Here is a 72,089-nt window from a genome sequence, read left to right as displayed (position 1 = left end):
GATTCTTACTCCTGCAGGATATTGGAAAAGGCTCATAAAAACGTTTAATATATGAAGTGACATGAAAATTACCTTTTGGACCACTAACGATATATATAAGAACAAAGAGTTCTCACACTCGAATATCATATATATAGATATATATTATATTGTCTTGTGGCTGCAAGGAACATTACCTTGGGAACAATATAATATTATTTTTGTCCACAGGTGAAAACCAAAAGAGGATTTTTAATATTATTATTGATTAAGTTGCACTATATGCTGAATGTGCCTACTGATGACTCAAACGTTTTAAACCTTTAGTACCATTATACCTGCCCTAACAATCAAAAAAGCTACTACAATAGTCCTTCATCCTATGCCCTTTAAACGCCCTCCACACATAGAGATTGCATATTAATTCTAACTATTTCACCAACACTTAAGACTTGTGAGAAAAATCAATATGAATGCTTAATGGTCTATAATTTTGTGTATGTTGTTTGGTGTGTGTGGGTTAGGATAGAGATGAGAGAGAGAGAGAGAGAGAGAGAGAGAGAGAGAGAGAGAGAGAGAAGACCTCAGTGTAAGTTTAAGATGTTGAACTATATATGTGAGGGTGGTGAAGACCCAGCGAGGACACGTACTTGGGCCTTTTTCCTTTCTTTCTTTTATTTTTATTTTTTTTATTGACATGCTCCACTTCTATATATTTATGATGGAATATCTTAATTTTTTTCGAGAGGACTAGTGTGGTCCTCCCATTACTATTTTACATATATATATATATATATATATATATATATATATATATGATGGAGTTGATAGATAATACAATTTGAAACGAAGAATGAAACAATTTGCACCACACTATTAATTTGTACTCTTTTTCATTGTCAAATGCTCTCTCAAGGCTTTAATAGGTTACTAAAAAGTTAACCTATGGCAAATTATTTTATATGAGCATTTTTCAAATTTGTACGCCACCAAAACAAAATCTTTTCTTTTTCTTTTTGAACTTTTATATACAAATATTGAAAAACTTGAAAATAAAATGATATTTTGCAATCATTTGAATAATTAAAAATGAAAAATATTTTCCACAATTGAACAGACAGTTAATTCTAACCATTAAAATTCTAACAATAAATTGGTATAATTATTCACCTAAGCTGTCACGCCATGAACTCGGAAATCGGACCCGGGGGTGAGAATATAATAGGTCCTGTCCCTGTATCTGATAAAAACATTTAAAGATACAGTACAAAGGATGAGGGTCCGACCCTGTGGGGTTCCTAGGCACCCTAAACACATCCAAACACAATCATATACGCAGCGGAAAAATGTCATTCCATATATACATATGCAGTACCATACCAGAGTCTATACAAGAGCAAAAATAGGCATTAACAAAACGTACAAACGGGTACCCAAATACATCTCAAAATGGCAACCCACCAAAATACAGTCCTAGCACTTACCCAAGCGCTAACCGCAGTATACTGGCCACTATGCTCCCTACACCAGGACGATAGTTCCGGTTACTCGAAGGACCTGTAAAAATGTTCGTACAGCAAGGGTGAGAAACCTCTCAATAAGGAAGAACACATGTTATATCGGTGTGTGGCATTTGAGTGTTATCATGATACAACATACACGCAGTTAAATGCAATCCAGTACTCGTTACATAGTGCATAGACGCACACATATACATAACTAACCTACCATTATCAACACTCGTCGGTGTCGTCAACACCATTCGCCCCAAGCCGGCCTCTGCGACATACATGGTTTGGCCCAGTAGCCAACTAACGAACCCGGCGCCACCGGACACATGGCTAGTCCCCCGACTCCCACGCAATCATAACCAGCGCTAACTGTGGATCCACAACTCCTCTGCCTATCTGGGCCGGACATAGGGCTCAACGCCCTCGGGATATAGATGGACACTCTTGCCTACGTTGTAGGCTAAACACACACCCTCGTATATATATAGAGCCCTGACACTCTTCAAGTACCTGAACATATTCGGAACAGTTCCTACTAGCATTTCAACACATCACACACACATGTAATGGCTCATTAACCAAACAAACCACACCCATTTGGGTATATAAATCATGGTTTCCTAAAAAATAACGTTTAAAACACATTCGGCACGACCATCCTAATTACATAGTAATAAATCACATATACGTTCGTTTCACAAACTAGGGGATGCATCCCTTCGCCCCCCCCCTTTTTTTCCAAAACTGTAATTACTGACATCCATATTTTTTTCACCGGTAGATTTCCCCAAATAGTAGCCAAAACCACACGCAAAAGACGTAAACCACAGTTCCACCGAGTCCGATTTCAAAAATAACCAATATAAACATAGTAGCCCTTACCTTTTCCCTGAATAGCAAATCCAGAACTCCAAGGTTCCTAAACAGCGAACCGAGTTCCAAAACCTACAAATCACAGTACAGAATATACTCACAACACAGTTTCCTAAAAAACTACTGGATCAGAGTTGAAAACCGAACCTTACCTCAATTTTGCGCCGAAACCCGAAAATCTCTTAAACGAGATTCTGATATGTAGAAATTGTAGAGAATCCTTCCACGATCCTGGTGGTAACTTCAGATTTTCGATTCCAGCAACGATCGGCGAAGAAATTTAGAGAGAGAGAGAGAGAGAGAGAGAGAGAGAGAGAGAGAGAGAGAGAGTAGGGAGAGTTCTAGAGAGAGAGAGATATGATTGAAGTTTCTTAATGAAGAAGAAATGAAATTTCTTATTTATAGCCCTTTGACCCGGTCCAACTCGTCGACAAAATGGTTCCTTCGTCGACAAATCTTCCACTGACTTCGTCGACGAATCGGTGACCTCATTGACGAATTTGGGATCTCTAGTTTTTCCGAGACTCCTCGGCTTCTCCTCATTGACGAGCCCCTGAATTTCATAGATGAGAAGAACAAAGGCTTCGTCGATGAAATCTGGCTTCGTCGACGATATATGCCAAATTCCTAATTTGCCCCTATCTTATTTATTTAAACCACTTGTCATGGTTCGGGTTCTTACAATCTCCCCTCCTTACAAAAATTTCGTCCTCGAAATTTGCCATCTCTCATTCACAGACTCATACTTACAGTCGAACACATACATACCAATCTAGAGAAAAATTGGTGACCACTACAGCGTGGCCCCATCATACACATACACATACATACCCTCACTTATGGCGGAGGAATATCGTGGTTACATATACAAATGTCTCAGGAGTTCACAATACACACACTCCCGACGACTAACCACCTATCCCAACCCATAGTAGGATCATTTATAAGTGCTCAAAACAACTATGGATACTTTCGGCGTATTTTTGTTTCCAGTTCCCAAGAAGCTTCCTCATCCTCGTGGTTCCGCCACAATACCTTCACTAACGGTATCTCTTTGGTACGAAACTTCTGAACTTTACGGTCTAGAACCTGAGCAAGTATCTCCTTATACGCTAAAGTATCCCAAATTTCCAACTCATCATACCTGATAACATGTGAAGGATCCAACACGTACCTCCTTAACATGGATACGTGAAACACATCATGGACTTTCGAAAGTGCTGGAGGTAATAAAATCCTGTAGGCTATCGGACCCACTTGCTCAAATACCTCGAAGGGTCCGTTATACCTCGGGCTCAGCTTGCCCTTCCTGCCGAATCTCATCACCCCTTTCATCGAAGCAATACGCATAAATACCTTACCTTCCACTTCGAACTCTAAATCACGGTGGCAAACATCTACATAACTCTTCTGTCAACTCTGAGCTGATCTAATGCTCTCCCAGATCAAACCCACCTTCTCAGACGCCTGCTGCACAAGTTCAAGTCCTAACACCTGACGTTCACCAACCTCATCCCAACACAAAGGAGATCGACACCTTTGACCATACAAAGCCTAGTATGGTGCCATCCCGATACTAGACTAGAAGCTGTTGTTATAAGCGAACTCTACAAGTAGCATAAATTGTATCCAACTACCACTGAAGTCTAACACACAAGCTCATAACATATTTTCCAAAATCTGTATCGTCCTCTCCGATTATCCATCAATCTGGGAATGGAACGCTATACTGAAGGTAAGCTTCGTCCCCAGTGCCTCCTGTAAACTCGTCTAGAATCAAGAAGTAAACCTCGGATCTCGATCTAATACAATGGACACCGGCACCCCGTGCATTCTCACAATCTCATGCACATATAACTCCGCCAGCCTACTTAAAGGATAGCTAACTTTCATTTGTATGAAATGAGCAGATTTCGTCAATCTATCCACGATTACCCAAATAGCATTCTTCCCGTGAAGTGCTGGTGGCAAACCAGTCACAAAATCCATGGAAATATGCTCCCATTTCTACATTGGAATAGGTAAAGGCTGCAACGGCCCTGCCGGCCTCTGATGTTCAGCTTTCACCTGCTGACACATCAGACACTGCTCCACAAACTGAGTAATCTGCCTCTTCATACCAGACCACCAGAAGGTCTCGCGCAAGTCCCGATACATCTTTGTACTACCAGGATGTACTGTATACAAGGAACGATGTGCCTCCTCTAAAATTGCCCTTCTGATCTCATCATCATTCGGAACACACAACATGGTCCCAAACCTTAACATACCTCCCTTAGAGATGTTAAACTCTGTAGCTAGTCCCTGCTGTACCTTTTCCATAACCTCTGCGAACTCTGCATCACTAGCCTACACGGCTTTTATACGCTCAAATAGGGTCGGTTAGACCACCAAACCAGCAAGATAAGCCTGATGATCACCAACCACCAACTCTATACCTGAGCTCTCCAAATCCCGTCTGATGTGACACTAATTTACAATCCAGATACAGCCGTAGGTCCTGACTTTCGACTTAACGCATCAGCTACCACATTAGCGTTCCCCAGGTGATAACTGATTGTGCAATCGTAGTCTTTAATCAACTCTAGTCATCGCCTTTGCCTCATATTCAACTCCTTCTGTGTGAAGAAATACCTGAGGCTCTTATGGTCAGTGAAGATCTCACACTGCACCCCATACAGATAGCGTCGCTGGATCTTTAGTGCATATACCACAACAGTCAATTCCAAATCATGCGTAGGATAATTCTTCTCGTACTCTTTCAGTTGCCGAGAAGTATACGCCACTACCTTACCTTGCTGCATAAGCACACATCCCAAGCCTTTCAGAGACGCATCATTATAAATCACAAACCCACCATCCCCCGAAGGAATGGTCCACACTGGAGCGATAACCATCCGGTGCTTTAACTCCTGAAAGCACTGCTTGCAATCACTGGTCCACTCAAACTGGACTCCCTTTCTGGTCAATCGTGTCAGAGGCCCAAAAAGTTTAAAGAAACCCTTTACGAACAACCGATAGTAAGCCGCCAGTATTAGAAAACTCTGAACTTCCTGCACATTCTTCGGCCTTACCCAGTCGACCACAGCTTCAATCTTGCTTGGATCGACTGATATACCATCCCTAGGAACCATATGGCCTAAGAACGCAATCTGACTTAACCAGAACTCACACTTCTTCAACTTAGCATATAGCTTCTTCTCTTGCAGAATTTGTAACACTAACCTCAAATGTTCCACGTGCTCTTCTGTACTCCTCGAGTATACCAGAATGTCATCAATGAATACCACCATGAATCGATCTAGGTGCTCATGGAAAACCCTGTTCATCAGATCCATGAACACCGTCGGAGCATTCGTCAACTCAAATGGCATGACTAAGAACTCATAGTGGCCATATCTAGTTCGGAAAGCAGTCTTCGCTATGTCCTCCGCTCTAACCCTCACCTGATGATATCCTGACCGCAAGTCAATCTTCGAAAAGACTCGTATCCCTTGCAACTGGTCAAAAAGATCATCTATATGAGGTAAACGATAGCGATTTTTCACAGTCACCTTATTAATTTCACGGTAATTAATGCACATCCGCATTGACCCGTCCTTCTTCTTCACAAACAACACTGGAGCTCCCCAGGGCGAAACACTAGGTCGAATGAATTCGTTGTTCAGTAATTCCTACAACTGCTCCTTCAACTCCCGAAATTCTGCTGGAGCCATCCGGTACGGAGCTTTAGAGATCAGTGCTTTGCCAGGCAGCAACTCTATTGCAAACTCCACCTCACAATCCGAAGGTAAACCAGGTAAATCATCTAGAAACACATCCGAGAACTCGCTGACTACCCGAATGTCCTCGAGTCTCAACTCATCCTACGGCGGTTCCTTCGTACAAGCTAGGTACCCTTGATATCCGTCCAAGAGTAGCCTCTTCGCCTGTAGTGCCAACAAACTTTGTGGCGTTGGACGCACACACGATCCCACGAATTTGTACCCCTGCTCCCCAAAAGGTCTGAAAACTACCACCTTCCTACGACAGTCGATCACAGCATAACTGGAGAACAACCAATCCATCCCCAGAATGACTTCGAACCCCGACATGTTATATACAACAAGATTTACCGGTAGCAGCTTTCCCTGATTTTCCACTGGGCAGCCTACCAACATCTTCCTACAGAAAAAAACACTTCCAGATGGCGTAGTAACAGATAACACCTCATTCATGTCTCGGGTCTCAACCCCACACCATCCCACAAAATTCACAGACACAAAAGAGTGGGTTGCACCCGAATCAAATAAAACAGAAGCCTTATTCGAAAGCAATAATAAGGTACCTGTCACCATGCTCCCTGCATGCTCAGCGTCCGTTGGAGTAAGAGAGTATACTCTAGCCGGAGCTATATTCATCTGAGAGGTTCCCCAAGGTATCTGGTTGCTCCCTTGGTTCCCACTGAATGCAGGCACATCTCGCTTTGGTGCACAAAAATCACGAGACATGTGGCCTGGCTGGCCACAGTTGTAGCAGTTACCCCCCAAATGACTGGCACTCACCCTCGTGCCACCTGTGGCATCTGGTACAACGACCACTAGTCTAGCTCATCTGAGAATCCTGGCGCTCGGTATTCTGACGATAACCCGAGCCCTTGTTCCTCTTTTTCCATGATCCCTGACGAGATCCTGTCTGAGAACCAGAAGGTAATGTCCTCTTCCTCGATTCTTGATCCACCTCGTCCTCTCGAATACCGATCTTAATCACCGTGGCTTTATCCACCAACACCGAGAACTCATGGATCTAAAGCATACCCACCAGTCTATGGATATCCTTCCTTAAACCCTTCTCGAACCTCTAAGTCTTCTCACACACGCTCGAGATCAAACATGGTGCAAAGCGGGACAACTCTATGTACCGAGCCGCATACCCCTGCACCGTCATACTCCCCTGAGTCAAAGCAAAAAATTCATCTGCCTTCGCATCACGTACAAAAGCCAAGAAGTATCTGTCGAAGAACACCTCCTTGAAACGGCTCCATAACATCTCCTCAGGACCGACTCTCTGCTTCTTTAGCAGACTCACCGCAGTCCACCATCGACCCGCCTCCCCAGACAGTTGGAAGGTGGCATAAAGGACTCGCTGCCTATCCGTGCAGTGTAGGACCTCCAAGATCCTCTCAGTCTTCTCCACCCAATCCTCTGCTATCATCGGGTTAGGTCCTCCAGAGAACGTCGGAGGATGCATGTGTGTGAACCTCTCAATGGTACACCATGCAGCAACATGAGAGTGCTCACGTCTCCTCACACTTTGCCCAATCTCTCGTAACACCTGCCTCGTCAAACCTCGAGGCACAGAAGGGGACTCATCACTCCTAGTCTCCTCGGAGCCACTTCCCAGGTCACTATCCTTGGGCTCCATTCTGTAACACAATAGGAATCTATTAGTATCCCTACAACATATACAGTTAACATAATAATCTACACTAATCGTGTTAACTACTCTCTGCCAGGTCTAGGTCTGTCCTATCACACTGACACGAAAGTCATCAATGATCTGTCTTGCTTTTACTGGAATCATCATCCCAGGAAAAAACATGAAATACCATCGACAAATCCCGGTCTAGCAACCGAACAACCCTCAACCAACTCTACCCTTATCCAACATCCTATACTCTGGTATGTACTCACAACTAAGCCTAACCAAGTCTACAAGACCTAACAACCTGGTTAGCTCTGATACTAAGTTGTCACGCCCCAAACCCGAAAATGGGACCCGGGAGTGAGAATATAATCTGACCTGTCCCTGTATTCGATAAAAACATCGGAAGATACAGTACAAAGGATGAGGGTCCGACCCCGTGGGGTTCCCAGGCACCCTAAACACATCCAAATACAATCATATAAGCAGCGGAAAAAGGTCATTCTATATATACATATGCAGTATCATACCAGAGTCTATACAAGAGCAAAAACAGACTCTAAAAAAATGTACAAATGGGTGCCCAAATACATCTCAAAATGGCAACCCACCAAAATACAGTCCTAACATTTACCCAAGCGCTAACCGCAGCACACCGGCCACTATACTCCCTACACCAGGATGCTAGTTCTGGTTACTCAAAGGACCTGTAAAAATGTATGTACAACAGGGGTGAGACACCTCTTAGTACGGAAGAACACAGGTTATATCGATGTGTGGCATTTGAGTGTTATCATGATACAACATACATGCAGTTAAATGCACTCTAGTACTCGTTACATAGTGCATACACGCACACATACACATACACATGATCAACAATCTCGGTGTCGTCACACCCATCGGCCCGAAGCTGGCCCATGACATACGGGGTTGGCCCGTAGCCAACCCGCGAACACGGCGCCCCCGACACATGGCTAGTCCCCGACTTCCACAGCATCGTACCGGCGCTAACTGGTGGATCCACACCCTTCGGCCTGATCTGCCGGAATAGGCTCACGCCCTCGGATATAGAGCCGGACACTCTTACCTACGTGGCAAGCAGTAAACACACACCCTCGGATATAGAGCCGGACACTCTCAGTACCTGGAACAATTTCGGAACCGCGTTCCTACTAGTATTTCAACACATCACACACACATGCATGCTCATATAACCAAACAAACCACACCCATTTGGTAATCTAAATCATAGTTTTCCAAACAAATACATTTTAAACAAGTCAAGGCATGGCCATCCCAATTACACAGTATAAATCAACATATACGTTCGGTTTTCAACATAACCAGGGACGCAGCCCGTCGCCCCCTTTTTCCCAAAACTGTAATTATGAAAAACTCATAGTTTTCCCCGTTAGATTCCCTAAATGAGTAGCCAAAACACACACAGGACCGTGAACCACAGTTCCACCGAGTCCGATTTCAAAAATAACCAATATAAACATAGTTCCCCTTACTTTTTCCCGAAATAGAAAATCCCGAACTCCTAGGTCCCTAAACAGCGAATCAAGTTCCAAAACCTACATATCACAATACAAAGTATACTCACAACACATTTTCCTACAAAACTACCGGATGAGAGTTGAAAACTGAGCCTTACCTCAATTTTACGCCGAAACCCGAAAATTTCCGAAACAAGATTCTGATCCATAGAAATTGTAGAGAATCCTTCTACGATCCTCGTGGTAACTTCATATTTCCAATTCCAGCAATGATTGGCGAAGAAATCTTGAGAGAGAGAGAGAGAGTAGGGAGAGTTCTAGAGAGAGAGAGATAGGATTGAAGTTTCTTAATGAAGAAGAAATGAAATTTCTTATTTATAACCCTTTGACTCAGCCCAACTCGTCGACGAAATGGTGCCTTCATCGATGAATCTTCCACTGACTTCATCGACGAATCGGTGGCCTCGTCGACGAATCTGGGATCTCCGGTTTTTACGAGACTCCTCAGTTTCTCCTCGTTGACGATCCCCTGAATTTCGTCGACGAGAAGAACAAAGGCTTCGTCGAAATATGCCAAATTCCTAATTTGCCCCTCTCTTATTTATTTAAACCACTTATCACGGTTCGGGTTCTTACATAAGCATTGACAATGCTCTCTCATTTTTCTATCATCTAAAATATCTCACAAATTAAGTCTATCAAATTAAGTCTATTTTACCTAAATAGTCTATGCATTTCTATTTCCATTATTTGTTCCATTCTCCGTTCCGTTTTCCTTCTTTGCCCTTATAGTATTGATGATTGGTCATGGAAATTTTTGGGATTAAATTCATCAATATAGTATTAAAAACATATTTATGTATATACTAAATGATCGTGTGAGGATTATTATGATTATCAAGAAATAAAAAAAAATCAATCCTAATGTGTTTTTGGTAACAATATGTAGGTCATGTTAGAATCGAATCAAGTAATCTCAAATTCACAAGTTGATGTTGATAAGCTTGTTTTACAATTTGAGTATGCTTATCACACCTACTTGGTACTAATACAATATATTTTCATAACATATGCATTACAAAGGTGTATTTTATTTTAGATACTTTCATAGGTGACTCACTCGAAAAATGAGCAACTCGAAAGCTATCCCAAGTATAGGAGTTCTATCGTGTAATATTAAGCCCAAGGGCTAGATCGTCTCCTCAAGGAATGCGTTTTAATCTCTAAGTTTACGTTCTCCCAATCGAAAATAAAAATGCACTGAACTTGGTTCAGATTTGGGGTTTTTCAGAATTTTGGAGAGTTAAACAAAAACTTAAATTAAAGTCCTAAAACTAGCATGCTTCAATTTAAAGAGTACGTAGGGATGGAAACTCTAATCTACCTAAGGGAACATCGAAACACGCGCTCATTAAAAATGGTAACATTGATCATGGAATTAAAGCACATAATGGAAACTCAATTAGACACAAAAGCACATACTAAAATCGAACCTTTAACAAAACTACGAAAATTAAATCAAGCATCATGTTGTAAACGCAAACACAAACTCAACGAGAATTCAAAACACACAAACAATATGGAGCGCGATAAAAATATAAACTTAAATAAATGGACCCTAACTAAACCGAAACTCAACAAAAAGAGTAAACTTTCTTGAAAAAAAAAACAACTAATTAAATTCTTTAAAAAAAAGAAAAAAAAACACTTTTATTTATTTATTTATTTATTTATTTCATAACGAACCCAACCTTAATCCGATTAAACAAATAACTTAAACAACGAAAACTAAATACTAAAGCAAAACACACTAACATCATATTAATATTCAGTCAAATACTAATTAAAGAACAAAAGATAGAGAAGCAAAACTAATAACTTAAAAATTAAAATAACAATCAACTACATAAAAAATTAAGAGAGAGAGAACAGAGAGTGGCTCGTTGTTTTTGAAAAGCCTGGGAAGATGATGGCCTCTGCTGCTGTGTGTAGCTTAGGAGGCAGGTTTGAAGCTATGGAGACTGAAGCAAGATGCAGGAAACAAGGCTGGTGCTTGGCAAGCTGCTGTTGGTGAAGCTGCTGTGAACAGGAACTGTTGTACGGTGGAGCTCGGCTGTGCTCTGTGGTTGTAGCTGGCCGGGGGTGAAGTTGCTGATGGTTCTGCAAGGTGGCGCCGCTGCTGCTTGCTGGTATTCTGGCCGAGGCTGCTGTGGCACTGCCGTGTGGAGTTGCTGGCTGTGCAGAGGGCTAAGGAGAAGGCTTGCTGTGGTGGGTGTGTCACGGGTTGCAGCAAAGGGGCTGTTGGTGTGCCACGAAGCTGGGGCAGCAGGTAAGGAACAGGGAGAGGGAGAGACTGCAAGAGATTAAGGAAAACAGGGGAAGAAGGGAAGGGAAACAGAGAAGCTAGGATGAGAACCAGAGGGAGAGGAAGAGCAGGGGAAGAGAGGAGAGTTTGAGGGAGAGAAAGTAAAGGGAAGAGAAGAGAGCAAGATGAAAAAAAACAAAGCCAACTAAAGAAGAAGAAGAAGAAGAAGAAGAAGAAGAGGAAGAGGGGAGGAGAGGAGAACCCCCACGGGGCTGCCTGCGCAAGGAGAGGAAGAGAAGGAGATTTAAAGGACGCATTGGGTGCCCTAGACCCGGATAGCACTAACCCGACCCGTTTGGAAAGGGTTAACTTGGCAACTTGATTTTTTCATTTTTTTCATTCTCTGTTCATCGCAAATCTGACCCTTCTGGAGCCCGTGTCTCAAAAAACTCAAAACACAAAAGTTGTAGATGATCCTTCCTCTTTCTCCAAAAATTTGAATCGTCTTAATCAGAGCTCAGACAGAAAAGTTATGCATGAAATACGAACAGGTGTCGGTTTTGGTTCCCGGGAATTTTCCTGCGACAAAAAATTACCAAAACTTCATAAATAGTGCAATAAAGTTCAAGAATGATGATTTTGGCACTTTATTAAAATATTGGATAATTTTAGACATTTAATTAAAAATATAAACCATAAAACCCGGGTTAAACGTCCAATTACTCAGTTTTGACGTGTAATAAATAGGGCAAGTATTGTTTTGATAAGTACTATTGACAAGGCAATATGATACTTCTCAATACTTAATTTTTAAAGTATTCTTAGCCATTGGATTGTGAATTAAGCATTGAAAATCTAGAAAGACTTGAGTATGTCCTATCTGTCTTATAGGGTTACTTGTTAGAGAGTACGGTAAGCACAATCCCATTAAGGATATATAAATTTAGTTACATTGCCTGCCAATTAGATATTCTCTTTAATAGTTATATGAGCAATCATTAAACTTTAGTATTCATTTTTTGTTTTTGGGTATTTAAGCTACTCACACATTTCGATTATATGATCAATGTGTTATTTGAGATTGCCTTTCCAATGAAATTGTAGTATTTTGCTTCAAGGTGATGGAATAATGCTATTTTATTGTGTTTAGTTCTATTGTAGTATTTTCTTTATATTTATATTTCTTGTGCAATTTTACTAGTTTTTAGTATTTTGGCATTTCACTTTGGTGCGATATTCCCTTTTTCAATTTAGTAAAAATGAAAGCTATTCTCCATTCTAATTATTTTAAATCGAAAGTCCTTAACGAGTTTACACCACTTTGAAAAAAAATGTCATTTTAAGTCATCCATTGCGTTAGATAAAATTGATCATCCTTACATATATTATTAAAAAACAAATGCGTACATGCAATGCATAGATAAGTCTTATATTCCTTAAAACCAAAGCCTGAAATCGTAGCCCCTTGCATGTTTTTTTTTTTTTTTTCAACTTCATATAGTCATTGAAGCTTAGACCCGTCCAAGAACAGTTACTATACATTCATTCCTAATCGTACATGTGAGACAAATCAATTGTTATATTTCAATTGATTATTAGTCATACTATGTTGACTAATAATCACTTGAACATGTTAATTATTTGTTTCACTTACGATTAGTAATGTTTGTATTTCAACCATTCTTGGATTGTCCAATGTGGACAGTTCAGGAAGTTGTATTTACATTGTTGTCATCGTTCACGCTTTGTCAATTGTCATTATATATTTTGAGCACGTCTCTACTTGTGTTCTCTGGGTGCATAGTGGGGTGTCGTAAGACAATTTGTTAGTGATGGAAAACTAACAAAATTTTCACTTCATTCATCTCGTGTACTTGGAGAGCTATGGGGAGATGCTGCCAAAATTTATAACGACTACGACGAAGGAATTTGAGCGATTGATCGCAATGTAAATGCAACATTCCTGAATGGGATAGGATTCGTACCCTTTAGAATATGATGGTTGATTATAGGATTCACGATGCATGTATGATAAACATTATGAGAATATAATGAACACCATTTACTTGAACATATTATAGGGGAATTAATGAACATGGATAAGAGTTGGATGAACGCTCGAGGTAGATTTTTTCCAAAATACATGAAAGTGGCACATGATTTCATAGAGTTCGCGCGTCCTCGTGCAGACAAAGCCAGTAGAATAAGGTGTCCTTGCAAGAAATGACAAAACATAACATTCAAGCACATTGATTTAGTCCATTCACATTTGTTAGACTTTGGAATGGAGAAAAGGTACACAAGATAGGTGTTCCATGGTGAACATTATGCAGTTTAGAGCAATAATGATGACGATGAAGATGAGGGGGCAAAATATAGTAGGTGGTGATACACGTTCGGAAGGGTTAATCGAAATGTTAGGTGACTTGCAAAGGGGGATTGAAGTGGACACGGGTGATGTCAGTGTGTTGCATACTAATGATGAAACTACTTCAGCGAGTACCATACCTTGCGATCCTAGTACGTTGAATCGACTCGATAAACCATTTGCTAATCTCATGAGGGATGCACGGGTGCCCCTATATCCAAACTGTAAAAAGTTCTCAAAATTAGAATTTCTGACAAAGTTGCTTCGTGCAAGGACAATGCATGGGTTATCTCAGAGCGCATGCAACATGCATTTAAGCCTCATTAAGGCAGCACTGCCTGATGGTGAAACACTTCCCAAGTCTTTTTATGAGGCAAAGACATACATGCGTGAATTGGGTCTTGGTTACACTCTAATACATGCGTGTAGGTATGATTGTGCACTCTTTTATGGTGAACATGAAAATGCGAACGAGTGCCCAGAATGTGGTGAACCGAGGTATACAACTAATCAAAAGAAGGGTAAAAAGATCCCTAAAAAAGTTTTGCGATATTGTCCATTAATCCCACGGCTGCAACGATTGTATATGTGCAAAAAGACTGCTACAAATATGAGATGGCATCAAGAGAAATGTCTTCAAAATGGAAACACCTTTAGCCATCCAGTAGACTCCGAAGCTTGGGCCGAATTTGATAAAATGCATCTGTGGTTTGCTAGTTGTTGACCTTATTGGTCACGCCCAGTTTTGATTATGACAAATACTCAGTGTAACTAATGGGTGTTTGAGTTTTTGTGCAAGAACCACAGCAAAATGGTTGAGTCGATCGAACCTCAGAAAATTGAGAAATCGCCCTCTCTTGGTCGACTGAACCCTTAGTTCAAAATTCCCCTGGTCGACCGAACCATATGAGACTTGGTCGACCGAACTTGTTCTGGTCGACCAGACCTCTCGGGTAGCCCTGATTTTTACTGCGGTTAAACATTCTTTAAACAGGGTTAAAATATTTGAAAGGCTATTAAACTTTCCTAATTATTCCCACTAGATCCCCAACGGTTATATTTCAAGGGGAGTCTATATATACCCCCTTATTTGGGATAATTAGACATATTTGATTAGGAAGCCTTCTTTGAAAATCCAAAATCCTATACTACTCATTTTCTTACTCAAATCACTCGTACTTGTCTTCTATTATTGCCTACACCATTTGTAAGTTGATTAAGTGTTTGTTTCAATAGGTTAGCTCTCCTTATCTTGCTTGGTTGATATGATTTTATTGAGAGCAAAACCTAAGTACTCTTAGGGGACTTCGTTAATAAGTCTCTCCTAAGAAGACTTTCATTTGATCTTCTGAGATTGTATATTCATTGCAATATCTTGAGAAGATCGTATAAGTATTTTGGTTGCAAATCTTTTCATAATCACTTTCAAATATCTATTGAGCTTTTATCTTGAAAAATATTTGAAGAGATATTTGTTTGTGTGATAGTGATCTTTGTTGCAATATTCACTCACTCATATATTATTTGCTGAATACAAAGATTACACATCGTTTGCAAACCAAGCATATACTCCATTGATACTTGCATGCTTGAGACAACCTGCTGATTGAAATACTTGAGACTTGACATCTTTGTGTGAACTTATTGACTAAATATCTTGTGATACAAAGATTGCTTGTTTGACACTCTCACGTACGCATTACACTGATAGAAAATACTTTTGAGAGTTGAAACATCTAGACCACATTGAGCTTACATATTGAATCATATTGCGGTGCATGTTATTGCGCGCATTTGGGTACATATCTGCTTTACATGAAAGCACAATCACTGTACCATTTGATTGTAATACACATCTGTTGTATTTCCAAGCACGGGCCTGAAAAAGGAGACTAGCCCTGGAATAGTCCCAGATTGGCTTAGACCTGGTTAGGAAAGCTAGGTGCATCATCCTGTTAAGGTGTGTAGGATGAGGTTAGCCCCGCTAATTGACCTGGTTAAGGTTGAGGCCAGCCCTGCGTTAATTTGACTTGGTTGTAAACGGTGCCGCTCCACCCTTAAGTGAACTATTAGTGGAATCCTCAAGCTTGCGAGCTAGAGGTGTGGACGTAGGCACAGTTGGCCGAACCCCGATAACATATCGTGTGCCTTGTTTATTTTCTGTACTTTATATTTACTATACATGTATGTTATGGTGTGAATGATGCATTTGATTTAATTTAAAACATCATTTTTATATACGCATTTGGAATTGCATAGAAAGACCCTAGGTTTGTGTAATACTGATTGTAGGATTAGTTGAACCTAGGAAGAAAGTTTAAAATTCCAATTCACCCCCCTCCCTCTTGGGAATACACCTTTTCTAACACTAGTGATCCTCGCAACATCAAACTTGGCCTTACTTTAGATGGGTTCAATCCTTTTGGTAACATGGCCAGCCCATATGGCATGTGGCCAGTTATGATGATGTCATACAATATGCCGCCATGGCGATGTATGAAAGAACCTTTCATTTATATGTCTCTGCTGATTCCCAGACTGAGAGCACCTCGTAATGATATTGATGTTTACCTGCATCCGTTAATTGACGAGTTGAAAGAATTATGGGAAAAAGGAGTGGAGACATTCGATGTGGAAACTGGGACAACATTTCGTATGCATGCTGCAGTCTTGTGGGCAATTAATGATTTCCTCGCATACGGAAACTTGTCAGGTTGGAGCACAAAAGGTTACTTAGAATGCTAGTATGTAATAAGGATGTTGGGTCCTTATCCTTGAAGCATGGCCGCAAGTTATGCTTTATGTGTCATCGTTGTTTTCTACGAACTGGACATCCTTGGAGGACTCGTGGTGTCAGAAGCTTTAATGGAAAACCTGAACGAAGGTCACCGCCAAAGCAGCTAAGTGGGGAAGAGATATTAAACCAGCTAAGGTTGATCGGAGATGTGAAATTTGGGAAACCACTGACTAGTAGAAAAAGAAAACGCGCTGAGTGGGAGTTGAATTGGACAAAGAGAAGCATCTTCTTCGAGTTGCCATATTGGAAAGATATCTTCTACTACGCCACAACTTGGATGTCATACACATCGAAAAGAACATTTGTGATATGTCATTGGTACATTGCTTGATATAAATGTGAAGACAAAGGACACCGCAAATGCTCGCCGAGATATGGAAGATATGAGAATACGACCTGAGCTGCACCTGTTTCATGATGGGGACAAAATTCTCATGCCATCAGCTTGTTACACATTTTCAAAGGATGAGAAGAATAAATTCTTTGAATGGTTGAAATCAGTGAAGTTCCCCGATGGATATGCATCGAACATAGCTCGATGCATAAACACGAAGGAAGGGAAGATGCTAGGAATGAAAAGTCATGACTGTCACATCCTTCTACAACGGGTTCTACCTGTTTTCCTTCATGGACATTTGACTGAAGATGTTCGCTCGGTGCTGATTAAGCTGGGATTCTTTTTTCAACAGTTGTGCTAAAAAAAATTGAGCGTAAACATACTTGAACGGTTAGAGGATGATGTCGTAATCATACTATGCAAGCTGGAGAAAATTTTTCTGCCAGCATTCTTCGATGTGATGGTCCACCTAGCTATCCATTTACCAAGGGAGGCCATAATTGGAGGATCGGTTCAATATCATTGTATGTATCCTATGGAGAGGTAAAGTATAAAGTCCTTGTATAATGGTCACGTGATTTCCTTGTTTTTATTTTTTTTTTCTTTATTGTGTCTACAAGTCTATAATGCTACGTAAAATGCACAGGTTCTTGTCCACTTTGAAGGGATACGTGCGCAATAAGGCACGACTGGAAGGTTCAATCATTGAGGCATACATTGACAGTGAATGTCTTGCATTTTACTCAATGTATCTACATGATATTGACACAATGTTCACTCGTGATGAGCGAAATGCAGACGTTCATGCTATTAATGCCGAAGATGAAGAATCCAGAAACTCTATATTTCAAGAAAATTTTTGGCCTCTCGGTGCACGAGTTTACGATTTCATTGATATGGACGACCTAGAAAAGGCTCATTTTTATGTCCTCAACAATTGTGATGAAACTGTTCCATATATCGAGTACATGGTTCCAAATTCCTTACTTTGCATTGTATTTACATATGCATAATTATATACTTACTTGACATTAACATGTACTACTGTTGCATATAGCGAACATAAAGTTGAACTCCTGGCCCAAAATGAACGAAATGTTGATGAAAGACATAAGAAGGAATTTATTAACTGGTTCGGGAGTCGTGTAAGTAACAAAAACTGCTTGAGTGAGAAGCAATGTATGTTTTCACTATTGATGGCTTATTCTTCTAAACTCCTGTTTATTTAATAGATGAAAGTCATGTATTACAATAAGGAACCAACGGCAAGTAAAGATTTGTACGCATTGGCACGTGCCCCGATCAACAAGTTAACTGCTACAGCGGTTTCATTGTTAACGGGTTACAATTTCATACGAAGTCCCTCGAATTGCATAGAAGAACCCAAAATTGTGGGGTTGCGGTGCTAGGCACTGAAGGAGATGAAGAAATTGACTACTTTGGTGTGTTGGATGACATTATAGAGCTTAGCTATGGAGCAAACAGAGTCGTCCACCTGTTCAAGTGTACCTAGTGGGACATCGGCAATAAAAAGACTGGGATAAACACCGATGCCTACTTCACCAATGTCAATTTTAGCAAGACCTGGTATCAAAATGACCCTTTCGTGCTTGCGACGCAGGCAGAACAAGTGTTTTACCTTAAAGACACCAAATTGAAGGGTGAATGGCATGTGGCCCAAAAGATTCCTCCCCGAAGTTCGTACGCTATTTCAGAAGTTGCATATAGTGAGATGAGTGCCAGTGAGACTGCGTTCCAAGAAGATGGGCCATCTATCTATGCGGCAGCACAATCTGCTACAGATGTTGTCGAAGAAGGCGCCGATCCTATACCATTGCATAGGGATGGTGCCAGGGCAAAACACGTAGGGAAACCTGACATTATAATTGAACCTTCTATAGATGTTCACTTCATCAACGATGAGGAAACAAATGGGGAAGATGAAACAGGGGTCGAGTACTATAGTGAAGAGGAAGACACTTTAGAAAGTGAGGATGATACCGATATTGAGGACGTATAGGGGGGATAAGCATGTTATTTTTGTCACTATGTATTTGAAATATGTAAATAACTTAAAAATAGATGTATGCTGCATCCATCTAATATTCGTACTTCTTATATTTACTTGTCTATTAATTTGCAGATATGGCACCAGGAGGTTGACGTTGGAGAAATCCTTTCAGGAACACGAGTACATCGCATGAAGATGACCCGACATCCTCCAGACCGGCGGACCCCGTTGGTCCTGATGTGGCGGCAGAATTATCTGAGCCATCGAAACCTTGGCCAGACATGGATACCACTTATGCGACTGACACGCAGGGTGAGTTGCCGACCGTCATGAGCAGTGTTGGTATGGATACGATTAATTTATTTACATGTCAACTGTTGATGATAGTTATTCACGTGTATGATTATAATGTTGTTCTTAAATTAACTCTACTTTCAGCATCTACATCCACGGTCAAGTCAGGTCGTGGTGCAACAAAGAACATGTCATCGAAGAAGCACCTGGATAGGACTAAACAGCGGATTCAGATTGACATTCCTCTAGGATACACCGCCCCGCTGAACGATTGGTGCACCGCGTGGATGAGGGAGCTCGGCATTATATGCTGACAGTATGCTCTAGTCACCGCATTCAGCTGGCCACAGGTGACTCAGGAGCAGCGCATGGTTCTTTACATGCGCATTGTGGTAAGTTCCCAAACCCTATAAAGTTGTTTTTAATTTAAATGTTTTTTTACTTTTAATATACTAGCCAATTAACAACTGTCTAACATTGTAATTGTATTACCTATATATGCAAAAGGAGTTTGATATGAACATCCTCGAGGATGATCATGTGAGGAGGAAGGTCGACGTCCAATTGTGTAATAAATTTAAGAGCTATCACTTGAAAATGCGCTCCCATTTTCGAGCGAAGGGAGATGAAGCGGAAGCCCGACCATACGATAAGATATCCTAAGAGGATTGGGACGTGGTGTGTCGCCATTTTCGTGACCCGCGCTATCAGGTGATTTGTTTGTATTATAATTACTAATTTTTCACAATGATGTCGCTAATAAGTCATCATTACATCTTCCTTGTAGGCCATATGTGAAAAATATGCTGCGAACCACAGCAAACTCCCTACGACGCATTATGGTGGATCAAGGCTATTCATAAATCATCGCCAGGTAATTACTATATATAAAATTATCTGACCATTACATGACATAATAATAATGATGTCTTATATGATAATGTAGCGTGATCCCAAGACTGGCGCAGAGGAGCCGCTGCCGGATCTGTATCAGAGAACACACCAACGGCGATCGAGGGAGTGGTGTGAGGGTGCGCAGGACAGACATGTAAGTGAAGCAAAAGATTTAGTTTATTACTTTATTCAAAACATCAAAGTTGTAGTCTTACTTATTCCTTTTTATCATTTTCATTATTGAAATTAGGCACGGATGGTCGAGCTAAGGGATGCACCTGTTTCAGAGGGGAGTCAGCACATGATAGATTTCGAGATCACTTCCCAGGTGCTTGGGCAATGAGCGGGGGGCTGGGTGAAAGGTCTTAGAAGTGGTTACATCGCCCCAACAACACCATCATCCATGGGTGCAGCAGCTCGTGCAGAGATGGAATGACAGCGTCGAGAGGCTGAGTATGATAAGCAGGAGATGGCTCGACGGATGCAGATGATGGAAATGGAGAATGCGAAATTAAGATTAGAGGTCTCCAACTTTTGAGCCCAGATGCAAGCCATGATGGATAGGCAAGCGCAGTTAGAGGAAAGGATGCGCCAATTTAGACCAGTTGATGCGGGTGGCTCCTCTGATTAATTATAAGGTATTATGATCACAAATTAAGTTTCATGTTAAATTATGCTTTTATACTTATATGGGTATAAATCTTACATGATACGAGAGGAGTGAATCAGATGATTCGGAGACATGTTATTTTGTATATAGTACGATAGTGGCAAAGCATATTCATTTCTATTTGGGTTTCACATCAATTTTTTAGGATATGTTTAAGTCATTTAAAAGCTTTTTAGCGAGCATATTATCAGATGACTCGAGATAACAATTTTTATTTAAATTATGAATTTAAGATATGGTTACATGGATTACTGTCATGAATATGCTACATGATTTCATGCTAGTCTAGAATGCCTCTTGCATGGCGGATGCAGTTGATGTGTATTGCATGCTAGTAGTGGATATGGGTTCTCGTGTGCCTTCAAATTCTTATAAATGATCTATTTCAATCTATTAGGTGCAGGTTTTATGGAAAAACATCCAATTTACAGACTGCATACTTCCGAAATTGCGTTAAAATTTTTCAAAGTCCTAAACAAAAGATAGGCTTACTTTAATGTTAAACTATTTTTGAAAGGATGAGTGAAACTTAGGAATCATAATAAATGAGGCAATGTAGACTTAGTTCATTTAGAATGGACATTCATTTACATGTTTTTTGTCCGGTAAGCTTAAAGCATTCATTGTCGTGCCGAAATCATTGAAAATATTATATACACTTGGCTGAGGATTTGAAAATTTTAAAAACGCATAAGTTGAATATATACATAACTCACAAGGAGCATCACTTTCATAATCATTTAAATTAAATGCTCTCATCATCTCATAACGTTCATGTCCAAATGTTTGGATGAATAACAATACCACACTGAACTCAATACTATCCACTGTTCTCTGCTGTTTGTATTATGAATTTAACATATGGTTATATGGATTACTGTCGTGAATATGCTACATGATTTCATGCTAGTCTAGAATGCTTCCTACATGGCGGATGCAATTGATGTGTATTGCATGCTGGTAGTGGATATTGGTTCTCGTGTGCCTTCAACTTCTTATAAATGATCTATTTCAACCTATCAGGTGCAGGTTTTATGGGAAAACGTCCAATTTACAGACAGCATGCTGCCAAAATTACGTTAAAATTTTCCAAAGTCCTAAACAAAAATAGGCTTACTTTAATGTTAAACTATTTTTGAAAGGATGAGTGAAACTTGGGAATCATAATAAATGACTACAGTCGTCAGATGTAACTTTTGACTATTTCTTTATAATTTTTATTGTTATTTGAACAAATGAAGTTTTTGTATTTTAATTTGAATTTGTATTTAAATTCAAAATTTTGAATGATTTACGAATTTTATAGTAATTATGGTTTCAGTTTATATATTCGGAAATGTAATTATTGATTTTTATATAAGAATTCATGATTAAATAAAATTAATATAAAATGTTGTTTAATTTTTCTAATTATTAGTGAAGGATTCAAATTCGTCACTAATACCCTACTATTAGTGATGAATTTTTGATTCACCAATAATACCACACTAGTAGTGACAAATTTCTAATTCGTCACTAATACCATACTAGTAGTCACGAATTTTTTATTTGACAATAATACCACACTAGTAGTGATGAATATCTAAGTCGTCACTAATACCCTACTAGTAGTGATGAATTATAAATTTTTCACTAATACCCCTACTAGTAGTGACGAATTTATAATTCGTCACTAATACCCCTACTATTAGTGATGAATTTGAGTTGAGCGGTTATATACTATATAGTGACGGTGTTAGCGTTTTAGTGATGGATTAAATTCGTCACTAATACTCCATTATTAGTGACAAAAATTATATTCATCACTAAAAGTTAGTAGTAACGGCACATATAGCAACTATTTGAAAACTGTCACTACTAATAAATTCGTCACTAATACTATTAGTGATGAATTTATGACTATTAATGACGGATAAAATCCGTCACTAATACCCTGATTTTTTGTAGTGTCTTTTGGTGACTTTGAGGATTGTATATTTAAATAGTATATGGTGAAATGTAGGTAACTCTGGTATAATGTATCTTATGGTTTAGTGAATGAAATTTATATTTACTGCTGCTTAGGTTTCCGTGTGTATGACAACTGTGTCCCCATTACCCACGGGTTCAGGTTGACTTTGTTATGTTTTAAGTTAATGATAATCAATATGGTTGATTATGTAGTAAATTAAGCAGGTCATTACAAAAAATACTTAAATAATCTACTTACCCTGGTTTTGGGATGATTCCCAAACTTCTTAAATCAACATTCTGCTCTGGTTATGTTGTAGAGAATCTCCCCAAGATCTCTGTGGTAGCTTCTGATCATCGAACCGGGGAGAAATTGAGTCAGAATTATAGAGAGAAGGCAGAGAAAACGTATTCTAGAGAGAGATAAAATTGTGCCTGAAATTCATGAAGGAGGCTCGTCGATGAGCACCTTCTCCTCGTCAACGAATTTCAAGCTCTGGGAACACTCCTCTCAGTAATTTCTCGTCGACGAGGCACACATCCCCGTCGATGAGCCCAAGAGCCCTACTCATTGACAAGTACTTCTACATTCGTCGACGAGACCCTGCTGAAAACCTTTTTTAAAATTCCTTTTTCTCTCCCTCCTTTTACTATCTATATTGAACACCATCCTTTAAAGAAAATGGGCTACTTATTTTATTACTTACCTTCACTTGTGGCGGAGGAATACCGTGGTTACATTCAGGGTCCTAGGAGATTACAAATACATAAACTAAAATTCTCCCAAAACCAAAATACTACCTACTACCAAAAGATTACTACATGTACTAATTAACCTGCAAAAGGGACATTACATATTTATCTGCATCTTTTCCTAATTACTACTGAACTCCACAGAATAAATGCGGGTATTTCTGTCGTAACTGCTCCTCGAGCTCCTATGAAGCTTCCTCTACCGCATGATTTCTCCACAGGATTTTACTAAAGGAATCTTCTTATTGCGCAATTCCTATTTTTTCCTATCCAGAATCTGCACTGGTACTTCCTCATACGTCAGAGTATCCCTAAGCTCGATCTCACCAAAACTGATCACATGGGAGGAGTCTGTGACGTATTTCCTAAAACATGGAAACATGGAATACGTCGTGTATTTTGGACAAAACAGGTGGTAAGGCTAGCCTGTAGGCAACTAACCCCACTCTCTCAAGGATCTCAAACGGGCCAATAAACCTAGGGCACAACTTACCCTTCCTTCCAAACCTCGTGACTCCCTTCAGTGGTGTTATTTTCAAAAACACATGGTCACCCACTTTAAATTATAATTCACGGTGGCGAGTATCCGCGTAGCTTTTCTACTGACTCTGAGTTGCACTAATTGTGTCTCGAATAAGTTAGAATTTACCGTATGCCTGCTGCACTATTTCTGGTCCCAAAACTCGCCTTTCACCCAACTCATCCCAGTATAGAGGAGAACGACACCTCCAACCATAAAGTGCCTCGTAAGGTGTCATGTCGATGCAGGCTTGATAGCTGTTATTGTATGCAAACTCAACTAGTGGCAAAAACTAGGTCCAACTACCACCAAAATCCAACACGCATGCTCGAAGCATATCCTCTAATATCTGAATCGTCCTCTCAGTCTGCCCATCTGTCTAAGGATGAAATGTCGTGCTGAATGATAACTGAGACCCCAGAGTCTCCTGCAAGCTCCTCCAAAATCGTGATGTGAAACGTGGGTCTCGGTCTAATACTATAGACATTGGAACACCATGTGATCGCACAATATCCTGAATATATATATCTCTGCCAGTCTGTCCATGGAATAGCTAACTTTAATAGGGATTTAGTGAATGAACGATCTGCTTACTTGTGGCATAAACGGTTAGGTCATATTTCCAAAGAAAGACTGGAAAGATTACTAAAGAGTGAAATACTTCCAGATTTGGATTTCACTGATCTTGACATTTGTGTAGATTGTATTAAAGGAAAGCAGACAAAACACACAAAGAAAGGAGCCACAAGGAGCACTCAGCTTCTAGAAATTATACACTCTAATATATGTGGACTCTTTGATGTAAATACCTTCAGTTATGATAGATATTTCATCACCTTTATCGATGATTTTTCACTTTACGGATATGTCTACTTGCTACATGATAAATCTCAAGCAGTAAATGCTTTGGAGATTTATGTAAATGAAGTTGAAAGGCAATTATATAGAAAGGTGAAAATTGTTAGATCTGATAGAGGAGGTGAATATTATGGAAGGTATAATGAAACTAGACAACTACCTGGTCCATTTGCTAAATTCCTTGAAAAACATGGTATTTGTGCTCAATACACAATGTCAGGTACACCAAAACATAATGGTGTATTAGAAAGGCATAATAAGACTTTGATGGATATGGTTAGGAGCATGATAAGCAGAAAGTTTTTACTAAATTCATTTTGGATGTATGCTTTAAAAACTGCCATGTACGTATTAAATCGTGTTCCTAGTAAGGTAGTTCCAAATGCACCATTTGAGCCTTGGACTAGCAGGAAACCAAGTTTACGACACCTGCATGTTTGGGGTTGTTAGGTAGAAATTAAAGTTTATAATCCATAAGAAAAGAAGCTGGATGCAAAAACAATCAGTGGTAATTTCATTGGTTATCCAGAAAAATTGAAAGGGTATATATTTTATTGTCCTAATCATGTTACAAGAATAGTTGAAACTGGACATGCTAGGTTCATTGAGAATGATGAAACTAGTGGGAGTATGGTTCCATTAAATGTGAAAATTAAGGAAATTACAACTCCCGCTATTCAAAGTAAACCTATTATAGAAAAACCACAAGAGGTTGCATTAAGACGATCTCAAAGAGAAAAGAGATCTACTATCTCGAATGATTATGTGGTTTATCTTCAAGAGTCAGATTTTGACTTAGGAATTGAAGATAATCTAGTTTCATTTTCATAGGCCATTAGCTGTGATAATTCTAATAAATGGATGGATGCCATGAAAGAAGAGTTAAATTCTATGGAACAAAATGAAGTCTGGGATCTTGTAGAATTGCTAGAAGGTTACAAGAGAGTTGGATGTAAATGGGTTTTTAAAACCAAATGAGACTCTCATGGTAACCTTAAACGTTACAAGGCCAGACTTGTTGCTAAAGGCTTTTCTCAGACAAATGGTATTAATTATAAAGAGACTTTTTCACCGGCCTCTAAGAAAGATTCTTTCAGAATTATTATGACTTTAGTAGCTCATTACGATTTAGAGTTACATCAAATGGATGTGGAAACTGCCCTTCTAAATGGGAATTTAGATGAAGATGTTTATATGGATCAACCAATGGTTTTTACAATTGAAGGGGAAGAAAATTTGGTGTGTAAACTTAAGAAGTCAATATACGGACTTAAACTAGCTTCCCGACAATGGTATCTTAAGTTTAATAATACCATTGGTTCCTTTGGATTTAAAGAAAACACTGTTGATCAGTGTATATATCTGAAGATTAATGGGAGTAAGTTTATATTCCTGATTCTGTATGTTGATGATATTTTGCTTGCAACTAATGATCTTGGTCTGTTACATGAGACTAAAGAATTACTCTCTAAAAACTTTGAAATGAAAGATATGGGTGAGGCAAAGTATGTGATCGGAATAGAAATAATTCGAGATTGGTCCCAAGGACTAGTTGGTTTGTCTTAGAAAGGTTATATAAATAAAGTTTTAGAAAGATTTAACATGGACAAATGCTCTGCTTCACCAGTTCCAATTCAGAAAGGAGACAAGTTCAGTCTCATGCAATGTCCCAAAAATGATCTGGAACGGAGGCAAATGAAGGATGTTCCTTATGCATCTTTTGTTGGGAGCTTGATATATGCTCAAACGTGCACAAGGAATAATATTAGCTTTGCAGTTGGAATGCTGGGTAGATATTTAAGTAATCCAGGAATGATTCAGTGGAAGGCTACAAAGAAAGTTCTAAGATACTTGCAAGGAACGAAAGATTACAAGCTTATGTATCGAAGGTCTGATCATCTTAAGGTGGTTGGATATTTGGATTATGATTTTGCTGGATGTGTGGATACAAGAAAGTCTACTTTTGGCTATGTATACTTGCTAGCCGGAGGAGCAGTTTCATGGAAGAGTGTGAAGCAGTCAATAATTGCTGCATCCACTATGGTGGCTGAATTTGTAGCTTGCTTTGAGACTACAATTCAAGCTAATTGGTTGTGGAACTTTATTTTAGGACTTAGAATAGTCGACAGTATCGCCAAGCCGCTAAAAATTTATTGTGATAATTCTGCAGCTATCTTCTTCTCTAAGAATGATAAGTATTCCAAGGGTGCTAAGCATATGGAATTGAAATACTTTGTTGTTAAAGAAGACGTACAAAAACAAAAAGTGTCAATTGAACATATTAGCACTAATTGTATGATAGCTGATCCTTTGATGAAAGGGTTGCCGCCCAAAACATTTATTGGTCATGTTGTAAAGATGGGCATTATTGAATCTTAATGTATGCTGTTCAATTGATATTTGAGCTCGATAATGAAAATATTTCTATTATTTCTGTTTTCCATTTTGTATACATAATTGTTATAGAATAATGATAACAGGATTAAATTTGGACCTAATGTATGCCTCTCAACTAAAAGATCATTATGTGTAGTTGAACTTGTATTGTAGTGCATGGAAGGAACTATGTTGATAAAGATGATATGGAACCGACATGACTCGTACAAGTTTTCTACATATTAATGATAACTAATGTATGCGCATTATCATCAACTACGTTAAGTAATTTCACTTGAGCCAAGTGGGAGAATGTAAGACATTAATTGCTCAAATGAAATTTTAATCATATTTGTTGAGGTAATATTAAAGGTTTTTAAATAAAATATTGTTATCATAATTGTAATTATGTTTTCAGATTAATGATCTCAGAATTTTGTAAAACTATAATGACATCTCGAAATATGAGAAGTCTATAATTATGATACATTATTAATTACTTGATGGAAGTGATTATAAAAGAGAGGTTAGGGGCTGGTCTTATCTCAACCTATAATGCTTAAGTTAAATATATCCATCAAATTAAGTTGAAGCATAAGGAATAGTAAGGGTTGTGAGATAGAAACACAGTCTAAAATATATATATATATATATATATATATATATATATATATATATATAATTGGAGGCTATGAATCAAGGTATGTTTTATTTTAACGTTAATGATTGTAAAATTATGAGTTTCAAAGGTCTTAAAATTATGATGTATGAATAATATTTATCATGTTTAAACTTACAGAGGCGTGGAAGGACCACTGTCCTTAGAGTCGATTTTGCACCTATAGAGAACATTTCTCAATCCAAATAGTCACTACGTGCATGACCTCCAGGATTACTCAGTTAGTTTGGTTTTGTATGCGAGTGCAAACACTAGAGCGATAGGAGATGTTATTTAATTACCCAACAGAATATAAATACTAAGAGAGAATAGAAGATAGAGTTGTTTTGAAAAAACAAAAACGTATTTTGAAATAAAGTTGGGTCACAGTTTATATAGGTAAAATTAAGTATAATTTATAGCATCATAAATACGAAATTGTTAAAATAGTAATTAATATTTTAAAACGTTAAAACTAATATATTAAATTTAACGTATACTTAATTAAAATAAAATCGACGACTGTGATAAAATATTTATTAAATAGATAATTTTTTTCTAAAAAAAAATTGAAACATCCAACATAAATATCAGCATATACTGTATATTCTTAAATAGTCATGCCACTACTATTTTAGTGTATTTTTTTAGATAACATCATGTATTAAATGCTAAGAGATATCAATCCATACCACTTATATAGTATATTTGGCTAAGACATCTACTAATTCAATTTTAATGTATAACTCATGGAATGTGATGGAATATCAATTCCAATAAATAAATAATCATAACACAAAGTTTGATAACTTATATTACTTACAAAAAAAAAATATGTTGATATCATAAAGTTAACAATATTGTGAAAATTTCTATTCATTTCTGACCTAAAATAGATAAGAAATTTTTATTATATTTTCTATTATACATACTATGCACTCAATTTTGTTTTAGCCTACTATGAGCCCTTAAGTGCTTCACTTGGGGTCTTTTTTTTTTTGTTTTCAGGGCAGTGGACCTAGTTTCTCTTATATAAGCCCGCCTATTTCCTAGTTTCTCTCTCTCTCTCTCTCTCTCTCCGTTTATTTTGAAGCTCATATGGATTCTAAACAATATGGCAGGATATAAATATAACCTATCTTACATAGTCATCGAGGCACTAAAAGATTTCTAAAAAAAGACGAGATTTCAGATGATAGTGTAAGAAGACATCATATCTCCGGCCACGTAATTAAACTGATTATTGTGGTCATATCAATTATTTTGTTGTTGTGAGGAATCTTACTTTATTAAAGTAAAAGTGGAGCATGTGCTATCCCCTCTTTATTAAAATTGTTTTATTAAAGTAGAAATCTTTGCTTTTTTTTTTTTATATCATGTGTTAGGCATCTACTTTTGAGAAAACAATGTACTTATCATTTAATAGTATGCTAAATACCTATTTAAAGGGATCTATGACCCTTTGTTCGAAGAGGAAAAATTAATATAAGTATTATTTCTTTCAAGAAGTTCTCTCTCTTAAATATTCTCTTTTCTAAGAAAACATCTCTGTGTGGGTTGAAGTTACATTGTTGCCTAGAAGAGCCTAAATGTAAAGTATGAAAATGCAGGTGATGGATGATTTATTATGGATTATAGTTAGAATTAGTAAACTCTGGTATTATATTATATGAATATTATGATTATGTTTTTCCGCTATGTATGTTATGGATTATGATTTATTAGGATATGATCAGGTATAACGCACCGGACCCGAATTTAAGAGTTCGGGGCGTTACACTGAAGAAGAGGCGTAACAGTATAACATAGACACCAACATAGAGGTGGTAATAGAGAATTACCTTCTATAGCATCATAAAGGTTCATGAGAAACTAGACAGGTATTGATTAATGCTTTTATTAATTAAGTCTTCCCCCTTTCAATCTTATAACGATCTAATTAGTTGAGTCTCGATGAGTCTAGTTAAGATTTTTTCGAATACAAGGCGATTAAAATAAATATCTCAAGTCCTTTGTGGTTCAAGGAGATATATTAATTATAAACCTAGTATTTTTCAAAATTGTGTACAATTACAATCTCATTAATTTTAGAAAACACAGAATTTTAACAAGAGTGTGCAATAATTATCCCAAATTCAATATATAAAAACAAATTATAAATGCAATTCCATTCTATTCATATGCACTGTAAAGTCAATTCCAAGCAAATGATGGATCATACTCGTTGGTTAACCAGGGAAGGCTGGTCGACATTTTGGATGCTTTGCCGGTTGAGCCTATTTCAAATCACCGTCCATAAAGGTCTAAAGTCATCATACAACAGTAGGCACAAAATGGCAGTTTCAGAAGTGCCAAGTAAAACCTAACAATTTTTACATTAATGGAAAAAAAAATAATAATAATATGAGGAAGAAATGGCAAGCATACTTCAGATCCTCATTTGTTTTAGAGCAGGTGAATGACCTAATCTTACAGCGTACTGGTACACTAAAAACAAGTAGCTTGGTGGGCTATGCCCCATCAACAGCCAACAAGCTTCATATGTTCCATGATGGAAAGGAATTACAAAACAAGTACACAAGGCCGCTACAGACCCCTTGCTAGACATCTTAGGCACTCCTCCTCAACTCCTCATTTTCCTTGCCCAGAAAATCGATTCGTGATTGGAGAATGTTAATCATGGCTTGAGCACTCATCAGTTCGATCTTGAATGCAGCTTTTTCAGCTGAAATGTTGTGGATCTCATTGCGCAAATCACTAAACAATTTCATATAGGCAGGAGGTAAATATGGGGTCATACTACCAGGATTAAAAGTCGGCAGATTAACTGGAGGACTATCTCTGCGATCAATAGTTTCCAACAGTGGGAATTCCAAGAGTGTGGTTGAAAAATTTGCCCTAGTAGTTGTCGTCATCATTGGAGTTTTTGCTGTTGTTGTAGTTGCAGCTGCTGTTGCTGTTGTAGTGGATGAGCTGCGATCATGAGCAGTCATGGTTGTATTTTCTGAAGCGTTTGACTGGCCAGGCTCTGGATCATTTTCCCTTGATCTCTTTTTTGGGAGTATTGGGAAGGGTTCTGGGGCTGCCAAAGATAGTGGAGGACAATCCTCCAAACTCTCTGTCTTGACAGACTGACTAATGTCCTGCAAAAAATCAACTGATGGTCAACAGGCCATTTTTTCTTCTTTTTTTTGAAAAAAAATATGTTCAGAAACTTTGGGGATCTGGTGGAAGAGGGTTCACAAAACTGACAATTAACATTCAGCAAAACTAGTCTTCAAGTTCTAGATATTTTCTTCAAACCAATTGCTCCAAAGGAAAACTAAAATCAATCTTTAGAGGAAAGATTCCAGTGGTGCAGTCTACAATAGAAAACACATGTCAACTAACAAGACGCATAGTATGTCAAATATGTTTCCAAAAATACAGATCATGATATGTATATATAGGCGACACTATTGGCATTCAAAAAAATAGCACTCGACTTTTCCCATGCAATGAAATGATGAATTTGCCGCTACTTCCAAATTTTTTCTTTTCACTTGCAAAGTGAAAATAAAGGGGCAAATTTGTCACTTTATAATTAAAATTAAATGTGGAGAGCCAATAGTATTTTCTAGAGGGTCAATAGTGCTTCCCATATTATACACGCACATGCATGCACACCAAACGACTAATATTGTACATATATAATGGCAACACCATGACCTATTTACATTTGTTAAAGTCATGCCAAGTCACACATGGATTGACAGACTGGACAAACAGCATAACTCTTATATGGATTCAGGCAATCGGCACAAGAATAGCATGCACACGAATCTCTGAACAAATTACTTGTTTCACTCTCACCTATACTATATCACTACACTAAGTTGACGGTAGCAATCAAATTTGTTTATGCTCTTCCATCATTTGCACAAAGGCCATTGTACATAATAATTTTACTATGGAACTGTCTAACTGTTAGCTTAATATGGGGCTTAATTATGTTATTACAATTCTGTCATAGTAACTTGGTCTTAAATTTTGAAATTTGAAAATTATGTTTGCACTCATCCTTTGAATTTAACTGGCTTCTAGTCTTGCCCCCAGCAAGTTCGAAGCATTTTTTTTCCAATCAAAAGGCCTGTTTAGTTGTGGAAAACAATTTTCATTTTCCATTTCCAAATCTTAAAATAATAAAAAAAAATGTTACATTGCTCTCCAGTTTGCCATGACTACTGGATTTTTCAAACTGATTTCCACTAGTAAACAGAGCCTAACATTCATTTTATTTTTAATTAGAACATGCTCATCCTGTTTGCATTTTATTGTTTTATTCCAGCCCTAAGAGTAGTAGCAGCACAAAAAGAAGAGATTATTGACCCAATTGTAAGCCTAGTACTCCTCCCACAGGAAAATTTTGTAGATGAATGTTTATGTCCCTTCCCTGCCCCCTGCCCATGCGCACACAGGGAGGGATTGTGTTTGGCATGGATGGCATAATGTACTCAAAAGGATTAAGATGGGCTGAAGATTCTATTCTCATGCTAACATAAGGATATTCAGGAGAAACTATTGTGATCAATAAGCTGGATTACTCTGTTTTCAAAACAGCAGTTGCATATAAAAATATGCAAGCTACTATGTATCTTCACTTACTAGTTCCCGGTCGATTTATAATATGATACGCCTGAAGAACTTATCAGCATAGCAAGGGCTTGGCAAGCCCAAGTTCTGGCACAGGCTTGCTTAACTTTCTCCAATTGTTGTATTTACATCATTTCCCCAAGCTCAATACTCTCAATTGCTCTACTAACAACCATTGAAGCATGATATACATCATTCATCCACAACCTAACACCCTAAGCTTTTCCATTAGTATGAAGATTGCCAAGGTCTAATGTGTATTTTTGGCACAAAACTTAACAGCTTTAGATTTCACCATTAGGATAATAACTGGTGTAACATAGTACTGGAATTCTAGTTCCAAAAATATTACGTTCAAGACTCACGGTTAAAGTTTGCTTCTCATATTTTCTACAACGTAATTTGTTCTGTTTGTACTTGTGGACCTATTCAAGTTCAATTTGTTCACCACTCCACATATAAGATGGAATCACACATGAGGGGAAGCGTTGGATGTATTTACATAATTATATGCATCCTTCAGCCCAATGACAGGTTAAGTTTTGGTGAAAATTGGTGATTTAACATGGCATTAATGCCATGGTTTCCATCTTAGTTTCAATTATTGTTGGCTATACTATTTTCTCTTCTTTTTGTTAAATATACCAAGTTCAATGATATTGCTCACTTGATGGGAGTTACTCATTATTCATTGTTTGTTTAGCCCTCCATGCACGGCCTCACAATATAAAGGGGACCTGAAACATATTATTAACCCCCAACCTACAACTTAATCTTTTAGAATATATTAAAAAAGCTACTCCGTCATATTGAGATCAACATAATTGAACCTCAAGCAAAAACAACTCCACATGAATATCTTAGAATAGAAGTTAATGCAAACCAACAAGATATGGCACAAATTAACCTCCCACAACACTACATTCCCTCTTGTTATCATAAAATTTCTCTCTACTACTTGTACCCCAAAATTTTAAATTTGCAAATTTTTAGAACAAGCTTAGAAAGCAAACCATGGTATACAAACTAATGAATAGCATTCTATGTAAGATGGGGAAATGACTAGTTTTAGGACTACACAAGAAGTCTAGGAGAATCCAACCAAAACAAGTGTAAAGATGCCTTACAGTGACATTGTACATTGGGTGTTACATTTAATAGTTGTCCACCAAGTGGGTCTGGGGAGTCCTTTTCTTTTTACTTCAGTTATAGCCTTACTAGAAATATCAACATGAAGTTCAATGATCTATTATGCAACTTGAAGGAGAAACTGAAGAAGATGCAAGTTGAATAAAACAGAGAAGTACTTCAGGCGTGTTTTATGATTGTAGAATACATTTAAACTTAAAAGAAAAACTCTAAAGCCATAAGAAAACTATGCTATACATATTGGCTATGAAACAACACATTAAAAAAGTAAAGGTGGCAAAAATGAGAACTTTAAGATGAATAAGTTGTACAACACTAAAAGATAGAGGAATGAATACATACGTAATAAGCTATGTAGCACTTGTAAAAAATAACATAAAGGAATGACAATTAGCATGGTTTGAACACTTGCAGTACAGACCAAATTACACTCCAGGTGGGTGATTTAGTTGTTGATGGTGACAGTACAAGGGGGATGTGTAGGTCTAGAATAACTTAGTTGGAGATAGTGCATAAGGATTTGACAACATTGCAACTTCCTATGAACATACTTCTAGATCATGCGAAATGATGGAAGTAAATTCACATAGGCAACCTGACCGAATGGAACTGGAGGCTTGATTGTTGGTGGTAGTGGCGGTGGTGGTCGTGGTGTCAAGGCTTGGTTGTTGTTTTGTTGTTTGTGTTGCTCCAACTCTTCATGGAAAACTCTCAAAAATTTTAAAAGAAAGAACAGAGCAAAAAAGTTAAAATCTTAGGAGCCAGTAAGGCTACTCAAAAAAGAGAGGCACTTGTTGCAGACATTGTTATAAATTACAATAAGGTAGACATTGTGATAAATTACCTTGGATCAACGGTAAGGTTACTCCTTTGTGACCGGTTGGTCATGAGTTCGAGTCCAAGGAAACAGCCTCTCTACATAAGAGTAGGGGTAAGGCTGCATACACTGTGAGGACACTCCCCTTACCCTCACAAAGCGGGGAGCCTTATGGCCCAGTGACGCCCTTTGACAAAAAATCTACACCTAATACTATTAATAAAATATTTACTTTTCTTTTTTCCTCAAAGATTGGGTTTTAGAAATTAGCTCTAACAATAATAAAGCCATATTTTGGTAATATGTTTGTTCTACTGTTTTATGTTATTCCACCTCAATTATTTTGCCTTTTTTTATTTCTTATTATATATATACACATATATTTTGAGTATATACATTCATTTATTATTTGGGACACAATGATTTTGTTTGTTTTTTTTTTTAAATTGTCGGTGTTTAATCAACAATTTCACAATGATAAGGTGTCTCCAGAATAAAATGAAATGAAATAAAATGTTATAATTATATTTAAAATTATTTAGTATCTATATCACATATTTATTTTTACTACATAAAACTTGTGACTAAATTTAAATAAAACAGCTTTACGCTTTAACAGAAAACAATGAGTTAAATTAACTCACCAAATTGCAAAAAAATCTGCAAAAAGGTATAAAACATTGTATGATATAAATTTTTCTTTTTACTAAATCTAGTCCCCCCTCGGGGGGAAAATTCCTAGATCCTCCCCTCACCACAAGTCCCTGAAGTTAGACTGAATTGTGTTCACTCACTACATTTCAAATTGAGACAGTTTGATCCTTGAAGCTTCATATTTAAGGTTCAAGTACCTGCTCAGAGGCCTCATCAGAGCTAAAATTGGAATGTTAAGGATCAAACTATCACAATTTAAACTTCATGGAGTGAAGTGCATTTCAGCCAAACTGCAGGGACTTGTGCTGTAATTTACCCTTATTATTATTAACTTATGAGTCTAAAATGTTGAGAAATTTGTGATCACTTAGGGGAACTGTGTTCTCAGAATGTTATTAATTAAAGAAAAGCATGAAAGATAAAGGAATTGAGAATGTTAATCCCTTAAGAGGCTTGTCATTGTCTTAGCTGTGAAGATAGCTTAACAGTTCTTGAAGAACAGTGTAATGAAGATTGTGACAGTGATGAATATTATTATCACTTAATAATAATAATAATAATAATATCATCAAAAACTGCAACAAGGACAATGACAACAATAATAAGACAATAAAACACAATGAATACAAATCAGCAAAGCCAAAAACCAGACAATGCAATAATGCAGCAAAATTACCATAAGGAAGTTCAAGAAGAGAGTTCTACTTGCCTCCATACCCGCAATGGATGGATCACTTTTCAAATGACCTTACAGAATAGAATCCAGAGCAAGATAAATGGTATGACATCCGTTTGGAACATAGTTAAGACTTAGGAAAATGATCGGCAGCATCACATGGTCAAATCTAAATGATTTGTTGCCTTAAACAAATTGGGATGAGGCTATTGACATGTCTCTTTTACTTGATAAACACACTCCTGAATTTTTATTCAAACAAAGTAACTCACACTTGAAAATTTTTCAGCAAGAAAATTTGACACTTGAAAGGGTGTAACACAATTTGTACATGTACCAATAGCACAAGAAACTGAAATTAGAATAATAGGCATTACCATGAGCATCCAAGATGTAAACCAACAAATAATTGGGATTTTGAAAAGACGGAAAAATTTATTACAAACTGAGATGTGATTTTCTCTCTGAAATCAACCATTAAAGACCTTAAATTGATGAGAAGCAACTTTTCATGATGTGCCTGGCTTCTAATGAGACTGCCTAGCATCTTTTCCTTCATTGTCAGGAGCCAGGCAGCTTTGGAGTAGGCTAATTTCTATGATCAGTAAGGCTTTGTTAATCCTGCACGCAGTTGTTAGTTTTCTCATTTTTAAAATGGTGATGGTCTGGGGCTCCAGGCTTCCATCTGGACTCTTTACTCTCAACAGGATTGATACAAATGACTTGTTACATATAGGAAGAACTTGCAAGGCACTCAGCCCGGATATATGTATGTTTTGCCAGGAATCAAACAAAACTAGGGTGCGATATTTCCTTTACTGTTTGGTAACGAGACATCTTTTGAATGTACTTCTTTCATATTTTGGCGAAGCATGGATGGCACTGTGAAAATGTGTATGCTTTCTTGCTAGTAAGATTTCAGGGTTTTGGCAGAAGTGGAAGAGGGAGGGCTTTTCTGGATTTGTGCAACATACGCCATTTCTGGACTCTTACTCAAAAGAAACGATAGAAATTTCAAGGATCAGACAACTTCACATTTTTTGCTTGGGATAGAGTTAATTTTATTGCTTTTTTCTGGGCATAATCTTCTGGATTTTTGGGGGATAGTGCTGTAAGACAGAATCATTGTATTTTTTTTTTCCTGACGATGCTCGTCTTCCACCTTTTGTACTTTTTAGTCTTCAAAGGATTTTTTGTTCTAAAAAGTAGTTTTGGGGTTTCGGAAGAAGCAAAAGGGGTATATTGTGGAATTGTGCGACGATTGCTATTTCTTGGAACCGATAGATGTAGAGGAATGCTAGGATCTCTCAATATCAAATCACTCCCACCACTTTTCTTTGGAATAGGGTTGTGCATTTTGCTTCCCTTTGGACCTTAGCTTTAAAGATGTCTCCTTTTTTTTTTTGGGCGGACACCAGCATGTGTAGTGGGGTGGGGGTGGGTATCGTTGACAGAGTTGCAAAGGGATTGAGGGTGAAAATAAAAATAAGCATGGGAAGCTTCCATCAGGTTCAATTGTTGCTTCGCATTTTTATTGCTTTGGGTCTTCCATTCAATTTGCAAACACACAGCTCAGGAAAACCATGAACTAGTTGACAGCATAACACAACTCAGTAACTATGATAAATTACATTTTTTTTATCAGCAAAAAAAGTGAACTAATTACAGGACACCAGGGGTTGCCAATAAACTTCTAAAAAAAATCAAAATAACAGATAAAAGACATACCCGCTCAAGGTCAATCCCTTCAACACAAGCATCATCGCCACCTACTTCTTCATCGCCACCCTCTTCCCCTGGAACCAAGACTGACGCATCATTATCCCATTCTTCCTCAATAAAAGGTGCATATCGATCCCCGTTCGGTGGCCCTAAACCACTCTTTTGAAAAATTCTACACAGCACGAATGCATCCTTCCCACCCAAAAACAAACAAATCACAAGCAATTTATGTAAGATTCAAATCTCAAAACAAAACAGTAACCCTTTGTTTGGAGAGAAAACCGAGGTATGAAATAATTTATAATTTTCTTGCTCAAAATAAATGAAAACTGACTTGAACTGAGATATTTAAGATAGCTGCATATTAGCATAAATTATTTCTCAAGTCTCACAGAAAAAAAGTATAAATTCCAATTATAAATTCCTTCCTTTACCTTTTGCCATCAGCTAAACTAAGTATGTATCTGTGTTATCAAAAAAAAAGCACTAAAGATTTTCTTAAAAAAATTTAAAGCAAATTAATGATAGAATGGCATCGTTATGCTTTAAGTAGCAATGCAATCTAAAATAGAGTTATTGAGTAACCAGGCAGTGTTCTCAATAAAAAAATATAAAATGGCAAAAGTTTGAACATTACCCTTCCAAAAAACACTGAGAATTATCCCATACCAGCCGGGTATAAACCATAATAAATTTTCACATCAAATGCTAGAAAATGCTAGGGCAAGTCAAATTTGAGGGAACAGTTCCAACCCTATCTCACCTGTGCAATGCCAGCCCTCTCCAACTCCTCATCCACAAGTCTATACTCATGCATTACCCAGTTGGTCCGTTCTCCACCAGGAGCTCGTCCACTGTGGAACACAAGAGTCTTCTTCATCCCAACAATCCGTGACTTATGACGGACTGCCCTGTCCTTGCCAGTTGTCTTCCAGTATCCCTTGTTGGTAGCCCTATTCATCCTAGCACCATTGCCGTACTTCTTGTCCAGGGCACCGAAGAAGTACCACTCTAGGTCCCTGGACTTCAACCTTGACTTACCTAAACAAGACAAAGTAAATCAAAAGGCACAAACTACACGGTGAAATAAATTGATACACACATATGATTTTTTTTTAATAATAAAAGAATTTATACTATATAAAGAGAAGTTACAATGAACGAGGAGAAGAAGTCCAACCCCATAAAAATCAAATAAAATAAAATAAAAAGAAAAAAAATACAAATTAACAATTAACAAAGGACTCCTTTGACCCACGCATGTAATCAGCCCATATTATATATAAAGTAGCCCCTTTATTTTTCTGATAATAAAGTCACCCCTTTATAAATAATATTTGTGGGGGGAAGAAAAATTGTTGATTATCAGTAATTATCAATGCATTTTAATTTACATAATAAAAAAAACAGAAAAAGTATTGCTTTGTTTATAGTTTGCACTTTACTATTCAAAAAGACATTTATAATTCTAGCATACTGGATTTCATATCCAAACTTCAAAAGATAACGTTTTTCCTATAAGCTCCTAATATTTTGTTAAATCAATGATCCTAAACAATAGTATTTTGTGTTTTTGTATAAATTGTTACTTTTTGTAACCGTCTCAATTAATTGAATAATAATATTTTCATCTGATGATGGACTTTCAATTGTAGCAATCAAATTTACCTCTTTTTGAATTGGGGTTCCCTTTTTATTTTTACAGGATGACCCGTGTTAGATTTTGCATTACTTAACATTAAACATTCTAGTTTTATGAGGAAAGCTTGAAAAATAACACACACACACACACACACACACACACACACACAAACACACACATGTATATAAAATAACAATTAATAGATATTATAAACCATGGAACAAACTCAGCTCCAATATTATCGATTATTAGTAATTATTAGATTGCAGAATATTAGTTATTAGGGCCTGTGTGTATAATGACAACAGCAACGGCAACAATTAAGCCTAAACTATTTAGAATTGAGTCAATAGAGTCCATGAATGCCTTTTCTGCATCCATTTTGATTTTTAGGTGGGCATCTCATAGATTAAAGTTTTTTAAGACCCTTTTTTGAATACCTTAACCCATGTCCTTGTTGCTCTTCCTCTTCAAATCACGCTGCAATCAGCACCTCAATCAAATTACCCCTTATCACTGAATCTAACCCTGTCTGCTGTACATATCCAAAGCATCTTAAACAGTTCCTCATCTTCAACTGCTGCTGCCCCAAGGCCCTAACCTCCACTGTGTGCAGTCAATTTTCATTCTATCTTTCCCTGTATCACCACTCATCCACATTTAACACCTCATTTCAGCTACAGTCAATACTTTTAACATGCCTTTTTCCTCACCCAACATTGTGATCCATGTTGCATAAATATTGTACAATTGCCTAGTACTCAAGAAGAACTTCTCTGTTTTGGCAACATCGTGCCTTTTATTCAATGTGCAAATGCAAACTTTACCTGACATGAACTTTTATCTTTTTTTCTTTCTATAACAAACGACATGAACTTTTATCTCAGCTCTTAGTACATCAAATTTGTAAATTTTCTTGCATTAAAAACCAAACAACAAAAAGAAGAACAACAACAACTTTGTGTGTATGCTTCTACAAATAGAGGATGAATAGACAGAGAGATCAGAGGCAGATACACATTGATCTCAGTGGGGGCAAATGCCCACAATAAGAAATGCAAACCTCAGTTCCGTCCACTTGGTTGGAGAAGAGAAAAAAAAAACTTATAGGAGAGAATAGAAGAGGAGAGAAAGAAATTAGATTTTTTTTGCATTGTTTGGTTTAATATGAGAAGATTCGAGACATAAAAGTCAATAATTATTTTTTATAAGAATACCAACCACAATGTCACTTCTTAAAATGTGTAGGGGTGTTTTAGTCTTTTTGAATAGTTTCTCTCCATTTCTCTCCAATTTGGTAAGGAAAAATGATTTTTTTCACCTTTTCTCTAGATTAAAAATATCATTAAGAAAGAAGAATGTACAAAGAGGATGAGAAATCCTCAAACAGAAAAATACAGAAATAAAACAAAAGGAAGCTGTTACAAAAGGGGGAGAAAAAGAAGAGGATAACAGAGCCAGGCAGCCAGCCAGTCACACTAGAAAGAACTCTATAGAGAACACCACTCACAAGGAAGCCAAAAAAACATTCGTCCCAAATCAAATATACTGATGAAGCTCAATCTCAAAAACTCCGCACATTTCTCTGTAACCAGATTACCCATATAGCAGTAAAAAAATTGCATTGTCAAAAAGCCTTCGCCTTCTCTTCTCTCCCACAGCCAATAAAAATTCATCAACATAAATCCTCCAAAGAATGAGGACAAATCCAACACTCTCCCAACAAACAAAAAAGTTTGTCCCATAAGCACCGAGCCACACTGAAAACTAAGTGACCATGATCCTCACTACTAACATACCACATCACACATACATCGAGGAATAGAGTCATATATGATCTATGAATCTGCAACAGATTTTTTATTATTTTTTATGCTAACTGTATTAAGATTGGCCTTCCACACAAAAGCCATGTCCTTTGAAAGAACTTTATCTTTCCACACTCAATGAGCAAGAAAGAGAAAAAATGAAATGACCAACTTAGAAGACGACAACAACAACAAGCCTCAAGTCCCACTAGGTGGGGTTGGCTACATAAATCCTTTTCCGTCAATTCACCTGATCAAGAGAATTTTCCTCTATAAGATTAAGGGCTATTAAATCTTTCCTCACTACCACATTCCAAGTTATTTTAGGTCTACCTCTACCCTTTTTCATGCCAAAAACAATAACCCCTTTTCATGCCAAAAACAATAACTAACTCACTCCTCACATGTGCTCTACTAGACCTGAATTTCAAATGTCCAAACCATCTAACCGCCCCTCCCTTATCTTATCTTCAACCGGTGCTATGCCTAAATTATTGCGTATATGCTCGTTTTACATTATCATTTAACGTTATTCTACTCTTCCACTTTAACATCCACATTTCAAAGTTTTTACTTTTTGTACATGTTGTTTCTTAGTTGTCCAACATTCTAAACCATAAAGCATAGCCGGCTTTATAGCCATCTTTAAAAGACCAACTTAGGCGAGAATAAAAAAATTTACAAGAAAACACACCAATATTTCCCAAAAATCAAACTCCAATATCCCCAAACTAAGAAGATGGGAAAGAGTACAAAAGCCTAGGAGAGAGGAGAGCCCCTTGGTCTCCCTATCATTAAAGTTCTTACAAAAAATGAAAATCCCAATAAAACCAGTGTTAGGAATAAAGTGAAAAGGAAAACCAAATTTCTTTTCCTCCCAACTCATTTCTCCCCTCTCCATTTCATGGGAACCAAACATGTGAAACAAAGAAAATCCCATTTCTTTTCTCCTCTTCTCTCTCTACTTCTCTCCAGCCAAACAGATTGTTAGTATCCATAAACTATTTATACTCTTTACGTTTATAAATTTTTGAAGTTGCCCCTACTCAAATTGACACTACAGGATCAAACTAAACTATTTGTATGTTTACAAATTAGGCATATTTTAAGAAGCTCAATAAGTACAGTTGAGATTAGCGTTGAACACCAATGCACACTGTGATAAAGAGATATATTTTGTCAAAATTGGCATTGAAAAAACATACTGAGGACAAGAGAAAGATCTATGAGTAGTTTTCATATTTTTGTAGCCAAATATTTAAGATATGCCTAGTTGATTTGGAATTTTTGTAGCAAAAGCATTTAAGATGGCATGTGTCAGTTTTTGGATGACAATATTGAGTCCCTAAGGGACACCCTAACCACTTTGATCATAGGATTTCCTTGTTAGATTTTAGGCTACAGGTTACAACCTTGGGATGGCTGGGGAGGACTAAGGCAGGGGGTGGACCTCTGCGCATTGCATAGCACTGACCAATAGGCCTCCATTGGACCAAAAAAATTATAGTAGTGAAAATTATTTTTATCTCAAAATTTAGTTTCTGTTTTGATTGTCAAGTATCATGACTAATGTTTTGATTGTTCAAGTATTATGACTAAACTACTAAACCAATTTTACATCATAAATGTGCAATAAAAAACTGCTTTAAGAAATTATTTTGAATAAAGGGAGAAACAGCTCATCTCCCATTTCATGCTCCTTTCAACACCTTTAGGATTCAAACTGGACACTTTCAACACAAAACCCCCCAAGCTTTTAACTATTAGGACATTAGTTTCGCCTAAAAGGAAAATAATCCAATTCCCGTTTCATAGCCTTTTCATCACCTCTCAGGATTCGAGCTTGACACCTTAAACATAAAACCCCAAGCGCTTATCTATTAGAATGTCCCTTAGGAAACAACTGCTTTTAAAAAGAAATTCAAGGTAAAATCTACTGGAAAGATAACCTTTTAGCAATCCGTATATCATTCAACACATGATTCTCCTGGCATTTTGGAAGCACCAAAATCACATCGATTTCCGCTCTGCTAAGCCCCGTGAAAATTTAGTCTTCCAAAAAATCCAAAAAAAAAAACAGAGAGAAACAGAGAGCTCCTATATACCACATAAAAAATCTAAATTTCCAATAAAGCACCCAAAAATAAAAAATACAAATACAAATAAAAAATAAACGAGGGATAGAGAGCGACCTGGAAGGTCCCACGGCTCGGACTTGTAGATATCGGCCTCGGAGACGGCGTCGAAGCGAAAGGACTTGCCACTCACCTTCCGCTTCAAATAATACCGCACGAGCTCCTCGTCCGTGGGGTGGAACCTAAACCCGGGCGCCAGCGACGTCGCCGGCGGTGGCGAGGGCGGCGTTTCGCGACCCATGAAGGGCGGAGGCAGCAGAGGAGCGCGAAAACTAGGGTTTCGGAGAGGAAAGTTCAGCGCATGCCGATGAGGGAGGGACCTGCAACTGGACCAAACTCTTCTTCACCGCTCAGCCGTCGGTTGAAGATAACAAAAAATAATAATAAACCGGAAGCTTTGCTTGCACGGAAATCAAAGCGCAAAAAACATGTTGCTTTTGTTTTTTGAAAACACTTTCGGTTGAAAGAAAGCAACTTATCTATCATCCGTTGAAGAAAATGGCAGCTGTGGCCACCATTGCGTTTTACATTTTACGGGCAGCGGATTGGGGCAGCGCGGAACCGTAAAAAAAAAAAGTAAAAAACGGCCGCGGTCAATTTTCAAACCGGATGGATTGGATCGGAGGAGGGGCAGGATGGTCAGGCAAAACTTGCTGTGTCAGCAAAGCTTGCCCCTATCCCCAAACAAGGCAAGTTCGTAAATGCTTTTGGGCAGGTTTATAAAGATAGCCCGTTTGAGTCAGCTTTTTATAAGTTGACTTTTTTATTTGTTAAGAATTTTTAGAATTTGAAATTTGACATATAATGTTTTTAATAAATGGTTCCATCCACACGCTTCAAAAACGAATCATTGCCTCTTTCTCTTCTTCTTTTTCTTTTTATGGACGCTAAAAATTTGATTTTTATAAAATTTAAATATAATTCAAAATTACAAAAAATTTAAGGTTGGTGACTTCTAAAATTTATTTTTTGTTCATTGTTTTATTTTATACATTATTTTTGTTTTTCTTAATAATCAAAAGAAAAAATAAATTCTTTCATATTTAAATTTTCTTTTTTTTCATACAATACTCAAGTAAATTGATTTGTTTTGTATTTTATTATTCAAGCAGTCACCATTGATTATTCGAAAGTAATATAGAAAAATGCGTATACTTGTCAAAAACATTTCGAATTTATTATCAATCTATTTTAAATAATTGATAAGATTTTTAGAAATGACATTTTATTTTCAAGTATAAATATTTTTAAACATATGACTATTCAAATCAGACTGCTAACTAATATTTAAAAGATAATAATTTTAAAAATATAATTAAATGAGTTACTTGATATGTTTTGCATCTTATTTTATCACCTAATATAGAGGTTAGGTATTACTACTTACTTGCTATTAGTTTGAGGGAAAAAATAAACTTGTTGTGAAAGCAAAGCTTAACAAGGCAAGCCTATAAGTAAGTTTGAATAAACTTTTCATTGAACCAAATTATGGTGAGTGTTTTCGGTAAGTTGACTTTGCCTTGTATGTGCTCACTGCTCGGATTATTTTGACTCTAAAACATAAAATGGCATAAAAATGATTGTATTTACTTTGTTTATTTGATTACTTTAACTAGGTTGGTTTAATTTACGATCATACTATTTGATATTGAGTCGAATACTATTTATTTATTTATATTTTTAAAGAATTTTTGAATTAGATGGCTATTTGTTTGTGTTGACCTGATAGGTCACACTCAGTTTTGATAATGACAAATATTTTGGGTACTAATGGTTGTACTAAGGCTTGCATGCAAGTTCACCATACGCGTGCACTTGAACTAAAAGACATATCATGATGGCGTGCGGTATTCATGCCAAAGAATGAAGAATTTTGTGTTGTATTTATATTTATTATTTCATTTCTTCATTATGGATGTAATATTGTTATGGTCTGTGCACTCTATGGCTTGTAATAATTTGCATCATGCATGGTAGGTAGGTATGCTCATACAGACCATAGTTGGACCTTAGGTACCTACTTTTAGTACACGAAGTCCCCAATATCACTCTTCATGTCAGGGGAATTAAATTTTGGCTAAAATGAACTTAATTGAAAATGTTGAGAGGGTTCGGGCGACCGTACCCAAGTCATGTAAAACGGCTCGGGCGACTGAACAAGTCAACACGTTGACTTCATGTTTAGGGAACCCGAACCTTTTTTAGCTTATCTCCCTCGGGCACCCGAACATGTGTCAGGTTCCTTTTCAACTACTCAAGCGCCCGAACAATCACGTTCAAAATGGGTTTGGGCGACTGAATTGGTTGGTTCGGTTAACCAAACTTGGAACTGGGCACCCAAACCTACGAACAAATGCTACTAACTTTTGTTCAACCGACCGTCCCTTGCTTCGGGCACTCGAACCATTAAAAATCGATTTTCTGAGTGAGTTTATTTGGGCACCCAAACCTCAGGCCGGGCACCCGAACCTCTCGAGTTAAAACATTTTTACTGAATTTTTAAAAGGGGTACAATGGGTTAATTTCATTAAACTTGTTTTAAACTTTTCTAATTATCCCCATTTAGTCCCCAACGGTCAAAAAATCCTCCTTGCCTATAAATACCTGTTCATTTGTCATAATTAGCAAGAATTAGCAAAATTATTAAGGTCAAATTCTTTCAAAATTTTAAAATCTTATTTTAACCTATACTACTCTCAAACACTCACACTCCATTTTCCTTGATCCTTCAAGTGTTGTGAGTATTTCTAAAGTGCTTGTGTCTAATCTAGCCTACTCATACTCTCATTAGATTATATCAATTGTTTGATTTTATTGAGAGTAGAAGCATTAAGTTTTTCCAGTGATTTAACTTGATAAATCTTATGTGGGAAGACTTGGAAGGTTGTGGTTCTTGCATTGTTATTGTAAGACACCTAAGCCTATATTTTTGTGTGTAAAATCATTTTCAAAACTTGCATTCAAACACTCATTGTGCTCAGTACATTGAGAATATCTTGTTGAGTTTGTTTGAATCAACTAGCTAACATATTTGAAACCTTGATCTGATTTTGTGATATTCACATACTGTGTTTCAATTCTTGTTTTGATATACACTCTTGATCTAGATTGATTATCTATACCTATTTGAGTGTTTAGCACACATTAGAGCATTGAGCATATTTACATATCATACGTGCTTGCATTATTGCTTGAGTTGTACTGGTTCACATATCTGCTTGTGTAAGAAGCGTATTTCCATGTACAAATTTTATACACATTGGTTGTATTCCAGGCGCGGGCCTGAAGAGGGAGACTAGCCCTATTGAATAGTCCCGGACTAGCTTAGACCTGGTTAGGAAAGTTAGGTGCACCATCCTGATAAGGCATGTTAGTTGAGGTCAGCCCCTTGAATTGACCTGATTATAATCGGTGTCGCTCCACCCGTTAAGTGAGCAGTAGTGGAATCCTTGTGCTGGTGTGGCCAAGGCGGGGACATAGGCAATTTGGTAAAACCTCTATAACATATTACATGTATTGTTTACTTTTCTGCACTTTACTTTTATTGCACGTGTATGTTTATTTATTGATCGCAGAGACTGACCCTAGGCTATGTAATACTTCTTTAAAACCGATTGACCTAGGTGATAATTTTTAAATACCCAATTCGACCCCCCCCCCCTCTTGGGGTTGCACCAAAGCTAACAATTGGTATCAGAGCCTCATAACTTAGACTTAGACGTCATTCAGTAAAAGATCATGATGGCTCATGTTAGTGCATCCCCTTCATGTGAGGGAAGGTTGGTCACACACCCACTAGTATTTAGTGGTAATAACTATGTTGTATGGAAATTTAGAATAACTGTGTATGTGAAAGCTTTAAATTGGAAATTTTGGAATGTCATTGATCAGGGTGATAGTGTGTCTGTTAAATCCATTGGTTGTACTAGTGTTCCTAAATCTAAGTATGTTCTGTTAAATCCATTGGTTGTACTAGTGTTCCTAAATCTGAGTATGAATTGAATAATCATGATAGGAACTTAGTGCAGGTAAATTTTGATGCCATGAATACCTTACTACATGCTTTGGATTCTAATGTTTTATGTGAGGTTATGGCACGTAGTAATGCTAAGGAGATCTGGGATGAACTTGAGAGGAGATATAGAGCACCCATGCAAAACAAAGTGAACTCTCCTTGTGACTCAAGCTCTCCAGATCTTGAAGGAGGTAACTCGTGCTTTGTTGCTTTGACTAATGATGAGGTAATCTTAACTCCTTCCAGTTTATTAGATAAATCTGAAAATGATTCATGTGATGATTTAAATGATGTATTTGATTCTGAATCATGTGATAGTACTGATAGTGAAAGCATGCCTACTTATGAAGAACTGCAAATTGAATATATTAGAATTCATAAGTCACTTGTTAAAGCTAACAAAAGATATACTGTTTTAAAAAACAAGTATGAGGCATCTTTGAAAGAATGTGAATCAAAAGTTATTGTTGAAAGGGAAAATGATTTAAAAATCAAACAGTTAGTAAATAAGAATGAAAAATTAGAAAAAGATTTGAATGTTCTAAGATCTCAAATTTAAAGTGATAATAAAAAAGATTTTCTCATTTTAGAACTTAGGTGTAAAGCGAACACAATGTCCAATGAATTCATAAAATTACAAAGTGTTTGCAAAAACTTGAAAAACTCAAAAATTCAAGATCTAGAAAAGAAAATAGAAGACCTGTCTAAGATCATCCATACATTCACTAGAGGTAAAGAAAACTTTGACAAACTCTTAGGTTCACAAAAGTTGACCTTAGATAAGGAAGGTATAGGTTTTAATGGAGTTGAAAATAAGAAAAGGAAGAACCTATATGTTGACTCTACAAGTCCAATCTTGTTTTGATAATGATAAATCACTTGATATTTGATCTGTGCATTAAGTTTGTGAACAGGACTTACACTAAGCATGCACGGAAAGTTAACAAATCTTGGCAAGATCCATGGAACTCAAAGAGTACGAGAATCAAGATGCAAGCGGCAAAGTTCAAGAATATCTTGGGAAAGGGTATTTAGAACTCATGTACTTACATTTTTGTATGATTTAATTTGAGGCTCATTATAACTTAGAATGATTTTAGGATTCATGCATTTCATGTACATCATTAGGAAACTCTCATGAACCTTGAAATGTTTTCAAAATCATGAAAAATATGTTTTATGAAAGACCCAAGAAAAGGAGCCAAGCAGATTTTTAATTAGAAGTGAAAATTTGAGAAAATGGGGACTTCGGTCGCCTGAACTCAAACCTCAGTAGCCTGAAGAATTTCTTCGATTGCCTGAAGATTAACTTCAGTCGCCTGAAGAATTAAACGGGAAAGACAGAACCTGGCAGAGGTACCTCAGTCGCCTGACCTTGGAACCTCAGGCGCCTAAAGTTGACACTTCAGGAGCCTGAACTCGCGGGAAAGCCTAAAAATCAGTTCTTTATTAAAAAGACAAGCAAAGTATCTTATTGATCCAACGGCGAGATTAATTCTAAGGGTAATGTACTATATATTATGAATATCTAAACCCTAGAACACAAGTTAGACACATAAGAAAGAGAAGAACACACCTTGTTGCAAAGTCATTGAAAAGTGTTATACGATTGCCTATACATCAATCTAAAATCTTCAAGCTTGGGCGAATCAAGTCAGATTTTCAAAGGAAATTTGTTTTCTCTACTGGACTTCAATTGTCTAGTGAGGTTTGATCTTTCAAGTTTTTATTTCTTAAGAACCTTTCATCACATCTTGTGTTTTCTTGAGTATCTTTAGAAAAAAGTTTTAGATCTTGAGTGTGCATACACATATAAAAGTTGATTTTTGTAAAAATCATTTTGTGAGAAAGTCTTGTTAGCTTGGTTCATTGATTGTTGGATTCAAGAGTATATAAACATATATATATTTTGTTTATAAGTTTTTTTTTTATTGCAAAACCTAGTTTGGTGGAAAGATTGAACTTTGAAAGAAGCTTTGTGATTTTGATTGAGTTTGTATTCAAGACAAAGATTTTGTTAACTAGTTCGCTTCAAATATACTTGTGCATTTTTACAAAGTAAACCAAGAACCCTAGTTAACTCCAAGGCATTTCAAATATATTTTTACTTGGGAGTTTTGATTAAATACGAATTTGTGTGTTGACACATATCATACATCAAACGATTGTATCGTTTTTCATACATTCTTTAGCTTCAAGTTATATCATATGTTAATGTGCTAGGAAATTGAATTGTACTCACAAGCTTTTGTTAGAAGCATTGTTTTGAGTGTTATTTTCAGATTTCATTGTAAATATGGTTCGGGTTGTGAACCGGGTGTGAGGAGGAAGATGTACCTCTTGTGAGCAGCGGATAAGGAGGGAGCTGTACCTTTTGTAAGCAGCGGTTTGTAAGGGAAACTCCATCCCACTTTAAGGAGCAAGGTTTTTAGTGAATCCTTGAGTGGTTGCTCAAGGCGAGGACGTAGGCCAAGTCGGCTGAACCTCGTAAAATCGCGTTTGTCTTCTCTCTTCCTTTTTACTCTTTATTTTCTGCGTTATATTTAAATTTAGTAATTTGCATGCATAGATAGGATTGCCACACTCATACATAATTGAGCAACAAGAAGTAGTTGGTAAATTGATAAGAAGTGTGTAAAAGGAAACTAAGTAGCTTAATTTTTTTTTATATCCAATTCACCCCCCCTCTTGGGATTACACCTTAATCAACACTATACATGGGGTACTTTGTAAAAGAATTGAAACATTATGCTAGTACCTTCTCCAGCCCTTATACCCACACCTTTTGTGCATTGTGAAAAAAGAAAGGGCATATAAAATTTGATTGCCCGTTTAAAAGGAAAGGGTGTAAAATGCAAACAAGTCTGGAGAGTCAAAGTACCACCTAGTCCTAACCCATCAAGAATCAAAGATAGAAAAATGGTATGGGTTATTAAGAAAGAAAACCCCTTGAAATTCAAGGAAGAATTTGCTCAAACAGGAATTACATGATCACATAATTCTTCCTTAGCATTTAGGATTAGCTATAGGTGGTAGTGTTAACTAAAGGTTTAGGAAGTGGTTCGGGCTAAAAATGTAAAATCTTAGTATATGTCCACTATTTAAAATTTTACATACTAAGGATCTTGAAAAGTTAAACCAATATGTAAATTCAAGCAAATAACCAATCTGAACTTAATGCATATATTCCTTCATTGAAATATGAAATTATTGGCTGTTTGAATAAAAATCCACTTCCAAAAGGACATGGCATGTTTCCCTTGTATTTAAATTTCAAATTTCTTAACTCACACTTAAATATGAATATCTAAAGCTAACCATATTCTGTCCAATGCACAAGTTTGAGTTTTAGGAAATGAAGTTAAAAATCTTGTCCTAAACTCATCTTGAAAAGCCTAAAATGCCTAATAAAATGTTTAGTCATCATTCTAGGCTTGAAGAACTATTGATCATAAATTCCAAATATTTCTGGTGCTTATTAAAAGACATATTTTCTCTTGATAAAAACTAGAGGCATCCACTAAAGGATTCAAGTTTCACTATTAAATCAAAAAATTCCCTTTGAGCTTAAATTATAAATCCTTTAATTTTGGTTTATATCCTCCATAGGAAATCCTTACCATACCAAGATCACATCAGGTAAAGATCCACCCTCTCATTGGTTCGTATCCTTGCTCCAAAATTGTGATCACATCTAAAGGATACATTCCAATCACCAAAGAGCGTCAGTTACTAGTTATTCATATCCTCCACAATGCTCTTTTCCAGAATAAGTTAAGACATATTCTTTAGAATGTTTATCTTGTACAATGTCCTACTTTTGAATACTCTCTTAAATAAAATGTTTAATCTTTAAGAGTATTCATTCTTTACTTCTCACACAAAGCTCTCAAACTCTAAGTCAAACCCATTAGAGTTTTATATACTTAGAGATGAGTTAAATGGCTAATAAAATTGTCTAGGTCTCAGTCTAGATGAATGTATAAAATTCAAGTAAACCTATGCATATGCAGTTTAAATCAAAAGTCATTCCAACTTGGTGCCTCTCACACGCATTAAAATTCATATCAATAGTGGCAATATAGGCTTAAAACTCTCAAAGAAATAATCATTGTGACTTTTTGGTCCATTAAGCCTAAGAACTCAAAGCCAAGCTAGAATTATTGAAACTATTATAACTCTTGGTTATTGACCTTGAAGATAAAAGAAAAGGCATAAAATGAGTTGAGTGCATAACTTAGGGAGAGCATGTATTCTTTCATGATTATATACATTAAAATCCTCTCAATTTTTATTTATGCTTATATGTTTGTATGCCTTTGTGAGAACAACTCTGCCCTAATCTCATAACTATCCATTGTTAGTTATTGTTTATATCGTCTATTGGATAGTTCATTTCTTTTATGAGTTGTTAATTGAACTACTGGAAAGCATGTTTGTGTTGAAAGCCTCCTACATGGTGGATTTAGTGATATAATTTGCATGCTAGTTATGGATATTAGGTTGTTTCTTGCTCTATATGATTTATCTGTTGAAAACAACCCATTATCAAGTACAAGTTTTATGGCAGAACGTTCAATTTACAGACGGAATGCCGCCGAAATTTCGATAGATTTTTCCCAAAATAAAACTTTGTACAAAGATTATTATTATAATAAAAATATTAAAATGTTTTTGAAAGGATGAGTGAAAACTTAAATAAAAATATCACACTTTCATCCTTGCATAATCATCACATACTTAGAGGAGCTAAGCTCTATACCTATGGAAAGATCATAAAAGAACTCATTTGCATCATGCTTTGAATTTTGAATATTTAGGCTCTTCTAAGAATCTTGAACATTATATCCTATGCTTAACGCTTTATGATATGATATGGAATGTTCTTAGTTCATGAACTACAGTGTATACCTTAATATCTATTTCCGATGCATTTGTTGTCTATAGGGATAACCATACTAATCAGAATACTGTTAATAAATCATTAGTATGGTTGATTTAAAGAATTTCAAATGAATGACTTATACTACTGAGCAAAATGAAATTAATCTTTAGTTAGTATAAGTAGTTAAAGAATCTAAGCACGTACTCAAATTGATAAGGGGAGCATCTAAAATTAAAATGTCTATCATATTATGCTCACAAACTTTTTAGCTTAGATATGTTGTTGAATCAAATGTGGCATATGCTTGAATAAAATGGTCATATTGAAAATTTTTAAGTTGAAATATATTGTTTTACCGCAAGTTGTTTGTGTTTGCCATATGATCTTGCATATGATTATTAAATCTTTAGGATCATCATGGTTGTGATTTTCTAGTTATATTCTTGTATGTGCTTAATTGACAAATCAGAAAATTGATGCTTGCTTGATCTTTAAAGCTTCTTTTTCAGCAAGCCTCCCCCAGTACTTTTTGCAAATATCAAAGGGGGATATGTTTATTATTATATACATATATATGTTATAAAATTGCATAACTGGTTAGGTAACTTCACATAAAAATGCATGCGAACTAGTTAGACTGTATTTATGCTCAAACCTTCTTTTTGGTATCATATACCGTGTGCCTTTAACTCAAATCTTCCACGGGTCTTATGATATGTTTCAATTGTAATGGTTTGTGTATGTTTATGGTCTAACCTTGTTTTCATGTCATTTAAATCATTTAAATGACCAATTATATAGTTTGTGTGATCAAATTGCTCTATTTAATACTTTGTCATTCATTGTGCATTGTATGATTATGTTATCTTTTTGGATGCTAAAAGTGATAATTCTTGATCATACTGGATTGTTTGAGTTGGAAATTGTGGATAAACTATTAATCTAAAACTCAAAATAGGTTACTTGTGTACAAAGTTATTTTGGGAAATGCTCTATTTTCAAACGGCATATTGACGAAATTTTCAAAAATCCTCCCAATATATCTTTTGTATCTAAATGACTTCTTTTGCCTTCATGCTATATTTCTTAACCCTTTTTGTTGTTGCTAAAAGGAGGAGAAGAGACAAAATTGGGTACAACAATAAATTTAAATTGCTTACATTGGGCTTTAATTGTCTTTATGCATAAAGTCAAGGGGAGCCTTTCTTGGCTGTACCCACTTTTACATAAAGTATTTGTCATCATCAAAAAAGGGAAAATTGTTGACCTGATAGGTCACACCCAGTTTTGATAATGACAAATATTCTTTGTACTAATGGTTGCACTAAGGCTTACATGCAGGTTCATGACTCACTCGAAAAATAAGCAGCTCGGAAGCTATCCCAAGTATAGGAGTTCTGTCGTGTAATATTAAGCCCAAGGGCTAGATCGTCTCCTCAGGGAATGCGTTTTAATCTCAATTTTACGTTCTTCCAATCGAAATTAAAAAGGTACTGAAGTTAGTTCAGATTCGGGTTTTTCAAGAGTTGTTCAATTTTACGTTTGTCGAATTAAATGACACGTAATTTAAAAACCCTAAAACTAACATGCACTAAATAAAAGAAAACAAGAATAGAAACCCTACGTCTACTTAAGGAAACATTGGGACACGCACTAATTAAAAATAGAAACTACAAATAAGGAATTAAAACACGCTAGAATATAAACTTTAATCTACCTAAGGAAACATTAAAGCACGTGTCAATTAAAGAAGGAAACTTTGAATATAAATTTAAAACACGCAAAGGAAACTTAACTAGATATGAATACACACAAAAAAAAAAAACGAACCTTTAACAAGAAGAACCTTGAATTAAAACTAAATTATTAATGAATTAAACGAAAACAAGACACGATAAAAACACAGACTTTAATAAAAACCAACCCTAAACTAAATCAAGTTTCGAAAAATAAAAATTAAATCTTGAAAAGATGACTATTCTAATTTCGTTAAAAACAAAACACTTCCTTTTTTTTTCTTTTCGTATTTTATTTTTTTTTATTTTTATTTTCAAGAAACAAAATCAAAATCTAAAGTAAGCGAAGATAAATAAAACAGGACTAATTTAAATGCCTTAGATCTAATACTAACTTTAATTAAGAACAATAAGAGTAAACAAAAAATTACACTTCACTAAAAAAATTAAGTCCCTTAACAAATACTCAAATCCCAAGTCTCAAATAAACTTAAACAAATAAAAAAAACACATCATTCATTGCAACTTAAAAAAAAAAACAACAAAGAAAAGAAAAGATGAGAGTGAAAGAGAGAGCAAAACAGAGTGTGGTTGCTGGAGAATGGTCATGGCTTTGGTGACTGCTACAGTGTTGTAGTTGCTGCTGTTGTTGCTGGTGGGGGGGCTGTATTGTGCTCGGTTGCTGCTGGTCAGGGGTGGAGATGGAGCTGCAGGCAGCAGGGACTGCTGCTGGCTGCTGCGCTCTGCTGTCAGGAAGAGGAGGCCTCGGGTGGCTGGCTGTGTTGCTGTTTTCTACTGGAAGATCTGCTGTGGCTTCGGGTCTGGGCTGTCGAGGAGTGGCCAAGAGGAGAAGCGCTGCTGTGTTGCTGCTGTGGCCATGGAGGAGCTGCTAGAATTGCCGAGGTGCTGTGGAGAGGGCTAAGGGAGAGACAGAGAAAGAAGGTGAGGGAGACGAGAAGGAGATAAGGGGAGAGGGAACCGAGAGGGAGAGTTGAAGGAGAGACAGCAAGGAGCAAAGAATTAAAAAAAACAAAGAAAAACAAACTAGAAATAAAAAGAAGAAGGAGAAGAAGAAGAAGAAGGAGAAGAGAATGGGGAGAGATGGTACGCAGGGCACAGCTGGGAAAGAGGAGAAGAGAAGAATAAATAGAGATTGGGGAAGAAAGCCCTAGACCCGGATAGGAGACCCGACCCATTTAGAGGACCCGAATTATTATATTTTTTTGTTCTATGTTCATTGCAAATTCTGCTCTTCTAGAGCCTGTATCTTACAAAACTCAAAACACGAAAGTTGTAGATGATCCTTTCCTATTTCTTCAAAAATTTAAATCGTCTCGATCGGAGTTTGGATGGAAAAGTTATGCATAAAATACGAACAGGTGTCGGTTTTGATTCCCGGGAATTTTCCTGCGACAAAAAATTACCAAAACTTCATAAATAGTGCAATAAAGTTCAAGAATGATGATTTTGGCATTTTATTAAAATATTGGATAATTTTAGATATTTAATTAAAAATATAAACCGTAAAGCTCGGGTTAAACGTCCAATTACGCAGTTTCGACGCGTAATCAGTTCACCCTACGCATGCACTCGAACTAAAAGACACATCATGATGGCGTGCGGTGTTCGTGCCAAAGAATGATAAATTTTGTGTTGTATTTGTATTTATTATTTCATTTCTTCATTCTGGATATAATATTGTTATGAACTGTGCACTCTACGGCTTGTAATATTTTGCATCATGCATGGTAGGTAGGTATGCTCATTAAGACCATAGTTGGACCTTAGGTACCTACTTTTAGTACACGAAGTCCCCAATATCACTGTTCATATCATGGGAATTAAATTTTGGCTAAAATGAACTTAATTGAAAATGTTGAGAGGGTTCGGGTGATCGAACCCAAGCCATGTAAAACAGCTCGGGCGACCAAACAAGTCAACATGTTGACTTCATGTTTCGAGCACCTGAACCTTTTTAAGCGTATCTCCCTCGAGCACCCGAACCTGTGTCAGGTTCCTTTTCAACCATTCAGGCGCCCGAACGATCACATTCAAAATGGGCTCAGGCGACCGAATTGGCTAGTTCAGTTAACCAAACTTAGAACCGGGCACCCAAACCTATGAACAAATGCTACTGACTTTTACTTAGCCGACCGTCCCTTACTTCGGGCACCCGAACCATTAAAAATTGATTTTCTAAGTGAGTCTGTTCGGGCACCCAAACCTCAGGCCGGGCACCCGAACCTCTCGGGTTAAAATATTTTTACTGATTTTTTAAAATGGGTTAATTTCATTAAACTTGTTTTAAACTTTTCTAAGTATCCCCATTTAGTCCTAAATGGTCAAAAAATCCTACTTACCTATAAATACCTATTCATTTGTCATAATTAGCAAGAATTATTAAAATCATTAAGGCTAAATTCTCTCAAAATTTTAAAAATCTTATTTTAGCCTATACTACTCTTAAACACTCATACACTCCATTTTCCTTGATCCTTCAAGTGTTGTGAGTATTTTTAAAGTGCTTGTGTCTAATCTAGCCTACTTATACTCTCATTAGATTATATTGATTGTTTGATTTTATTGAGAGTAGAAGCATAAAGTTCTTCCAATGATTTAACTTGATAAATCTTGTGTGGGAAGACTTTGAAGGTTGTGGTTCTTGCATTGTTATTGCAAGACACCTAAGCCTATATTTTTGTGTGTAAAATCATTTTCAAAACTTGCATTTAAACACTCATTGTGCTCAATACATTGAGAATATCTTGTTGAGTTTGTTTGAATCAACTAGCTAACATATTTGAAACCTTGATATGATTTTGTGATATTCACATACTGTGTTTCAAATCTTGCTTTGATATACACTCTTGATCTAAATTGATTAACTATACCTATTTGAGTGTTTAGCACACATTAGAGTACTAAACATATTTACATATCATACGTGCTTGCATTATTGCTTGAGTTGTACTGGTACACATATCTGCTTGTGTAAGGAGTGTATTTCCGTGTACAAATTTTATACACATTGGTTGTATTCCAAGCGCGGGTTTGAAGAGGGAGACTAGCCCTATTGAATAGTCTCGGACTGGCTTAGACCTGATTAGGAAAGTTAGGTGCACCATCCTAGTAAGGCGTGTTGGTTGAGGTCAGCCCCTTGAATTGACCTGGTTATAATTGGTGCCGCTCCACCCGTTAAGTGAGTAGTAGTGGAATCATTGTGCTAGTGTGGTCAAGGCGGGAATGTAGGCAATTTGGCCGAACCTCGATAACATATTGTGTGTATTGTTTACTTTTCCACACTTTACTTTTATTGCACATGTATGTTTATTTATTTATTGCATAGACTGGCACTTTACTTTTATTGCACGTGTACATAAAAACCATTTATTCTCTCTTTCTCCCTCCCCTTTCTTTTCTCCGCTTTTCTTCTTCCCTATTCTTTTCTGTTCTTTTTTTTCTCTTTCTTACTCTCTCTTTCTCACGCAACTCTTTCTCTTCTCTCTTTCTTCTTTCTCCTATAGATCTCTTAGTCTCTCTCTCTCTCTCTCTCTCTCTCTCTCTCTCTCTCTCTCTTACACACGCACATTTTCTTCTTTACGCAATTCTCTCTCTCTCTCTTTCTCTTTTTCTCTTTATTTCTCTCTCATTTTTTGTTTCTTTATGTCACGCCCCGAACCCGAAAATAGGCCCCAGGTGTGAATTTAGTAACCTAACATATTTTTGTATCATTTAAAACATACATGATACTACACTGAATGAGGGTCTGACCCCGGGGGGTACACGTAAACCCTATGCACAATCACATATACATACACATCAAATACGTAGCGAAAATGTTCTTTCTAATACATATAACGTACTATACAAGAGTCTATACATGACTAGAGTCTAAGCTCCAAAATACCATACATATCCCGGGTGTCTACAAAACCCAATAATGACAACCTGGTTACAAAATCCGTACTTACATAAGTACTCTACGTAGCTAACTGACACCCACACTCCCGAACGCTAGGATGCTAGTTTCGGCTACCCGAAAGACTTGAAAAATATTTGTATATTTGGGGTGAGACACCTCTCAGTAAGGAAGAAAGCAGGTTATGTCGGTGTGTGGCATAAAAGTGTTATTTCAACATAAAACATAACACGATACAGTCCCAGTATTTTTCACAATCTAGTTCCAGTACATACGATACCAAACATACGGTCAGTGTCGTTACACTTAAGCACCCGATATCCTGCAATAACCAAAGCCTCACAGCGATATCATGCTAATACGATGTCCACTCACACCCATCGGCGACCATCCGAAACAAACAGGCAATATTTCACACCCTCGGATATAGAGTCAGACACTCTCACCCATGGTATTTAGTTGAGACATAGCATTTGCCCACGGTAATTAGCCGAGACGTGGTAAAATTTCACAAAACCTGGAACAATTTTGGAACGTATGTTCCTATACCTATCAGCGTAAAGTAATTAGTCGCGCCTAACTATTTTACAAAACCTGGAACATTTTACATACAACATCTCATTCCACACTTATTTGAGTATACAACAAATCATATCGTTTTCAGTTCAAGACTACAGTTTAATAGAAATACAGGTACGGTCATCTCAATACTACATTTTTATACAACATACGATTTTCCAACAAAAATAGAGATGATACCCTAAACCCCCAATTTTCCTCAAAACTATAACCCAAAAATTCCGCATTTTCATTTGATAGATTTTCCCAAATAAGTAGCCAAAACATACATACGATCGTAAACTACAAGTTTACCGATCCTAATTTCAAAAATAACTAATATGAACACAATCCCCTTACCTTTTCCCGAATACCACAAATTCGAGCTTTAAGACTCCAAAATTACGAACCGAGGCACCAAAACCTAAACAAAAAGAACAATACTTCCTTACAATACTATTCTCTGCAGATCTACCAAAATGAAAATGAAATCGGGCCCTTACCTTGATTTTGGGTCAAAAATCGAAAATCCTCGAAACGAATTTTCGATTCGCTATAAATGTAAAGCTTCTCCTCCTGATCCACGTGGTAATGTCGGATCGTTGATTCCGGCAAAAGACGGCCTAAAATCCTAAAGAGAGAGAGAGAGAGAGAGAGAGAGAGAGAGAGGGTTCGAGTTCTAGAGAGAGAGAGGTTTTGAGGTTTCTTAGCAATGAAGTAACAAAATATCCTATTTATAGACCCTTGACTCGGTCCAATTCGTCGACGAACTGATTCCTTCAGTGATGAACCCTATTCTGACATTTTACAACTCGTTTGGTATCTCTTCGTCGACGAGACTCTGAATTTTGGCGACGAAGAGTATAAGGGCCTTCGTCGAAGAGAACAATGGCTTCGTCGATGAAGCCTGCTAAATTTACCTTTTTACCCTTTCTCATTTATTCAATCTACATATCTCGGGTCGGGTTCTTACACTTTATATTTCTCTTCTTCGATCTCTTCTTCTCTGTTCCTCACTCTTTTTTTCCTTTGATTTTTCTTTGTTTTCTTTCCGTTTTCTCTTTTCTAAATCTCACCCCTTTTTTCCCATTTTTGTAGGTAGAAGAAAGCATATGTTGTAACGCCCTGAAAATTCTACTATATATATTATTATTTTTATAATAATAATAACTTTGATACTATAAAACATAAACAAAATCAACCCAGACCCAAAGGCAAACCGGAAATATACCTATCCATACATACATGTCAACTATGCAGCAGAAACCATGTTTTACCCAACCTTATATACAATACCAGAGTTCTATTATATTCCTAAAAACATATATACATCCCAAAAAAAAAACCATAGCATCCTAGGGATTACACAAAATTCATCCTGATCTCAACTCTACTACTTACCCTTCGGCTAGGGTAGCACTAACAGCCTCCTCTATCTCAAAACTAGCTCCGCTCGTCTATCTGAGTTTCCTAAAATGTTTGAATTTATTGGGTGAGACATCTCTCGGTAAGTGGAATAGACTAACATCAGTGTGTGGCAACATGAGTATTATTGTGTTATAAACATATAGTGTACATAAATAACTACAATTAATAAATCAGGTAAATATGTTTTGTATAAATCTGAATAAATCATATTTCAACATAACATACTGTGTCATACTAAATTTCTGTATACATATAAATCATCTGCTATATCTGTATAATACTGAAATCATACCTTGGATGGCCCATAGGCAGGACCTAGCAATGGTTGGCCTACCACACTAAGCAAAAACTGAACTTGTCTGTTAGTACAATTGGCCTGCCCAGCCGGGTCTGGACTGTTAGGGGGGCACTATAGAGACTCGGTGAATTTTATTAATTAAATAATAGGAGGAGGAGAAAAAAAAGGAAATTATAAATTGGAATTCAACAAGGGTCTTGTCAACGAATGGAGCACGTTCGTCGACGAACACGCTTGATGGGATCGTCGATGGGGACACGCATTTTGTCGACGAATAGTTACCGATGGGCTATTTTCAGCTTTAAATTTCATCGACGAGGAATAAACATTCATCGACGAACTCCCTTCACGTCCTCGTCAACAAAGTGATGCGGCTCATCGATGAGGGCAGGTGTATAACTAGCCCTAAACTCAAATTTAGCGCAGTTTTTTTTAAACAAACCAAACTTTCTCTCTCCTATTCGTCCCCTTTGCCTTCTCTCTAAGATTTTGGGTCCGTTCTTTTCCGGATCGACGATCCGAAGCCGCCATGCTACTCCTGGGGAAGTTCTCTCCAAGTCTACTGGAGTAAATCGTTGATGGGGCTAACTTTGACTCCATCCCAAGTTCGGGGTAAGGCTTTATGTTGAGTATTTGGCTTTCCTACAATTGTACAAAAGATAGCATTTGAAGAAATAATGAAGTTTTGTTTGGGGCAATGTTGTTTTCAGAGTGTTGAGTGGGGGACCCTGCGGGTGCAGGGCTAGTCATTTTAGGGGCTTTCCAGCAGTCACGTAAAGGGATAAACTAAGTCAGGTTTCTTATGAAAATGTATTTACTATTTTAAAGCATTTAATTTCAGTTAAATATGTATATTGTAGAATTATGTTGGAAATTATGTTGTTGATCAAAAATGTGGTTTTCACGTATAATATCAAAAAATATGATTTTAGAACAAGTTTTATGATCTGAATATTACCCCTTTTGTGTGGCATGAGTATTATTTACCATGGAAATTATGATGATGAAATATTATGTTTACAAAATAAGTATGTTATTACTGTTTTCAGGGAAATATTAAAATGATACAGGGATTTTTCAAACTAAGGAATTTATATGAAATGTCAGTGTAAGGATCGAGGTTTTATATGAAATACCGGGGTAAGGGCCGAAGGTTTTTACGATATGCTATACCAACGTAAGTGTAATGACTTGCTTATCTTAATATATAATAAAACATAATAAATAAAATAGTTAACCCGAACCCGTGGGTGGCGGGGACACCTGTCATACACAACGGAACCTAGGCAACAGTAAATGTAAATCACATTCATCAACCATAAATTACATAATACTAGAGTCTACTACATTTTCAAAATATTGTGTTTATATACAATCTCCAAAACATCAAAATAGACCTAGGACCTTACAACAAAAATCTCTTGATCCTAGATCAAAACTTACCCTTTTAGCAGGGAAGCTCAACTCACTTAGCGGCGGCCCTGATCCGTTGGTCTCTCTGGGTTTCCTGAAAATCATTTAATGTTCGGGGGTGAGACACTTCTCAATAAGGGAAAAGAAACTAAATACAACTGCGTGGTAACATGAATTGTAATAACTCGAAAAAAAATTTTAAATTAAAATTATTAATTAATTAATTGGTTAAACATGATTAAATTAGTGTATTAAATAAACAAGTAAAAAGAAATAGTATGAAAAAAATAAATAAAAATAAAAATAAAAATAAAAATAAAAATAATAATAGTAAAATTAAATTAATTAAATGTTATTTAATTAAATTAATTAAATAAATTATGTGATGGGTATATATATATATATATAAGGATAAGGTATATATATATATATATATATATATATAAAATATAAAATAATGTAAAGATAGAATTAAATGAATTGGATTTCAATTTGAAATCCAATTCAATCTTACCTCTCTGGATCTTCTCAGACTCTCTCCGCCTGTTTCAATCTTCTTCTCTCTCTCTGTTATCTCCTTCTGTCTCCTCCTCTCTCTCCTCAATTTCGTCAACTTAACGAGTGCCGATCGGAAAACGGAAAGTGCCATTGGGTTCCTAGCTTCGCCATCGACATTTCTACTGGAGCAAATTTTTCATAGAAACGACTTAGGCACTACTCCTAGAGAAAGGTAAATTTTCCTTAATTTCTCAATTTTTGGTTAAATCTGCTATTGAATCGACAATCAGGCACCACCACGGGGTCCTAATCGTCGTTATCGTCATTTTGACGTAAGTAATTTTTCAATTGGGGTTTTCCAGGCCCTACTCCAAAGCGAGAGTGGGATTTGGAAAATTTGGCAATTTGGCTAAATTTAAGGGTATATTTATTTATTTAGGAATTATGGCCTTAGGAAGTATTAAATTAATATTTTATTCATGAATAATTTATTAAAACTAGGAATTTAATTTCAGGGTCCGGGTGAGCGCTGCAGCTATTTTTCAGAGTCCCTATTGGTGTAGTTCAAGAAACCAAGTAAGGGGAAAAATATATATTAAATCAGAATTTTTATGAATTTAATGGAAAAATAAATTGTGTTATATGTACGTGTATATGTTTCTGTATAAGTAAAATGCCAACTGTTTAAATTATGTTTCCTTCGAGTTTAGGGTTGTTTATTAGATATGTATATGCGAAAATGAACTGATGAAAGTGAGAAATATTTTCAGGATAATTAAGTAAGAAATGAAAGGTATTTTCAGTATATAAACATTAAATGTTGGTTGACTTATTTTACAGGCAGTGTATGAATTTTATTGCTAAATTGTGTGGCATGAGAATCTATACAAATATGTTAAATGTATGAGATGCAGGTTAAGTAAGTAAAACAATGAGAATAAAATATGATATGGACAATGTTGCCTGTGTATGTTAAATGCAACCATGTAAATGTAAGACAGCTGAAAGACAGTCATGTTAGCAGATCTAGTACACTTCTGTGTAGACTAACTGATGACAGCTAAAAGGAGCTGTGTTAGCAGATCTAGCACGTTTCTATATAGACTAACTGATGATGGCTAAAGACCAGCTGTAGTACGAAGTAATGAAATGAAATGTTATGCAATGAAATGACGATGAAATGGCAATGAAATGAAATGACAAAGGTAAATGATGTAAATGGGAAAGAGTCACTTAAAGTGAAACGAAATGTAAAGTTAAGTTATGAATAAGAATGAATGTGCATGAATGTATAATGACATAACAGAATGATGTATTATGATAATAGAAGTATGTATGTGTAGTAACCGGGAAAAAAATAAAAATTTTAAAAAATAATAATAATAATAAAATAAAAAAATAAAATAAATTAATTAAATTAACAAATATATATATAAATATTAAAGCATGTATATATATATATATATATATATATATATATATATAAAGTATGAAAGCTTCTTAAAGAAGCTTTACCTTACTTAAGGTTTATTATTATATATATTTATAAACTAGCACAAGCTTCTTTAAGAAGCTTTGAAAGTCAATCCAAATTTAATTGGATTTTGTGTGCGTGAGTGCATTCTCTCTCTCACTCTCTCTCTTCTCTCTCTCTCTCTCCCCTACGACTCTCTCTCTTCGATTCCAAGCTAGTTTTACGCCGGATCGACAAACCGAAACCACCACGACGCTCCTAGCGAAGTTCTCTACAAATCTGCCGGAACGGATCATCAGGAAAACGAAGTTGGATTTCATTCCAAATCCAAGGTAAGACTTTATATTCAATATTTGGATTTTTGACAGTTGAAGAAAGTAATATACGTGTAAAAATACTGAACTTTAATACTGGAAATTTTCAGTTCCAGGGTATTGATTGGGAACGTTGGGAATCATCCCTAAGTTGAGGTAAGACTTTTTAAGTCGAATTTGACTTAGTGGTAGTTATAGAAAATGTTGTACGTACGAAAATACTAAACTTTAATTCTGCGAGTTTTCATTTTTAGGGTATTGAGTTGAGAACCTTGTGGGTACGGGGAAGATTTTCTTAGGAGCTTTTCAGGAATCAGGTAAGGGGATAAACTAAGTTAGTTTTGTTTTGAGAAAATGTATGTATATATATATATATATAGCATCTGGTTTCAGGAAAAATAAATATATTTATATATATGATTTATATTTGGAAAATACTGTTTAAATGATGATATGTTGAATACGTAGAAAATTTGTTTAGTGTGGCATGAGTATAAAAATGTTGTGAAATACATGAGTATATGTGATTTTCCGGCGTATGGGCCGTGCTATGTGGATGAGATTTGCCAGCGTACGGGCCGTGCTATGTGATTTGCCAGCGTATGGGTTGTGTTATGTGATTTGCCAGTGTACGGGCTGTGCTATGTGATTTGCCGGCGTACGGGCCGTGCTATGTGGTTTGCCAGCGTACGGGCTGTGTTATGTGATTTGCCAGCGTACGGGCCGTGCTACGTTAAAATGTGTAATACTGGCGTGCGGGCCGATGATTTTTATGATACACGTATATATGTGAAATGATATGATTGATGTGAAAATAAATGATATGAGATATTTATGTATCACAGTTTTAGTATATGTATATGATATCAGAACCTGGTTGGCTTGGTCTAGGCTAGCAATGGTACGGTACCGTTGCTATGTGTCCATGGTCCTCGTGATCATGATATCTGTGTTAACACCGCTGTACGGAGTGGTGTGAGATTGGATGGTCGATGTGGTTATTTTCAAGAAGTGTGCTGTTATCGCCCCTGGTGTACGAACCAGTCTGGGTAGACCCATCAGACCTACAGACTACTGTTTGACTTGGCAGTGGTCGGCCAACCATTGTCAGGTCCCGCCTTCGGGCCACACAACCCAGACATGTGGGGGTAATACATGACAACAACCAGCTAACCTACCAGGGTTGTTTTTATGTTATTATTATTATGATATGAGATGAGAAATGTTTATGAAAATGCAGTATGTTCTGCCATGTTTTGATATGCATATGTTTTCCCAGATTTGATAAACAGTATTAAATATGTTATGTATGGTATATGTAGAACACAGAATACTCATGTTGCCACACACTGGTATTAGTTTATTTCCCTTACTGAAAGGTGTCTCACCCCTAAATCTTATACATTTTTCAGGAGCCCCTGATAGGAGAGCGGGAAAAGCCCCGCTGATCTAGATCAGTTGTTTGCCCTCTTTGGAAGGGTAAGTTTTTGGTAGGACAGTTAGGTTTTGTGGGGATTGTCCCTAGATTTCATTTTTGACATGTATATACTGTGAGATAGTAATTGTAGTGACTCTGGTATGTGTTATGCACATTATGATGAGATGTATATGATTTTATACTTTCTGCTGCGTAGGCTTCTACTGTATGTTTTGTTATATCCCTGGTGCCCACGGGTCCAGGTGGATTGTGACCTGCTGAGCTGGAATGTATGATGTGATGATAATTTATTTACATAAAAAAAAATATGTGAAAAAAGAGCAGGTCGTTATAGTATGTACGTAGAACATGTTACAATTGGGCGAGGCATACCTTTCGCCTAAGGGCTTGCTGAGTAAGGCGAGTGCACTAGTAGCTACAGATGTGGCAGTAGCCGTATAACGTACTAGGGCAAAGGGAACCTACTTGTATGGGTGGGTAGATTTCCCTATCCTTAGGGTCTTTTCCAGTAAACTATTGTTGAACAGCGTGAGTACGAGATTAATTTATCACTTGAGGGCTTACTGAGTAAGGTGAGTGTCCTAGTATGCTTTAACTGCGACCTTTGGGTTACCTATATATCAGAGCAGAGGGGTGCTACTTGTATGGGCGGGTAATCACCCTTATTCTCGAGTAATCTCATGGGTTGAACATTTGCATGTGTTTGATTAAGATCAGGGAATGATTTCGAAAATTATATTAAGGATTTTCAAATGTTAAAGATTATGTTATATATAAACTTATGTTGGCCACACACTGTTTTAATATATGGTTTCTTCCCTTACTAAGATGTGTCTCACCCAAATATGAATTTTTTTTTTTCAGGATTTCTTCGAGATCGAGCTTAGAGAGCTCGAGGTTTTTATAGCATTATTGGGAGATATAAGAAAAAGGGTATAAACATTTTAATGATGTTTTTGTAGAAAGTAAATATTTAAGTTTTATGTCTTTATGTTTTGAGGCTATTGAATAAGGACTGATTGTGAAAATACTGAATTATTTTGGGAGTTATGTAGATTTATGGAAATGCAGGTGATTGATAATTTATTATGGATTATAGTTAGAATTAGTAAACTCTGGTATTATGTTATATGGAGATTATGATTATGTTTTTCCGCTACGTATGTTATGTTAATTATGGATTATTAGGTATAACGCACCGGACCCGGGTTTAAGGGTTCGGGGCGTTTCATGAATACTTAATGATAATATAGATATACAGTACAATCTTCATACCAGAAAACATTCATTATTTAATAATTGCAAAAACGTATACTTTCATATTTCTAATAAATCATACTAATCATAACTGTCTGGTATAGCTAATAATACCGAAAACATACCTAGGATGAATAGCTAGCTGGTGTCACGTATTACCCCCCATGACGGGTTGTGCAGCCTGAAGGTGGGACTCGACAATGGCTGACCAACCACTGCTGAGTAAAAAATGTCTGTAAGTACAATGGGTCCACCACACCCTAGTCCGGACTGCCAGGTGGACATCTACAACTCTACACTGAAAGTCACATCGACTATCCGTCTCCCACCCCCTCGTGGGATGGTTAGCAGCAATTTGAACATAGATATCTGATCTATAAACTACGGTATCGTGCTCCTGAACTAAGCTAAACTAACATTCGGGTTCTGATAACATATAATACATGATAAGATAGCGTTTAACATAAATGGATTGATAGCATTTTCTATAATTTCATAAATACGGCCTCGCGCCGAACATTTCATAAATACGGCCTCGCACCGAAATCATACGTAAAACACGGCCTCGCGCCGGCTATCAATCACGGCCTTGCGCCGAATATCTCGTACATATCATTCTGAATAAAAAATCAATTATCATATATTTTCAACATCATTATGTACTGTATTATTTCATATTCCTGAAAACATGCTTTACTTGTAAAATTGTCATATCATAATACTTTTCATGAAAAATAATATTCATGCCACACATAGCAGAGTAAATTTGTACATTTCATTCTAAAATTACATTTCCTGTATAACAACAGTATTTTCCCATATATGCATTTTCTCAATAATATTCATATATAATACATGCTTCCCTGAAATTTAATTTACTGATAAATAATAATAATACGCGTGAAAAATAATTGTTTTAGTTTATTCCCTTACCTGGTATTGGAAAGAAACCCCCTAAAATTTGCAGTCCTGCACTCGCAGGGTTTCCCGTTCAACTCCCTAAAAACAATAACTTCCAGAACTAAATTTTAGTATTTTCATATGAGTATCATTTCCTATAACTGCGAAAAGATCAAATTTGGCATAAAAAGTCTTACCTCAACCCAGGGATGAATTTCAACTCGCTTCTACCAACGATCCGTTCCGGCAAATTTGGAGAGAACTTCCCTAGGAGTGTTGTGGTGGCCTCAAATCGTTGATTTAGTGACTAACGAGGCCAAAATTGAATAGAGAAGAGGGAGGAACCTTAGGGAGGAGAGAGGGAATGATTTTCTATTTTTCTTCTGTGTAAAACCGAGTTTTTGCACTATTTATAGGACCGGATTCGTTGACGAGACACGTCACCTCATCGACGAGTCCTGTAGAAAGTTCTTCGATGAACCTGCACCTTCATCGATGAATTTCAGACTTCAAAAAATCCTCTCTCGGTATCTTCTCGTCGACGAAACTTGTCTTCATCGACGAGGCCCTCTTGTACCCTCGTCGACGAATCCCCTGTTTTCATCAACGAGGACCTGATAAATTTTCTTGGGTCACTACATTCTCCCCACCTTATAAAATTTCGTCTTCGAAATTTACTATTCATACAACTCATCATCCCTTAAAGGCAAAGCGGTCTACTTATTTTATTACTTACCCTCACTTAGGGCGGAGGAATACCGTGGTTACATTCCAAATCCTAGGAGATTACATATACAAAAGAAAATTCCCCCAAAACTAAAATACCACTTACTACTAGAGTATTACATGTACCTGCAAAAGAAATACTACATATTTACTCACATTTCTTAATTACATTTGGACTTCTTGGAATAATTACGAGTATTTCTGTTTGTTCTGTCCCTCGAGCTCCCAAGAAGCCTCTTCTATTGCATTATTCCTCCGTAGAATTTTTTATTAGAGGAATCTTCTTATTATGTAGTTCCTATTCCTTTCTGTCCAGAATCTGCATTGGTACCTCCTCATAGACTAGCGAATCACTAATGTAATAACCTAAGAATATTCTACCGGACTCGTCGACGAACACAGGGGTTTCGTCAACAAGGGCTCTTCAGGATCTCATCGACAAAACCCATCTCGTTGATGAGAAGATACCAAGAGAAGGTTTAAAATGGACTAAAACTCATTGACGAGGGTGCGGGTTCATCGACAAACTTTCTACAGGACTCGTCGATGAGGTGACGTGTCTCGTCGATGAATGCAGTCCTATAAATAGCTGAAACTCTGAATTTTGATAGAAATTTCAGTGCAGAAACCCTTCTCTCTCTCTCTCTCTCTCTCTCTCTCTCTCTCTCTCTCTCTTATGACCCCCTCCCCTTCTCTCTTCGATCCTGGCCCCATTTCTTACCGAATTTAAGATCTGAGACCACCACGACGCTCCTGGCGAAGTTCTCTGCAAGTCTGCTGGAGCAGATCGTGGGGAAAGTTGGTTTGGAATTCATCCCAAATCTAGGATAAGGTATTTTATTCAGATTTTGCCTTCTTTGTAGTTATAAGAAATGTTGTAGGTAAGAAAATACTGATGTTTTGTTCTGGGGGATATTGTTTTCAGGATATTGAGTTAGGAACCCTGCGGGTATAGGGCCAGAATTTAGTAGGGGCTTTTCAGATTTGAGGTAAGGGAAATATGCTATGCTAGCAATTTTAATATGTATACAGAATATTATGAATGTGTATTTACAAGCATGCAGATCAGATTATTTTTTTCAAAGAATTATGAATATTATTTTTAAAGCAAAATTATAGAAATTGAGCATAAGACTGTGTTTATTCAAATGTGTGGCATGAGTTTATTACAGTACAATATATATAGATTTTACAGATATACAAATATTCAGATATTTCAGATTATTAGCAATGAATAAGACTTACAGTATTTCCTAGAGAAAAACATGATTTCTAAACCATAACACTCAGACAGATTATACAATGATAGCATCAAGATGCTACAACAGATATATAGAGTATACAAATATTATATACAGAACACACAGATATTATATACAGAGCATACATATATTATATACAGAGTATACAATTGTTATATACAGAGATTTTATACAGATATTATAGATAGTACAAATAGAAAACACAGATGTTGCAGACAGATAATATATATATATATATATTTCAGTCAGATATCTCAGATAATACAACAAATTATAGTGTTATGGTTGTTTTTGAAATAATGTTAAAAGCAGCAAGATGAGTATATATATATATATATATATATATATATATATATATATATATATATATATATATATATTTATATATGTATACAGTATTACAAGATATCAGATCCTTGTGCAAATTACAGACAGATATATTTACAGTAGAGCACGGTACCGTTGCTTGTTTCAGACACGTGCAACCACATGACTCAGATAGCATGTGGATTTCGTCTAATTGTGCTAGGAGAGATTTGCAGTCCCCCCAGCATGCTGGGTTGAGGTAGCCAGTTAGACGATGACAGAGGTTTGAGATAGCCCGGAGTGATTGCAGTGGGCTAGGATCTACATAGATCATCACAGATTGGCGGATGATAAAGATTGACTTACCTGGAGGGCCGACTAGAGTAAGTCCAGCCTACGGGCCGCACAACCCTATCATGAGGGGATATATCATGATATACAAATCCCAGAGTATAGCAGAAGTTCTTATGTATAGATATATCACACAGCAGCAGTTTATATTATTATATTAGTGGTACCTTCAGATAGCAACTCAAATACACAATTATATTTTAAAGATTACATGATAGATATATATTCTATACAATTTACCAGTTTTCTCATATTACAGTATTATTTCAGTATTTTAAATGATTAACTCAGCTGCCACACACTAGTAATAGCATAGTTCCACTTACTGAGTGTTGTCTCATCCTAGTGACTTACCATTTTTTAGGAGATCCAGTTAGGAAAGCAGATCAGGCTCGTGGGTAGAGGTTGACTTGAGCTGCCTAGTGGGAAGGGTAGGTATTTTTGAGATAACAGTGTTTTGGAATAGTTTCAGATTATAGTGACGTCACTGGGTATTTTGTGTTGTAAATATATTTCAGAGCTCTATAGTTTTCTGGCATTGTATTGTATATAGCAGTTCCCAGTTTTGTGTACCGCTGCTTAGATATATATGACAAACAGAGTTTCCTCAGTGCTCTTTGGGCTTGAGATGTTATTATCAGTATTCAGACAAATGACATTTATTATATTCATAAAGAAAAAAAAATATTGAATAAATAGCAGGTCGTCACAACTGAACTCTAACTCACCATAACTGATAATATGAGAAGGATCTGGGACGTATTTCCTCAACATAGATACGTAGAATACGTCGTGCATCCTGGATAGTGTAGGTAGCAAAGTTAGCCTATAGGCCACCGACCCCACTTTCTCTAAAATCTCAAATGGACCGATAAACCTAGGGCTAAGTTTACCCTTTCTACCAAACCTCATTACTCCTTTTAACGGAGCTATCTTCAAAAATACATGATCACCCACATCGAACTCCAAATTCTTGTGGCGATTGTAGGCATAACTCTTCTGTCGGCTCTGAGCTGCACTGATTCTATCCCTGATGAGCCAAACTTTATCGTACGCCTGCTGTACTAGCTCTAGCCCCATAACTCGCCGCTCACCCATCTCGTCCCAATACAACGGAGAACGGCATTTTCCGCTATACAGTGCCTCAAACGGTGTCATGCCAATGTTGGACTGATAACTGCTATTATACTCGAATTCCACCAGCGGCATGAACTGAGTCCAGCTACCCCCAAAATCTAATACACATGCTCGGAGCATATCTTCTAATATTTGTATCGTTTTCTCAGTACGCCCATCTGACTGAGGATGGAATGTCGTACTAAACGATAGCTGAGACCCTAGAGCTTCCTACAAACTTCTCCATAAACGTGAGGTAAAACGCGGGTCTCGATCTGACAAAATAGAATCGGGCACTCCATAAAAACGAACTATCTCCTGAACGTAAATCTCCGCTAAACGATTGAGGGAATAGCTGATCTTGATAGGGAGGAAATGGGCGGTCTTAGTCAACCGGTCTACTATCACCCAAATCGCATTCTAACCATGTGATGTCGACGGCAGCCCTGACACGAAGTCCATGGATATATGATCCCACTTCCACTTTGGGATAAATAACGGCTGTAATTGACCCGCTGGCCTCTGATGCTTAGCTTTTACCTACTGGCACGTCAAGCACTGGGCTACATATTCGGCAATCTCTCTCTTCATACCACTCCACTAGTACGACTCTCGCAAATCCCTGTACATATTCGTACTACCAGGATGAACTGTATACAAAGATCTGTGAGCCTCCTCTAGAATGGTACTCCTAATATCTGCATCGGTAGGAACACATGATTTGGAACGGAACCGCAAAGCTTCGTCATCTGCAAGACCAAATTCTTCCCCCTGACCACTCTGCACTCTGTTCATCACCTCTGCTAATTTTGGATCTTCTCTCTAAGTAGCTTTGATCCTCTCATGCAGTAGGCTGCACCACAAAACTAGTAACACAAGCCTAAGAACCACTCTCGACCAG

The 72,089-nt window shown here is 36.8% G+C and overlaps 2 protein-coding genes across 2 annotated transcripts; one reads left to right on the top strand and one right to left on the bottom strand.

Annotated features, from left to right (window-relative positions):
- The first annotated feature begins 26,627 nt into the window (after window positions 1–26,627).
- Window positions 26,628–27,404, top strand: LOC131166531 (secreted RxLR effector protein 161-like). The gene has a single exon (XM_058125123.1). The coding sequence runs from the start codon at window positions 26,628–26,630 to the stop codon at window positions 27,402–27,404; it is 777 nt and encodes a 258-aa protein (XP_057981106.1).
- Window positions 27,405–30,408: 3,004 nt separating this feature from the next.
- LOC131165448 (NAC domain containing protein 52-like) lies at window positions 30,409–43,985 on the bottom strand. Its single transcript, XM_058123285.1, has 4 exons — window positions 43,352–43,985; window positions 38,473–38,750; window positions 37,716–37,901; window positions 30,409–31,202 (listed from the first exon to the last, which is right to left on the bottom strand). The coding sequence occupies exons 1-4, from the start codon at window positions 43,533–43,535 to the stop codon at window positions 30,669–30,671; spliced, it is 1,182 nt and encodes a 393-aa protein (XP_057979268.1). The 5' UTR covers window positions 43,536–43,985; the 3' UTR covers window positions 30,409–30,668.
- Between the last annotated feature and the right edge of the window lie 28,104 nt (window positions 43,986–72,089).

The sequence above is a fragment of the Malania oleifera genome, chromosome 10, assembly GCF_029873635.1.
Source record: "Malania oleifera isolate guangnan ecotype guangnan chromosome 10, ASM2987363v1, whole genome shotgun sequence".
NCBI classification, from domain to species: Eukaryota; Viridiplantae; Streptophyta; class Magnoliopsida; order Santalales; family Ximeniaceae; genus Malania; species Malania oleifera.
This window is presented reverse-complemented; position numbering and strand designations above follow the sequence as displayed.

What these genes read in the sequence shown, in the direction of transcription:
- LOC131165448 (XM_058123285.1), bottom strand. Translation starts at nt 43,535, where the DNA reads ATGGGTCGCGAAACGCCGCCCTCGCCACCGCCGGCGACGTCGCTGGCG. An exon ending in CGAGCCGTGGGACCTTCCAG is followed by an intron (nt 38,751 to 43,351) that starts GTCGCTCTCTAT and finishes TGTCTTGTTTAG; the next exon opens with GTAAGTCAAGGTTGAAGTCC. An exon ending in AGAGGGCTGGCATTGCACAG is followed by an intron (nt 37,902 to 38,472) that starts GTGAGATAGGGT and finishes TTGGGTGGGAAG; the next exon opens with GATGCATTCGTGCTGTGTAG.
- LOC131166531 (XM_058125123.1), top strand. Translation starts at nt 26,628, where the DNA reads ATGGACAAATGCTCTGCTTCACCAGTTCCAATTCAGAAAGGAGACAAG.